Source organism: Sturnira hondurensis, unplaced genomic scaffold (assembly GCF_014824575.4).
Source record: "Sturnira hondurensis isolate 20B ecotype Veracruz unplaced genomic scaffold, ASM1482457v3 Scaffold0009719, whole genome shotgun sequence".
Classification (NCBI taxonomy): domain Eukaryota; kingdom Metazoa; phylum Chordata; class Mammalia; order Chiroptera; family Phyllostomidae; genus Sturnira; species Sturnira hondurensis.
In genome coordinates this window covers 210-72,043 of record NW_028082350.1, presented here as the reverse complement: position 1 = coordinate 72,043, position 71,834 = coordinate 210, and the positions used below count along the sequence as shown (strand labels likewise).

Below are 71,834 nucleotides of genomic sequence, written 5' to 3'. Positions count from 1 at the left end.
ATTACAGAATACTAAAAATCACACTTGTTAATATCAGAAATTGAAAAGATGTCAAACTTACAGTGGCAGATACAAGTTTTCCAACACCAAATGCTGTCAGTTGTTTTCACTGAAGTGATATATAAAAATGTCAGAAAAAGGAACATAGTTTATCTATCCATCATTTTTTTCAAATCGAGTATGGTAATTCTTGAGAAAAAAAAAAACTGGCTAGTTCTGCTCCCAGCTCAGTCACATAAGTGCTCTTTCTGGAGACGCCAAAGACACCTGAGTGTGCAGCAGGAGTGTTTCGTATGGAATTCCAATTTCATTACAAAAAATCCAATAGATGTGCATTTGAAGGTTGAAATGTAAGATAATTAACAGTTTTGCTGCTTCACCAGGATGTTCTTAATCACAATTGGCATCCTCCTTTCTATCGTGAGTGGGTGGCAGTGACGTCTACGGCGATGACTAACAGAGTTTGGTGACCTCTCCTGGTCTTGCCAATGCAGGATCAGCTTTCCCCCATTGCCTTTGTACTACCAGTGGGACTATCGACATAGGGAAAAGTGCTGCAAAAATGGTGTTGATCCTTTAGACCCTGTGTAAGGGTGCTCTTGCAGTAGATCAAGAAGTTCTGGCATTTTATTTAGGGTAGGCCACATTTGCTTCTAGTATTCAGCCAACTAACCACTATTAGAGCCATTTTCAGAAGCTCTTGAGCTGGTACTTTTAATCCAGAAGCTCAATCTAGGGCACCAGTATCAATGAATTAGGCCCTGTCCAACATTATCTTCCTTTCACACCTGATCCATCACTGCTATGATTCATTCCCATATATTCCACCACTATTCTATCAGTAAAAATGGACAAAATTGTGCGATTTTGTGTGTGTGTGTGTGTTGCACCTTCTCATGGATCATCAGCTCTGTGCATTATCCTTTAGGCCCGCCAGGACTTGAGTCTGGCTGTAGGTCTAGAAGCAGGGAGAGTGTGTGAGGGTAGATCTGGAAGTAAGATTGGCTGTCTCCTGCAAGGCAACTGCCTCAAGATTGGTCAATTCTGGTTCTTCAGGAGAGGGGAGGCTAACCTCCACTGAGAGGAGAGGAAGGACTGCTCCTCCTAGCAAAGAAGGTTCAGCAGAATTTAAGGGTTTAAGGCCACTATTTGCCTACATGTCCCATTAAAATGTGAGCTGGGAATCTAAAGCCTCGATCTCACCATTTTCTTTCTCTCAATTTCCCCATCATACCCACAAGGATCCAAGTAGTTCTATTACACTTCTTTGTTTTACCAAAATGTTCTCTTGCAACATGTGTTTTGTCATAAAGAAGCCTTGATTTCTACTGGCCAATGATCACAGGTGACACGTGTAATGAAGTTTTGCCTCAGCATGCCAGGGGCCACTGATGTCCCTTTACCACTGGGGAGAGAGTAATGCCTTTAAATTTAATCAGATCAAGGTAACAATTCCAGAAAACCCAAGGCCAGTTCAGAGAACCTATCTTTAAGGGCTTGCTTCTCTGAAACCACTTCTAGCACTGGTTTCTGTATCAGTAGGGGTTTTTCAGAGAAGCAGAGCCATGAGAGACCGAGTAAGGGAATTCTATTCTGGCATTGTCATGGGGGCTGGTTGAGCATTCTATTGAAGGCTTACCTTTACTCTTCAGTATCTGATGTTGGGCCTGAAGTCACGAGGCCCGAGAGCCAGGAAACAAAATTAGACCTAAACTGAGGAGAGCAAATGTTCATCGGATGATGACGTTATGTGCTGTCTGTTCTTCTGGGCCCCACGGTGATGTCCTCTGTCTACCTGGTCAGTCTTGCTGGCATTCCTGGCTAAAGGCAGTGGCTGGCATAATGCTTCCTGAGGTCCCCTTTTGCTTGCTTGGGGATAGTAACCATCCCTGGCAGTCTTGCTTGGTCTGTGAACCCCTCTGGAATTGAGCTAGGACCTACATTGACCTCGGTCCAGGTGGTTCCCTCTGTCACTCCACCGCTGGTGGGCAGGCCCTCTTTGGCAAGTTCCCCAGGAAGCTTCTCAGCCAGGTTTAGGTTTTTTATGCTGTGGGTAACTAAAGGTAGCTTAGGACAGTTAAATTTGCATGCCTTTCTCTGTTCAGCTACACCATGCCCCTGGGTTTGCATTAAAGTAACGGAGTCCATGTTGACCTAGGGCAGCATAGGATGCATGCTCCTTCCAGAGGCCCAGCTGAGCAGCCAGAGTAAAGATTCCTCTCCTCAGAATTCACTTAACTCCACTGGGTCCTTCTAAAGTACCCCTGTCATTTCAGGTCATGGTCTGTGTACATATGTGATAGAGAGCAAGAGAGAGAATGTGAGTTCCAGCGTGCTAGCCATTTGGATCTATGAGAAGGAAATAGGCTCTAGTTTGTGTTTGACGACGTCTGTGGTGTAAGTATTTCTCCCATGGCTGGTTTGAAGCTACCAATCATTTAACCACCTGCTCAGAAAGTTCTGGGTATTTTAAGTGACTGTGCTAGCTGGTATCAGCTGCCTGGAACCTTCCTTCGTCCACCTTTGTTTCTTTCTCACTTGTTTGTCTCTTCCTTCAACTTCTCAGTTAAAAAGAGTGGAATTTGTGTTCATTCTGGTATACCACATTTTTCTTCTTGTGGAGTGGTGAGCCTCTTGGCTCGAGGAATTGTATATTTTATTACCCAAGTCAGAACTTTTTTGAGAGTGACGGGAGCACTCTCAGCTGTCCACCAGGTCCTGTTGTCCTGGTGTATAAGCCAGGATTGTCCCAGCGCACTGGAGTGGATGTGACCACGCTCATGACCGAGTCTTCATGATCAGAAATCATCACTTCTGTGAAATACGGGAGATGCTCCATGATGTGAGTTTTGCAGGCTTCCTTCTCAGAGAAATTTAGGAAACCTTTTGCATCCATGCTTCGTTTTCAACCCTGTTTCCTCATTAAATAGGCCTCCAGTATGGAGGACTGCAAGGAAACATCTACTCATTTGATATTTTCTTACCTTCCTCTGTGAGTAAATCTCCTTTAGAGCTATTGGAAGGAGAGTCCCATCTTTGAAGTCAAATAGTACATGATCCTCAGCATGTTTTTAAATTTCTGGGAGTGTCAGCTTTGCAGTCAGTGACTTGGGGGACAGGCAGCACTGGAGTTGAATGGCATTGCCCATTCTTCCTGGACCACCTGAAACTATCCTGATTTTAAAACTAGAAGTCTGCATCCCAGGAACTCTCACAGTCCTGGGAAGCCCCAGATGGCTGGTCACCTTACCACCAGCAGCACCGTTGTGAAGATCACCTACCATGCAATAAGGCGTCTCGCCTCGATGAAGCTGCTGTCCTCAGGGAAGCTGAGTGAGCAGGAGAGGATGGCTACCTAGGAAGTGTTTTCAGTTTTGCTTTGCTCTGTGTCTCTACAGTCCCAGTATACTCCCAACTATGCAGTGTCACAATCCACTCAGTAGGCATACCTAGATGATGGGTTGGTATTTATTTAATTTTTTTTCTTTTATTATTCCAGAGAGAGGGGAAAAGAGGGAGGAAGAGAAACATCGATGTGAAAGAGAAACCTCCATCAGTTGCCTCTTGCACATGCCCCGACCCAGGCACGTGCCCTGACCAGGAATCGAACCAGTGACCTTTTGGTTTGTGGGAGGATGTCCAACCAACTGAGCCACACTGGTCAGGGCTGATGAGTTAGTCTTTTAAGTCATCTCAATAATGCAATTAATTATTAGACACAAAGTAAGAATTTTGAAGATTGGTCTGATATAATCCTTCTTCTCCCAGACTAGCCCCCCAAATGACTCTTTAAAGGAAACCTCTGTAACCCTCTCACCAAGGAAAGCCCACATTACTAGAGGTGGATGGGATTCTCCCCAACTTCATTTGGAATGTTCACTGCCATCAGGTCAGCAGAGGATCCACAAAGCATACATTCCATTCAGCTCCCAGGGCACCAGCAGGAACCATTTTCTCACAAAGACTTTGTTTAGACTTAGTAAGAGTCTTAATAAGAACCTTACTTCTTAAGACATGGTGTGAGTTTAATGCTGATGACAGGGGTTGGATGGGAAGTGCAGAACCAAATCTTCGACGACCCGAGGAGGTTCAGCTGCTGTCGTTGCAGCACAGGTCTCCCCCCACCCCACACCCAGAGTCTGAGAGGTGTGACCCTACAGAGAGGAAATAGCTCCAGAGGGGCCTGTTTGGCTTCAGGGGCTCATTCCCCCCTGACAGCTCCGCTGCAGCTGCCCCTTTATGCCAGGAAGAATTCATGACTCTTGCAGAAGCAAGGCTCTGGATGACATCAACATTTTCCGTCTGGAAAAAAATTGAAATCACCATCCATTTGGGTGTAAAGGTTGTGATTTAAGAAATTATGACTTTGGAACTCAGTTTTGGACAAAAGGCCCCTTTTTCCAAATGCACCAGATAGTACATACACAGCACCTTTGTTATCAGCTCTTCAACCACACATTATTTTCTAAGTTGGCAGGCCCTTCAAAGTTGGAATTAATAAACTGAGTTCTTCTTGAAATAATACATAGGCAATGTACTGGGTGGGAGGGAGGGATTGATGAGCTTCAGTTCTTTCTTGAATTCCACCCTGCCTCTCCCTCCTCCTGAGTGAGTCGTATTGGGCACAGAAGTAGGAAGAATGAGGAATTGGACCCATCACAGTACCTGGTACACAGTGGGGATAAGGAGTGAGGTCTGATTTCTGGCCCTGGATGGTGGGTAACTGGCTGCCTAATCTTGGCGTCATTTTAGCTCTTTGGATCTATTTCCACAACTCCACGTGAAGCATTGGGTTGGGTAATTGGCAAGGTCCCTCACATCTCTAAAAGCCGATGCAACATCTGCTTCGGCAGCATTCCTACCTTCTGATTTTTTTGTGTTCCTCTGTGCCTCTCCTTAGAAACTGAGCAGGTTGATGGGTAGGCTGATGGGATGGTCCTGCTTGGGGATGAGGTGGGGACGATGATTAAGATGGGCTAGGAAAAACCATGGGTGTTTCTTTCCTCCGCTTTACCCAAGTCCGATTTTCAACAGAAGCCTCTCCAAGACACTAGATGGCTTCGCCTTCTTCTGGATACTGGCCTCGTAGGTGCCTCCTGTCCTTTTAGATGTCAGTCCTCATGTTCCTCCTAACCTTGGGAGATGGCGACTGGCAGTGATGCCCTGGTGAGCTGACTCTGTAAAAACAAAGCCCTAAGTTGTAGAATTCGTCTGTTCTCAGGGTAATTATGGCTTTTGTGGCTGATTTTAAGCTAACAGTAGTTTAACAAGCTGCTCGAGAACCTCCTGAATAATCAACACACTGTTCTCATGGGCCGGTGTGAGCCAATGCCAGCACACCATCGCCCTGCACAGATTACAAGTAGGAACCACACTTTTTCGTTTCAACAGTTTGGTGTCAACATAGCACAGTGCACACAGTCAGGACACAAGTGAAGCCCTTGATTGACTGAGCTTCTTCACACTGTGATTAGTAGAACCTTCCTTGACTTCTACTATAGACTGAAGGTCTGTATTCTTCCACAATTCGCATGCTGAAGCCCAGTCCCCAATAGTATCTGCTGGTGCAGCAGATGGAAGGTGATTGGGCCCCAAGGGTGGAGTCCTTGTGATTAGATCAGAGCGTTTTGAAGAGACCCCGGAGAGCTTTCTGGCCCCTTTCTGTCCTGTGAGGACACACTGAGAAGACAGCCGTCTCTAAACCAGGAAGGGGACAGTCTTCTGGCACCTTGATTTTGGTCTCCCGTTCCTCCAGAATTACGAGAAATAGGTTTATATTGCTTATAATCCACCCAGTCTCTGGTGCTCCATTGCAGCAGCCAGAACAGACTAAGGCAGTCTTCAGAATCTTTCCTGTTGAAAATAATCGTAAAAATTTTCCAACCTGGCCTTGGCCCCTGGCTCTAATCCATTTTATGTATTGTGCTATTCTTTCCAGGTTACAAATTAGTCCAGTTTGCTTTTACTTTTGTTCTCTTCCTCTCCTGGTAATTTGATTGTCAATAAACACATATACTCCCATGAAAACAAAATCACCTGTAAGCTCATCTGTTAGTATCTTAGAAAAGAGAAGGTTCTCCTACAGCTAAACGTAAGCGGCATGAACTCCATCTCACACAGGAGATTTCCTGTGGTCCACTCCAGTTTGTGATTTACTCGAGGGCTCCTCTGGAAATGCTGTCCATGGCGATCTCTGGGAACTGACTGTTAGGTCAAAGGAAGATTTGAGAGACCAACCTACTACCAGCAAACCAGCTATTGACCACAGAGAGCCGTAACGAATTAAAGAACCTCTATCTGTTGGACTCTTCTTTTAGTCCTTTTTGTTTAACATTTGTCTAGCTCTGTTGTGCGGAGCCTGCTTTGCAGGGCTGTGCCCGCTGTGGCTCTGGGACAGTGCTCCTTTTTTCCTGCGGAGACGTTTCATCGGAGCCAGCTGTGCCTTTTCTTCCAGCCGTAATGTAAGCATGAAAACGCTATGAAAGTGAACAGCACAAATAAGGTTTTGTGACTTTCTCCAGCAATGTGAGAAGCCAGGAAAAGCAATAACAGAATTCAATCATTCATCTTCCTTTCCTATTAACTCGATTTTGACTTCATGTCCAGAGTAAATATTTGACAAATTTCTTCATTAGTGTGGAGTTGGAGAAAGTGCAGTAATTTTGGCTCAGGTGGGCTCATTCTGTTCTACCCTGGCAGTTTTGGCCTGTGGAGTGTAGCGCTGGGTTTATGATTCATACCAGATTACATAGAAGAGACTAAACAAAGTGGGCAATAAGGTTGCTGAGTGGGGGTCCGAGGCTGAAACAGCCAAGTGCAGATGTATGTATGTCAAGGCTGAGGTGCACTGGGGAAGAGGGGTAAAGGACGAAACTGTGACCACTAGCTACCTTTGTTCTCAGAAATACAATCCATTTTCCAAAGTGAAAAATGAGACCACTGAAAATAGTGTGAAGACTTTAACAAATTAATTTGTCCTTCCAAAGGGGCACGTGAGATAACTCTGAGAGGACACAGTCAGGGCCAGGTGGATGAAAATGATGTGATTTCTCTTGCTGTCTCCTAATGCAATTCTAGCGTTTATCTTGCTTCTCAAGTTTCACGACTTCCCACCCCTTCCAGGAGTCTTCCCACCGCACCCACTCAGTGAGGCACTGAACTCGAGATTAAAAAAGGGATGCTTCTGGCAGAAGGTCATGTGGTGAGTTTGATAATTTGGGGTTCTAGTTTAGATGTAAATACTGCCTTCTTCTTGCTGTCTAGTCCAGTGATGTGCCAGCCTGCCTGCACACTTAGACTCCCTCGGGAAGCCTTTTAAAATATCAGTCCATTCCCCTCCCTTCTCATCTTCCCCCAGTGGAGCAAGGCAGTGAAGGGAAGGGGGCGCTATGCCTATATGGTAGGCAGGCTGAGGCCTGGGGAATAAAGCGGGGAGCTGCAGAGGTGACGGGAAGGAGGCAGGTTCCATCTGGGTTACCTCCAGCAAAGGAGCTAATTGATTAAGCAAATACACTGAAGATTATCAGGTCCACATTTCTCACCCTCTGAGACAAGATTTTCAAACGTGAAAATAGAGAAAGCTAGAAAGATCCCAAGGCGCTGAAGTTAGAAGTATTGGCATAAACTCATACATTTTTAGATATTTGTCGCAATGAACACAGTAAGTCCACAGATCTTGGCTTTTAAATCTCTCTGTTGAAAGGAGCACAGTCTCTTCAGAGGAACAGCTGATCCTAGGACTAAAGCAGGGGAGGGACAAGATGACCCCAAATCATCTTGTTGTGACAGAAAACACATATTCAAAGAATAACAGGGACACATCAGGGCAAGCCAGCCTAATGGAGCTCGGACTGGCTGAGTCCAGGAAAAAGTAAGCATCAAAATAAATAATAAAAAAATGAATGGAGACTTAGTGAATATAATAGAATGCATGAGTCCACTCCGATATAAATAAGTGTATAAATGCAAAAATGAAGGAGAAGAAAATGTTCTTCTTTAGAGCAGGATGGTGACTAAGTGTGGAGATTTGATGAAGAAGAGTAAATCAGTGTATTTACTAGAATATCTCCCCATGAAATGCTAACCAACTACAAGGGGACAATGGTGACCCCATAGTGGAGAACTTGGCAGAAATAAACGTGGCCAGGTGACCAGGTTGACACCCCCAGGAGTGACAGGAAATACAGTCTCCAAATGTGCTGCACGGAGAAGAGCACAGCATCGTTTCTCCAGCGTTCCTGCCAAGAGTGCAAGACGTGAGTCTGAGGAAACGTCTGGCTGATGCAAGTCAAGGGTCTTCCTGGTGGATGAAAGTCTGCGTTCTCGAAGCCTGTCAAGGACTCAGAGCCAGGGAAGGGAAGGGGGGGGAGCTCCTGCAGAGTGAGGGAGGACAGTGAGACAAGGGTGTCCCAGCAGAGGAATGAGGAGCAAGGGGCGTGGCTGGGGTGGCTGAAAACATTTAAATGAGGCCATTGGGAAGTTTGTGTTGTGTTGATGTTGACTTTCAGGTTGGGGGGTGAAGTCAGGGTACCACAGAGGAGTGCTCCTGTCTCATGGAGGTGGGCACAAAGTGTTCACAGATCATGGGCCAGGATATCAGGAAAATATATAAATAGAAATATATATTTATATATGTGTGTGTAGATATATATACACATATACATCCATATCTACACACACACATACAGAGACATGTATACATATAAGCAAATAAAAATGTATACTTCTCTATGTATTTATACACATATACAAATGTGTGTGTATACATGCTTTCATGCCAGAGTTACTGGAATTGGCCTACATATGTAGAGCCCCAGGGGAGTCACACCAGGAATAAAGTAGTAACCAGTAATACTCCCCCAACTTTACTTGTTATTCTTTGGATGGAACGCACACAAGACATCGTGGACCCATCTACCTCCCCAGAGTCCCTGAAATACCCGTCTTTGGTTGTCATGTTATCATTCATACTGATATCCTGAAGATCCTTCAAAACCACAAGTAGCATTCATTCACACAGCAAACGTTTTAATGAGCACCTACTATGTGTCACGCCCTGTTCAGGTTCTTGGGACACATCAGTGAACGAGAGGGAAGATCCCCTGGCCCTGTGGTGCTTCTAGGGTAGGTGATGACTTGTGTGCATCGTCTTTGACATGAGAACAATGGTCATCTGGTTGGTGCCACGTCACTAGGTTGCGACCACAGCAGGGTTGAGATATACCATGTTTGTTCTGACTGAAAAGGGAAACTGTTCATGGTGCCCCTGCAAGGTACAACCTGCCCGCAACTCCAGGAAACCTGGGAAGGCTCTTCACTAAGGTATCCACGTCCCCTCAGGATCTGCAGGTGTCTCCACACCTCTTCTCCTTTGGGCTGTGGGGACACACATGACCTTCAAAACAGTTAGACACTCCTCAGCAATGGCTGTCCCCCGACTGAGCCACCAGCTCTGATGTGTCAGAGGCCGACACATGCTCTCTGGACTGGGCGTCAGAACGTTGCGCCCTCACTACTGGAGCTTCCAAATGTGAAGATGCAAAGGAGGTGCACACAGACCTTGCAATGCGTGGCTACTTCTGTTTTCGCCTGAGCGTGACCCCGCGGGTCCTGCTGACGGGGCTGTGCGTGCAGTCAATTTGGGAGAAACGGGGCACCTACGTCTTGGTCCCTGGAGGGACAATGGCAGTGCCAACATGCTCCTTCTTCTCTGGCTCAGCTTCGGTAGGAGCCCTTGGCCTTGAGCCTGGCCAACCCCTGGCTGTCCTGGCAATGACCCCAGCCCTGCCGTGACTGAGCCAGCTTCTGCCTGTATAAGAAGTGCATGTTGGGGAGGTTGGGACCGGGGCAGGGGTGTTCGGTGAGAGACTGAGCTCAAGGTTTCTTTTACCACAGTGTAGACGTTGTGGTTTTGTCGGAATCCCAGTCAGGTTTATGTGCATTTGGTTTTTCATGAAAAACCCAAGACCATTTGCCCGGGAGTGAAATGAGTTGACCCGACTCAGCCACAAATGATATTTTGGCTAGAGATAAGCTCCTGTGGGGAGGGGGAAACGCTCCCTTTCTCACTCGAAAGGCGCTGCGCGGAGGGAGGAAGAGGCCTGCGAACCGGGTCCTGCCCCTGCTCCGCCCAAGGACTGCGGCGGGACGGCAGGCAGGCCGCGGCCGCTCCGGGCTTTTTCCTCGGCTCTACAACGGGTGGGGCGGAGCCGATCAGCTCGGTTCTTCGGACTCATATATTCTCCAGTTCTGCGCAGGACTGTGCACCTATAATTTATGGGGTCAAGTGCAGAATGAAAATGCAGGGCCCTTGTTAAAAAGTCTTCAGAATTTCAAGGCAGCAACGACACCACATTGAACACGGAGCCCTGGGCGCCTCACCGGACAGCCGCCCGGGGAGGCGGCCTGGGGTCGGTGCCCGTCCCCTCTCACCACCCTCTGCGACGGAGGACTTGTTAGCGTGGTGGGGGCACGGGGCCTGCCGTCGGAGAGACTGGGTCTGTGGTCGTGGCCCCGTGTGCTGGTGTGTGGTCTTGGGTTACTGCTCCTCGCCGCCGTTTTGTTGTGCGTGTGAGAGAGGGGTCCTCCCCACGCCTGCCTCGCGGGGCGCGCGGCGGGACTGAGGACACAGTGTCGCCGGTGTCGCCAGCTCCCGCAGAGTCGCACTGCGCTGAAGTCCTTCTGAAAACGGACTGCGTGGAGCTGTTGCTTTCCAAGGCGAGGCCTCATGCTGCTGGGAGACAGATTCAAAACAGACTTTCTTTTTGCCAAAAAAGGGTCACAAGTGGTTTTTTTACAGTAACAGCATCTGCGGTGCTCTGCTTTCTGGACCACACACTCTATGATTTGGGGAGCCATTCCCTTCCCAACTGGAAATTATCTCTTGGGCCTGTTACTTTTTTCACTCAGTTCCCCATCCTCCCGCTCTTTCCCTTGCTATTCAGGGCTGCACATGGGTTTGGAGAACAACCATTTGGGTTCCCCGTTTATTTCACGGGTATTGTTGGCCTCGCTGGCTTTCAGTTCACGTGTACCCACGTGTGCAGGCAGAGGCGACCGCCTCTCCACCGGGCTCTCTCTGCCCCAGCCGGCTTCCACCGAGGTGGGAGTTACCACTCCTTCCCATACAGGGTGGGGTGAAAGTAGGTCTGCAGCTATTTGCACGGAAAACGATACAGTATACTTAATAAATCGTAACCCAAGAATAAAGTGTACTCATGGCTGGAAGCCTCCTTGTGCCCCACCCGGTATCCACTCCTTCATTCATTCACTCATCACGTTCTGAGCACTGCCACACACTGGCTGTGTCAGGTTGCCAGGCACTGGGAATACGGAGATGAATTATGACCTTTGAGAGGCTCAAGAACAAGTGGGAGGGACAAATGCATGAAAATAAAACCTGAAATACAACAAGGTAAATATTTTTATAAAAATTGAGGGTTATCGGGGGAGAGAGAATGGCTCCCACGAGTTCCGTTTCTGCCGTGTGAGGCAGAGAAGGGAACATCAGAGCTGGGTCCTGAAGGGTGAGTAGGAGTTTTCAGGAAAAGATACGTCCATCTGAAAGGAGCCCTGGGACCTCACTGCTGCTTTGCCGTTTTTAAAGTGTCTCTTTGCTTCCTTGAAACGTGTCTCAGGACCATCCTCATGCACCTTCAGCTTCACAAACCGGGCAGGCCTTGGCACACAATCTGCCCACTTTTTCTAGAGGACGAGAAAGACTTTATAAGCAAGTCTTACCCCCCTCTAAGACTTGCTTATGAAGTTTTTTCTCTCATAGCTTCAAAATCCCCTACTTTCCAGTTCCTTTCCCTTTGTCAACAACAAGTTCAGCCTAAAAACAAACAAAACCTTTGTGAACCTGCCTCCCCCTCACTTGGGTGGCTCTGCTCCTCTTCCAGTTCACTGACACACTTGTCACTTGTCGAGGAAACTGGTCTCCAGGTGTGACATTTTCCTCGGCTCCTTCACTCCTTACCTTCTAGCAGTCCGGCCTTTGGGGACCTCTTCCCTCCCCGCCCCACACAATCTTCTCATTCTGAAGTCAGCAGACATGACAGACAAGGGATCCACAGGCCCGTCTCCAACCCTATTCTCACCCACTTTGGCACCATGAAAATCCTTGGAATGCTATTTTCTCTCAGAGTTGTACTTCCCACCCCCTCCCTCTCCCCTGTTTACCTCATTGCCTCCCCCCCCCCAGCAGCCCCTCTTCTCTCCCTCATCTCAGATCAGACCCCTCAGTGGTCACATATTGCCCGCTGGCCTCAGCTCTATAACTGACTCCCAACCCCCACCTTTGGGTTCCTCTGCTTCTGTAAACCTCATTCACGCCTTTCCAACAGGCTCTGTGATGTTTTTACCAGTGTGGTTCACTGGCGCCTCAACTGCTGGGCTCATTACCCCAAATCCCGATGGTTCGGTGAGGGACACTGTAGCACCCCAGGACCCAGAATCACGATCTGAGTGATATTATTCATTGCTGCTCCTCTCTCTCCCTTTCCCACGCCCAGTTAGGTACCAAACCTTGCTTGGTGTTGTTTGCAATGATTCCTGCCATCTTTGCTGTTATCCAAGCCATGGTTTTACCTTGCCCTTGTGCTACTGTGGTTGCCTAATAACGAAACTCCATGCTTCTCCCACTTGGATAAATTAATCTTTCCAAAGCTTCATTCTGCTGGTGTCACAATCCCCTTCCTTCCTGAGTTTGTTCGCATTTGCCTTGGATATTAACTGAGTGTTTTTAAAACAACCTCTGATTCTTCTATTCAATTCAACGAACCCTTGGTGGAAGTCTAGCATGTGCAAATCACTTGACGAGGAGCTGTTGAAGGAAAAAGAGGAAGATAGAGTATTTGCCTTTAAGGAGTGGAATCCAACGTTACGAGAAGACCGTCAGGATAAGATGGGTGATGACGAGAGCTACAATGTGGCAGGAAAAAGCCGTGGCTCTTACAGAAGGAAGGGATCACAGCGCGCATGCCTCTAGAGCTGTGAAAACAGAGATGGAGTTTGCAGAGGGCTTTGACGGGGAGGAATGAGAAAACATTTTAGGGGAAGACAATGATTTCAACAACAGTGTAAAGATGGGAAAATACTACGCACGTTTTTGGAAAATGGTGAGTGATCCAGATTCACTGAAGCACAGAAATCTAGTGGGGTCTGGTCTGATTCAACCTGCTTGATAAGTATGAAAAGCCACATGTTCCTGTAGGAAATATAAAGTTAATGATATAATTTAGGACTTGGGCTCACGCTTCAATACAAACATCTATTCGAATGCGGTGTGTGTCTGGTGGCACACACCCCCCCTCACAGGAGACCATGCTGGTGGGTAGGGCAGTGTGGGTGCACAGACCTTGCTCTCGAGGGTCCCATGGTCGACCAGGAGTGGGGAATGATCACACTGCCACGTGGTGACCACTGTTAGTACGAGTACAGGTGTGTGTCGTGTCTCTGGCAGCCAGAGGAGGGGAAGGAAATTACGCTGGCATGGATTAGAAGGAGAACTGTATAGATAGGTAGCATTTGATTTAGGTTTAAGAATGAGTATGAGTTTGTGAATGACGAGGGGGGCAGTAGGCTCCAGTGAGAGGAAACAGGAAGAAGGCGCGTGCGTGCTGGGGGCGGTGAGTGGAATGTGTTCACAAGGCAGGTGGTCTCCTGGGCCACAGCAGCGGTTCTCAGCTGAGGGGGTTATATCCTGGTGGTCCTTACTGGGGCGGGTTTTGTCTCCCAAGGGACTTTTGATAATGTCTTTAGACATTTTTTTTTAAAAAATTTTCATGAACTTGGGGAGGTACTACTAGCATCTAGTGGGTAAGAAGCCAGGGATGATGCTAAATACCTTACACAGGACAGCCCCTTACAACAAAGTTATTCCACTCAAAACGTCAGCACTGCTGCCCTGGCTGCTGTGGCTCAGTGGATTGAGCATGGGCCTGCGAACCAAAGGGTCACTGGTTTGATTCCTGATCAGGGCACATGCCTGGGTTGCAGGCCAGATCCCCAGTAGGAGGTGCTGGAGAGGCAACCACACACTGATATGTCTCTCCCTCTCTCCCTCCTTTCCCCTCGCTGAAAATAAATACATAAAATCTTTTTAAAAGTGTCAATATTGCTGAGGGTTAACAACTTTGGGGAAGGATACAGCAGTCCTAGAAATAAGTGGTAGGGGAGGAGCTTGGAGACCTTGATTGGTGTCAATTTGTGGAAGGTCTTAAGTGATACATAACATAGTGAATCTTTCTAGAAAGGTACGGGTTTTATTTTTCCAATTTAATTGGCTTCATTTTACTCAACGGTACTCGTTTATGTTACAGTTCAGTAAAAAACCATGATGCTTACACATGACAGAAGAGCATTTCCTGGAAAAGTTATGTAACTGAAGCTCTGAGGTTATTTGAACAGATTTTCTTATGGACAGGAAACCATTTATATGCCCCCTGGTCACTAGCTACATCCCTCTGCTCTCTGCCCCCCTCCCATTCCCACCCGCCCTGCCCTCCACCTGCGGCACCCAGGGCCATCCACTGCGCCTTCCGACTGAAGTCCGAGGGCTGAGCTCTGGGTGGAGGCAGACGGGTCCCTCTCAGACTGTAACCAGGGGCTGACTACAGCAGGTGTGGGTTCTCGGGAAAGACTGACTCCGGTCTAGGACTAAAACTGGGTGTTCGCGACCAGAAGTCTGGGGATCGCGCTTCTAAGCTGTGTTCATGTTGTCATCACGCAGTTCAGTGCTTCTCCCCCAGCACTCTTGTGTTATGAACCCCTGCCCTATCCCCAGAACTGGGCGTCGTGTCCATTTGATGACTCGGGGGGGTAGGTAACTGGCTGGAAATTGCTTAGAAACACGGGGCTTCCTAAGACGACTTTCAACCTTCTGAACAGAAGTGTCTGTCCAGAAACCACTCCCCCAAGTGTGGGGCGTGAAGAGGACCGCGTGGCAGACCCTTCGCTCTGATCGAAGAGAACTGATTACCGAAGGCTGTCTACTAGTGGTTTTCCAAACGTTGAGTTCAGGGAACACTTCCAAATACTGGAGTTTTTTATTACACTTCTAAAGGAATTAAGTGGAATTCCTCACCTTGCTGTGATGATAGTCGAACACTGTGTTAAAAGGATGTAACCTATGTGTCCAAAGAGAAAGGTCACAATTTAAGTTGGGCGATTCTCCCAGCCTTTTACCGAGAAAAGCGTATGCCGAGAAGATTAGGGTTGCCAGATAAAACACAGGATGCTCTGACCTGGCCAGGCTGCCGAACCAGAAGGTCATGGGTTCCACTCCAGGCCAAGTTGGATCCCCTGCTGGGGCAGGCAACCGATCAATCAATGTTTTCTCTCTCCGCCCCTCCACCCTGTTCTGCTCCCTCTAAAATCAATAATCATACCCTCAAGGGAGGATTAAATTTAAAAAAATACAGGTTGTCTGGTTCATTTTGAATTTCAGATAAATAATGAATTTTTAAAGTATAAGTATGTCCTATGCTAAATTCATTTATTTGAAATTCAAATTTAACTGAGCAGCCCATATTTTTACTTGCTAAATCCAGCAGCCCCACTCTGAAAGAGCGTGAAATGGGGATCTTCCACTTGTTCAGTGGGTATCTGTCCCTCGTGCGTCTCGGGGGTGAGCAGCTTGCCCCTCTGGGTACGACTGCTGTTCATGATGCGCACAGCTCGGCCCCTGGCCCAGGACCGCGGCTTCAGCTAGACCCCAGCTGAAGAAGTCGTGGTCTGCTTTAGCGCTGGGGCAGGGATTGAAGTCCACTTACCAAGAGATACTGGTGGTCTGTGATATGGTACATTTCTTAAGTTTTTTTTTATCCTCGGGGAGGATATTTTTTTCATTGCTGTTAGAGAGAGAGAAAGGGAGGGAGGATGGGAGAGAGGAAGAGAGAGAAACACCAATGTGAGAGAGAAACATCGATTGGTTGCCTCCTGCACGTGCCTGGACCTGATATTTGACCCATAATCCTTTGGTTAAGGGAGGACCCTCCAGACACACTGACTAGGGCTTAAGTATTTTCTTCATTTGATAAATACTAATCAAGCATCTGTGCTATTCTAGGCATTTAGGACAGAATGAGTAACAAAAGAATTTCTCGTTAGGACAAGGAACCAAACAGTCCTTTTATCCTGACAACTGGATGCTAGGGCTAATTTCAATATCCTTAATTTTTATCCTGGAATTGACCTGAATTAGATGTGCCTCCATGGATTGGCTTTGCTACACTCGAGTATTTTGTAACTTTGAAGACATCTGCTTATCGCCCTGAGCATGTTTTCTCACACACTCCTGAGGCAAAACCCTTGCTATGCCAGCACCTCCCATAGCAGATTTTGTGGGAACAGACAGCCATAGACACTGGTGCAGAAAAAAGCTTCCACCAGCCTGACGCCCAGGAGAACTTGTTGCTTTTTTGGTGTGTGTGCGTGCATGTTTTTGTGAGTAGATCTGGGGGCACAGATGGCGGGTCTCTTGGAAATGTTGCGTGGACAGACACCATCTCCTAATCAAAAAAAAAATTTTTTTGACCCGTTTAGTTGTAAAAGCGAACACTTGAAAGAGTCCTGTAACAATTTTCTGGGCCGAAAAGATGGCCGCGGCTCAGAGCTCCTTCCAGCAGCAGACACTGAAGCGCGGCTTGGCTGCGCCCCTTGGCATAGTACTAGGGTGTTATGTTCCACCAGAGGCCCTGGTGCCTTTTCAGAAACTCGCCAAATCAGGCACAGACTTGCTGGCAGCCAGAGCAGAAGGATCTTACTGATCCTTGCCCAGCTCTCAGGAGGTAACTGGCAAGAGAAAAGAAAGCAAAACAAGCAACCAAATCCCTACACACCTTATAAATTGGACTTGGAAATTTTGCCTCAAGGCTGTCAAAGAGTAGAAATAACGATTCCATTTTTTCCAAGGCCAGTTCTTGACATTTTGTCTTCAGTGCAGAAAAAATATACATCCGATTATCTGATTATCAACACTTTTTTAAAAGGTCAGGTGACTCTGCTCCTTGAAGATAACTTGGGTTACTGCCACTCCTGGCCAAAGCTAGGCCTGCGGGTCCTGTGACCTGCTTCCACTTTAGGGGTGAAACCTTGAAATCATGTGCATCTACTTTGCCTTTGAGATTTGTGTATCTGAATCTCTACCGCCTCGGATAAAAGTACATTGTCTCCATTCCGTCTGAGGTTGTGGAGCTGGGATTCCGTTGGCGGGCTGGAATGTAGATCAGGCTCCTCGGCTTGATTTGTAACCAGAGCCAGAAAGAGCGAGAGAGTGGTCTGGGTACAGCCTCTTGCCGCCCTCTGGTGGAATGGGCGGGTATTGAAGAAACCGTTACAGGACTTTCCCGGAGCAAATGCTGTTGAGGTGTAAGTGAAAAGGTCCACGGGGAAAAATTACTCTTAGAGCTATTAAGTTACACTACAATGTGAATCTAAATGTTATACTAGAAAGATATATTAAGTGAATAAAATGTGAACTATTGCTGTATGGGAATCTGATTTCTAACGGGGAATTTTAATTCCACCTCCTTTTTATTTGTTTCCTGGGAACTCTTCCTCCTTTTTCATTCTAAATTCTTAACCATAATTTTATGTATCTTGAGATAATTATAAGATTATTTCAAGGGGTTGTCTCTACATATTTCTAAAAGTCGAAAATCAGCATTTGACCCAGGAAAATTTTAATTCTTATATACTCCAGATCTTAAACTAGTATTTATACTACACATTCAGATCAAAATCCAACCCAAAATATGTGTTAGTTTGATGTCTTTTGAAAGTCCCTTAATGCAAGTGAGAGGCTGTCTCCTAAGACTTTTGCATGAAAATTACATTTTAGAAGAAAATATGCTTTTAAAAAATACCAATGCCCTGGCTGTTGTAGCTCAGTGGATTGAGCGCGGGCCTGCGAACCACGTGATCGCGGTTCAATTCCCACTCAGGGCACATCCCTGGGTTGCAGGCCAGTTCCCAGCAGGGGACTCAGGAGAGGCAACCATACATTGATATTTCTCTCCTTCTCTCCTTCCTTTTCCCTCTAAAGATAAGTAAATAAAATCTTTAAAAAAACCCCAAATCCTCAAGGACTATTGTTGTGTAGAAGCACACATTTGTAACTAAAATCTATGACGGAATAATTTTTGGAATGAAGAAAATTTTTTGGATTATTAACAAATGTGTGTTTGAGAATGGCTGACCTTTCAGCTGTGTTCCAGTCACTCCCAGAGCTATCATGTCTTTTGAATTGAGAAATAAATTCTTAATACCAGGCTAGTACCTGGTTCTTAGTGTCAGGTTCTTACCTGACATTTTTATTCATGAGTTAATTCATTCACTACTCATTCAAGAAGTGTTTACGGAGCACTCATGTGCCCACAGGATGAAGGTTACACATTCCCTGCGTGGAGGTGTTCGCAGAACCGAGCACAGGTATTCCCAGGACAAGGCGGCGTGTGGTCAGTATCAGAGAAGAGGCAGGGATTCAGGGCGATGGGGGCGCAGAGGCGGGAGAGATTAGCGGCAGCTTTGGAGGCCGGTGAAACGAGAGGCACCTGAAATAAGAATTAAAGGGTGAATATGATGTGGACATAAAATTATTGTACGTGGCAGAAATTTGGAAATTTCTTCTAAAGGAATAATTTGTCTCAGGGAAATAAGTTACAGACAGACAGACAGCAACTGTCATAGAAATGACTTTCACCCGTTCAGGTGACTTGTGAAATGTGAGAGTCACAGAGCAGATACTGTCGATTCTTGATGGACCTCTGACCTTTACACAGGGAAGGATTTCTGCTCTTCTCCTCAGAATACTCTTCTCTCTCCTGACCAGTAAACAAGAGAGGAGGGGTAACCACTTTATTCCTTCTCCCTGTGCCTATCTTTTCCTTCAGTCCAATGCTGTTCATTTGATAGGCATGTCTTGTGTGCCAGATCCTTTGCTAGGTGTGGAAAGGCAACAATTAACAAGCACACCTGATCCTTCTTCTGAAAAAGCTTTTACTAAATGGAGACAACCAATTAGGCAACAGAATAACAATATTTAGTGTGTAATGAGAAAAACAATACCCAGGGGTTACTGACTTCTGGTATAAGGTGGTCTGAATTCAAATCTGGTCTCATTAAATAAATAATTGCCACGTAACCTCTTTGCACTTCAAGTTTCGACAGAACTATATTCCCAGGTCTCCTAAATGTCTGAGCAGGAGCTCCTGGTGGGCAGTGGCTTTCCTCCAGGCGATGATTCCAACCTGTGGCCCCGCCGTCGCCTAGGGCTTCATCCTGACGGCCGAGGGGAAAGAGAGAGTGTGGAGGAGGCAACGTCGCCCTTTGAAGCACTGGTCTGGGAAGGGTGTCACTGGCTAGAAGCAGTTTTTTACATGGTCACCCTTAAGTCAATGGAGGCTGGAAAGAGCAGCCCACCACTGCACCGGGGGTAAGAGGAGAACTTGGTTGTATTGAACAGCCAGCAGTCTTGGACCCGAGCTGAATGCTGTGTGAAGTTCGGGCTTGATTATGAAAGTAATAAGCCACTGATGGCAAAGGAGTAACGTGGTCACTGTTTGCATTTTAGAAGTCATCTAATCAGCAGCAAAGAGAAATGCTTGCAATGTTGGATGAACAGAAAGATTATTTAGTGAGACAAAAAGAGGTGCCAGCCTTCAGAAGCGTGGGAAGTTAATTCAGTTTGGGACACATTGAATTTGAGGTGCTTCGGGGTCACCAGGTGATGATGCAGATATATTTTCTGGTTATCCACTCTGAAGTCTGAAGCTTGGGGGAGAAATCTGAGTGGAGCTGGAGACTGGGAGTTTTCCATTTATGGGTGTAGCCCTGCGAGTGGGTAAGAAACACCAGGTGTAAGGAACAGGCAGAGGAAGAGGCACTGGCAAAGGAGACCCAGCAGGAACTTTCTGAAGGAGGAGGGAGAGCTGTGAATGTGGTGTCACAGAGGCCACGGAACGGGGTGATTACTTCAGGGAGGCAGTGGTTAATGGGGTCAAAGCAGGACACCAGATGTTATTAAAAAGAGGGTGTGGGTGAATGTGCTGGTTATTCTGTTTATCTGCCGTTTTCTCCCCTTTCTGTCCCCGGAACCTGAGCCCCATAGACTTTATCACTGGGCTCCCTGATGATAAAGGAAACCTTCTCCCTTCTGAATGAGCTTGGCCAGTGGGAGCCAATGGCAGGTCAGAAGGCAGAAGAGGGCAAGATATTTTCCCCATTCTGTCCACGCTTTGGTGTCTGGTCTTGGGAAGCAGGTGCTTTCCACTGTGAGTTCCGTTCCCACCAGGCGTCCTCTTCTCTCTGGTTCCAGTTCTCACTATTCTAGTTCCCTCCCTGTCTCTTCAATCCCAGCAACGACAATGGATTCTCACCGCCCCTGCTGTTTCAGAGCACCGCCATCACAGGTTTGTTGCCTACATCACCGGAAGGAATCCCTTTTGAACCATCTCTGATGGATTCTGTTTCCTGCTGGCATGCGGATTCATACGATAATTTTAATAGTAGGCTAGAAATCGAATTGGGAAAGGTTGAAAATTGAGTAGGTCAGGAAGAAGGCGTCAGACGTTCAAGGGATCTGGCTGTGGAATTAATTTCTCACCCCTTTCCCCTCGGGGAAGGGAAAGGAGAGAGAAACCCTGAAGTGGAGGGAGGAGCTCATTCTGCCCACGGTGGAAGGGACTCGTTCACGTTTAAATGCTGAGGGAAAAGGGCCAACGGAGAAGGGCACATTGTTGAAGTTTTGGAGGAAGGGGTTCATTTATTGTCTGCAGTGCTCGAGAAGGCAGAAGAAGTCGGGACACAAGACACAGATGGAGTGGTGGGTCACCTTATGCCCAGGAACTGGAGGAATGGAAGACAGGATGGGTAGGGGGACGAGGTGTGGTGTGGGGAAGTTGAGAGAGTTCTTGTCTGTACTTCTATACTTTTCTGTAGTCATAGAACATTCAGAGTAGAATTAATATAGATGGGTATTTGCCAGGCACACATTGATGGAAGTACAGTGAGGTGAGGAGATTGAGAACACTGGCAAGGTGGACTGGGAGAATTTAAGCTACAGAAGTAAGGGCGGAGGTGGAGGGGCACTGATGGGGGAAGAAGAAGGGGCTAAGGGCTCATGATTCAGTGAGGTTCAGGATCATATTCGTAAGGAGTAATTGGGGTAAGAAAGTTGAAAAGACAGGAAGCTATTTTTCACGAAGGGAAATGCCTGAACTTAGGATTTCAGAGGTGGGAGAATTTTGGACAACAAGATTTGGGATGTGACTCTAGTGCACGATTGAGGTGGGTGAGAGGGTTAGGTAACGAAGGACAAGGAAGTGGCTGTGACGACAGGCTGACGGAGGACTTGGGACGGGCGGGGTGATGAAAGCACTCAAGATCCTACTCCAGTGAAGGGGAAAGTGAGCGGGGAAAGTGTCTCCTCCCCCTTCTAGGAGTCCCCGGCATTTTCCTCATTGTCCTAATCCACTATCCCACCACCATGTCCCCCCAAATCCTGTGTCTCACGTGATCACACGGTAGGGGAGCCCCAGGCCGAGAATTCAGCTTTCCCCTCACTCCGCTCTCCCACCACATCATGGGCTCACTGCCAGGCCTTGTGGTGGTGAGGGCAACATGAGTTGAGGAAAGATGTGCCCCTGCCATCTTAGTTCTGATTACAGGAAGAACTTTTTTTGGCCACCATCCTGGGGTCCATAGTTGGCCTCTACAGAACCAGTGGTCGGTGTGTCAGGAATGGTTGCCGTGAAGCGGGTTTGGTGGGCTGGCTCAGGATTCTAATCCTCTTCCTGGACAGTCACTTTGTGGGAGAATGCATCCAGCTTCAAGCAAGGACTTGGAAACGTTTTTCCAAGTTAGGGGTTGTCTGAACTGAAACTGTGTGCTGGCCTCTAAATACTTCAGAAAATAGAGCAGCAAAAAGAGTGCTGTGGACGCGCATTTTTCTTTCCACTTCTGTGAGGTTCTCGAAGTTGAGAGAGAAGACTGATCGTCAGCAACGATCCTTGCTGAAAGGGGGGTTTGTTTATAATTTAGACATTAGCTATAATTTTAACATTTAAAATGTCATTTATCCGGCTGCCCCGGGGAGGGGGGTGGGAGACTGGGTGGAAAGGTGAAGGGGCTGTTTAAATGCAGACTGACCAGCACAGAACAGTCGCGGTGTGTAAAGTACGGTGCGAAGGGCATCGCTCACAACGTTGTGGTAATTGTGTCTGAGTGTGGTGCGGGCTGGGTGCCGGAAACACCAGGGGAAGCTCTGTGACGTGTCTAGTTGTCTCTCCACTATGCTGTGCACCTGAAACTAATACAAAATAATAGTGAATGTAGAATGTAATTGAAAAAATAAGAAACTGATTAAAAATATCATTTATCATGTTACAGAAGTAATGTGTGTTCACGGAACACAATTCTGAAAATGAACATAGAAGATAAAATTCTTCTCTGTTTTTACCAACCAGAAATAACTATTATTAATATCTTGGCATCATTCTCACTTCAGATAGACATCCTCCTCTGCCTTTCCTCGACTTGGAGTCATGCTGTATGGAACGTTTTATAATCTCCTTTATCCACTCATCACAACGTGAGCTTTTTTCCCCCGTACGATTACATTATCTTTAAAACCTGAGAGTGGCAGAATCTTTCCAGCTGTTCACTGAAACCCATTCCTCCTTCCTGGGCGTACACTAGTGTACGTTTCCAGGCTTCCCTTGCAGCTAGGTGTAGCCAATGAAATATGAGCGAATGTGATACCTGCTCTTCTTGACCCACTGCTTTTAAGGGGCAGATGTATTTTTTTATTTTCCTATCTTCTAACAAGATGCAGATGATAACAAGAGCCTAGGGAAATTCAAAGTCACAGAATGGAAGGACCCTAAAATTTTCAATCATTGAACAAAATGTGGGTGAAATAAATATCCACTGTGTCTGTAGCAGTATATATTTTGGGGTCAGCTTGCTATAGTAGTTTCCTCTACCCTGTTTTTCATCCCACGGGTGTACCAAAGTTTTTTAAAGAAACATTGACTAGACACTAGTAGGTTGTTGAAAACGGCCCCCAGTGACTGAAACATGGCTTCCTGTGCCCACGCCTCTTCACAGTGTCTTTGCTGCTTTTCCCAACAAGATCTAGAGGCTGTTTCCTCATTCCTCAGGGCTGGGCTACCCTTAGGATTTGTTCAGGCCACCGGATGTGGCGGAAGTGGCATTCAGGGACTTCGGGGCCCAGACTCTAAGAGGCCTTGTAGCATCTGGTTTTGCTCAGGGTGGATCCCAGCTGCCGTGTAAAGAAGTTCAGGTTATTCTGTGGATGAGTGTGTCTACGTGGGGAGACAGGGCCAGGAGGAAGACATACCACATAGAGAGAGAAGCTACGTAGAGGAGAACCAAGGCCCAGACAGGTGTGAGCCCAGCTAATGCCATGAGGAGGGAGAGAGATCCGGCCCTCTCAGCTCACCCTCAGCCATTTGAGTCACCCTGGGTGGGTGGGCAGGGAATGCAAGTGAGTGAGGCCACCTTGGGTCCTCTAGATCCAGCCCAGCCCCCAGCCAGCATGGTGCAGAGGGGCAAAAGTCATCCCTGCAGAGCCCGGCCTACATGCCTGACCTCACACCTGTAAGCACCACAGTGATTATTTTAAGTCACTAAGTTGTTCATGGTTAATAAGCAATAGATAACTGATACATGGATAACACACGTTCCCAAAATTCTGTTACTGTAAATGACAGCGATGAGCATCTTCCTTATCTATTAAAGGAGTCTATGTTGTTTAAGTCTAGAGATTGAGTAAAAAGTCAAGTCTATCCATTTTGGTGTTCAAATTAGGTTTCTGGCCCCTGTTATGACAATGAAGTAATATTTTAATGGTCTGCAATCTACTCAAGTGCTACAGATACTGTGATCAATTGACTATTACTAAAGATCCAGAACAACTGGTTACCATTTTGTCCCTATTGCCTATTATAGGAAATTCACCAATCTTGTCTCTCATGGTTATTTGCTGTCACTTGCCTTTGTCACTCTGGAATCCCATCATCTCCGCTGAAATCAGCGAGCCAATGTCAATAGTTGGCATTTGCTCTCATCACCCTAACCTACAGAAAAGAGCATCATAGAACTTTGTGAGGATACAGGTGGCCCCTCATTAATGTATTTCTCAGTGCCTCAGTGGAGGGAGTGACCTCTCGGAAGACATACTTAGGGGCAGGTAGGTGGACGGGTGTGCAGATCACAGAGTGTATATTCACTCCATCATTCCAACCTCCCTGAGCCTTTGGGTTCCTTCTTCTACATTACGCCAGGAAAATGCTAGCGTCTTACCTTCATTGAATATAGGCTATAGTTGAGTTCAAGTGTCAACCAACAAAGAAAGCTGTTAGACACACTTCTAACTGCCAGAGCCTCTAGTAACTCACATGATGATGCATAGGTATAGATTTGGTCTAATGCAGTTTTTTAAAAAAAAATATTCTGTCTTCTGTAGTCTAATAATCTTAAGATCCATGATTACCTCAGTTTCTGTCAATAAAAATTAACAACACTTTAAAATGTAAACGGTCTTCATGTCATTGTACTTGTCTCCCTGGAGCGAACCGGGATCTGACTTGAGTTACGGCTCTAGAGGTTTTGAGAGGTGGCTCGGATGGGTTTTGAGGTTATCACACGGCCTTCACACAGGTCTCCTCCGGGACAAGGAGGCAGGCTGCTGCAAGGTTCTCAACTTTTCCCAAGTCGAGCTAGGTTAATTCCTATTCCAAGTTTCTGATTCCTTATCACCAATCAATGCTCTAACTTTCACATACAAGACTAGCAATTTATGAGTTCAGTCTAATTCTGTAACCCACAGAACCAAATTTTGGGTCAATGTCAGCCCTGTAGCTATAAGAAATAAGTAATTATTTTAGGACTACCTTAAAAGCTCTCTGATTCTCTATGACTTGAGCTAAGAGTTAAAGATCTGAGCTTGTCCCGTTATTCGTGGGCACTGCGCGTGCACTCAAAAGCATCATTGCTACTTCCGGCAGCGTGGTAATCATCTGGTCTCTCTAGGGCTTCAGAAAGCATTTCATCTCCCTCAAACTCAGGTGATCGAGCACTATGTCACAGCATAGCATGACTTCTCATATCCCAGTTCCCTGGAAAAGGAGATCGCTGCTGTGTTCAAAGCTCACGGCATGGCCAAACCAACCTCTGCATCTCATGTAAAGGGGCTGTTTCCCAGGACTACTTCTTACTCCAAGATTCGTATCAGAATCCATTAGTACAGCAGAATCATACTAAGTATCTTACCAGAAAAAAATTAATATAAGAAATCGGTTATGTAGATGTTTAAGAACTGAAAAGCACACATGCAGCACTGAGGTAACACAGAGACAACTGATGAAAAGAGTTACATACATATAATCCCTGGAGCCAGGGAAACAAGGAACAGTGTTTGGGGTTATCAGAAGTTAGATTTTTGGAGGAAGGGATCTGCAGAATAGGGACTCAGATTTTTGAGGTCAGAACACCACCCAGTTGCTGCTAATACCTATGAGGGCTAAAACAGTTCTGCCAGTGTGTCAGAAAGAGTTGGAGACTAGAACCAGCTGCCAGTACCTGAGATGAAGAGCTACACACCTAATAAGGGAGCAAACTAGAAGAAACAAGTGCTTTCTCTCCTCTGCTGCCTTCCAGTCGCCCTCTAGTGGTCCATATTGGTATATCTATCAGTTGTCAAAGATGATGAGGTCTTGCAAAGTCCCAGGCACAGAATCACAAAAATATAGGAGGGTGGGATTGAAGCTCAGATTCCACAGCTGGATGGGAAGCGACAAAAGTACTTGTCATTTAATATGTTGGTATGCATGCACACACACATACAATCCTAAGACTTTGGTACACACTCTTTTGGCATAAAAATAATTTCTTTCTTATTACAATGACAATACATATTTTTTTTCTTTAATAGAAAATACAAATAAGCTCTTAGAAAAAAGATCTATCCTACTGCTGGAAAGATAATCATTGTTAACACTTTAATTTAGATCTTTCCAGATTTTTGCTCAGTGCATAGACATGTATGTTTTTCGTGAAATCACATTGTCCATACAGTTTCCCAAACTGCGTTAAAAAATGCTTTACTGTATCATCCACAATTGCTCACATCAATGCATATTTACTTACTTACAACAGTGGGTTCCAAACTATCCTCAGGGAGTGTTTTATGCGCCGCCTCCAGGAGCCTGGGCAGGAGGCCTCAGTGGGAGCGTCCCATGTTCTACATCCACCCTTATCCACCGCAATGCTGCTTTTACTCATTTTTGTTCTGTTTTGTTTTATGTTTTTGACTTCCATGTAAGACTTGGTGGGAAAAACAAAGTTGACTGCCAAAATACTAGAAAACAACCGATTCACAGTGGGAACATAGTATCAAACATGGGACATGCTTTTTACTCTTTGTATATTTGACAGTACCTCACAATGATTTTAATCCATATTTCTTGAGTCACTGATGAGAGAGACAAGGTGTCATATACTTAATGGTCACTCCTGTCTGTGGCAGTCTTTCTTTGCAGACCAGGACATTTTAGAGTGTGGCCCTAAAGCCTGACTTTCTCTCTCGGATGTATGCAGCCCATGCCTCTTCCACATCCCTCAGTTCAAGAAAGCCCTGATTTCCAATACCCGCTGCTCACCAGAACCCCATCTCCCTGCCCACCACTCTTGGCAATGGTCACAGATCCGCCTCCACTGGCAAAATAGAAGCTCTCTTTTTGGGGCTCCTCATCTATTCATTACCCCACCCCAGGCATCCACATCTAAGGCCATCTTTAATATTCTTCTGGCTCAGAGAAAGAAAAGGCTTTTCAAAGTTTAAGCCAACCCCTCCATCTAAGCACTTGATCCCATCTCTGCTCATCTCCTCTGGGACCCAGTATGGTGCCTGGCAAATAGCTGATGCTCAAATAGTTTATCGAATAAATAATGAGTCTTGCTCCATCAGTTCCCTCCCCTTTGTCTCTTTAGTATGCCATCTTCTCTCATTGTTTTGGCTTTTATCCCTTAGCCTATATGTGTGACCAAACAATTTCCAGTCTCTGCTGGTCAGTTTTATGTGTCGGTTTTGCTAGGCTCAATTGAATTGAGGTCTAGGTGTTGCAGTAAAGGTATTCTGTAGATGTGATTATGAGCTACAACCAATTGACTCAATGAAAAAGATTATCTGGGGTATTTGGGTGAGCCTGAGCTGATCAGTTGTAAAAGCCTGAAGACTGAGGACAGGAAGGAGGAAGAAGAAACCCCACTGTGGACAGGAGCACCAGCCGCTGCCTGAGAGATTCCAGCCTGCTCTTCCTGGTTGCCTGCCCTGCAGGTCTAAGACTCGACTATCCTCCAGTCCCCGCAATTGTGTAAGGCAATTTCTTTCAATCAATCCCTTGATGTCATCTGTCTGTTATCTATGAATCTACCTCGTCTACTGGTTGTGTTTGACTAGTGGAACCCTGAATGATATACTATCCTTAAAATCAGAACAAAACAAAACAGTACCCTCCATATTCTGCTTGACCGTGCATCTCACTATTACCATATATTTCCCCTTCTTACTTAAGCTTTTAAAACATCCTATATTCACCACCTCTACTTCCTCTCTTTGTAATTACCCTCTGAGCTATAGTCCCATCTGTTTACCTGGTGAATCAGACATATTCTTGAAGATAGCCCACTGGGAATCTCAAACTCAGTATATCAAACGTTATCTCATTATCCATGCCTAAATCCATTCTTTTGAATGCTATCTCTTAAACTCAAGGTAAAAATCTGGAAGTCATACTAGATACCTGACTATCTAAACACTAGACTTCTAAGTAAGTCATACTGTCCATCTTCAGTATGGGTATCTAGTAAGGGCCATTGTTTAAATTCAGGCCCTTACGATGTCTTGCACCACACTACCTTACCTCCAACCTCATCTTTTTATTTTTAAAGATTTTATTTACTTATTTTTAGAGATTGGGGGGAGGAAGGGAGAAAGAGGGAGAGAAACTTTGACGGTCCACAACCCCAGGCATGTGCCCTGACTGGGAATCAAACTGGTGACCTTTCAGTCCACAGTCCAGCGCTCAACCCACTGAGCCACACCAGCCAGGGCTGGCCCCATCTTTTTAAAATCTGTTCTCCAGTGTGCTCTTCCTCTGGTGCAAGGTGACTGAAATCGGCCTGCCTAAGACTCAGTGACTCCCTCATCACCTGGACCAAGGGCTCCCCAACCCTGCCCACCATTACAAGAACCTTTTAAATGGCACAGATTAGAGCCCCACTCAGACCTAGTGAATGTGAATTTCTGAAGTGGGGCCTGAGGAACTCTGTTTTTAAAAGCTATCCAGGAAATTCTGATCAGCCAGGTTCAGGAACCAGCAGTCTTCAGGGGAAAATCCGAATTCTGCCCATGATCTGACACCACTACTCCCAGCTTCAGCCCTCAGCACACACCCTGCTCCCGCAGCACTGATCCTGCACTAGCATGTCTTTCAGCCCAGGCTGGTTCATACCTCCCTGCCAGCAATGCCCTTCCCTTATCTGGGGAAATCCTATTCAACCTTCAAAAACTCTATTCAGGAATAATTTAGTCTCTTATTCAGCCAGTGAATATTGATAAACTCAGGAAATTGTACACATTCACTATGTGCTATTCTTTGTATATCAATTATACCTCAATAAAGCTGTTAAATTTACTGAGGTCCTATTACACTTAAGCTTTGCCAGGCTTTGAGCAAAGCATTGAGATACAGAGGTCAGTAACCTATGCTGGTAATAGTGCCTTCAGTAAACTCACAGGGCACTGGAGGAGACGTTCAAATTAACACAATAAAATGAGGCAAATTGTGTGAGTCTGTGGTAGGCTGAATAATGCCCCCTCCCCAATAATGTCCACATCCTAAAACCCAGAATCTGTGAATACACTACTTTACATTACAAAACAGATTTTGTAGATATGATTAAGTTAAAGATTCTGAGATGGGGAGATTATCCCATTATTTTGGTGGGCTCAACATAATCCCTAGGGTCCCTTTTAAGAGGGAGGCAGGCAGCAGGATGAGACAGAGGGTAGAAGGAGACTGGAAGATGCTATGCTACAGAGTTTGAAAATGGAGGATGGAGACATGAACCAAGAAATGCAGGTGGTCTCTAGAAGCTAGACAAAGCAAGGAAGTGAATTCTCCACTAGAGCCTCCAGAAAGAACCAGCTCTGTTGACTGTGGTCCAGTGAGGTTGATTTTGGACTTCTGACCTTCAGCACAGTAATATGACTGTATTGTTCTAAGTGATGACATTTGTAGTAATTTGTTATAGCAGCAACAGGAAGCTAATACAGAGGTCAACACAAGACACTGTAGTACATAAAGGGATCTCTATTATCAAGATGTGGAGTGGGGAAGGGATGTTCAGGAAGAATTGCCCAGAGGAGATGACACCAGAGCTGAGGAAGGGAGATTGTGTTTCAGAAGGACGTTGCAGGTAGAGAAGTTAGTGAGTGCAAGGTGCACAGGGGCATGGGAAGTATTCCAGTAAGGCAAACCTACTTGTATTAAACGTTAGAAATAATATCAACAATACTAATTCAGGCAAATGTTTCTATGCCAGGCACTGTTCTAAAGCATTTACAAGTCTGTGAGGCAGAGACTATTATTATTTTCATTTTACTATTGGAATACTAAGGTTTGGAGGAATTAAGCAACTTTTCTGAGATCAGAGAGCCAGTAAACGGCAGAGCTTTAATTAAAACCTTGGCAGTGTCTTTGAAACCCACAAACTGCCTCTCTAATACATTACTGTAGGAGTCTTAACTACTTAAGTAAGGTGGTATCAGTGTGGTTGAAGATAAATGAACTATTTAAAAGATAATAATGAGGTAAGGATCAGCAGAGCTTGGAACACTGTCTAGTCTTGGATATTGAGGATGGAATTGATACTCAGCCAACTTCCAAGTTTCTTTGATGTTATTGTGCGGTTTTGCCATTGCTCAAGACAGAAGAGCCTTGGCTTTCTCAATGTTGATCACTCTTGTGTTACGAATTCTACACTTTGCATAATCCTCTATTTCATTTCGTCGTTTTCCCCTAAGGTCTGAGGCAGAGCTGGAGGATGCATACACCAACTCAACTCTCGGCCTCAGTTTTCACATCTGTAAAATACCTTCAACTATCATAGTTCCAAACTTGGTTGTGCCTTAAAAAGCTCAGTAGGTAAGCCTTAAAAAATGCAGATTCCTCACCCCATCTCCGAGATTCTAATTGGGTAGTTTTAGGATAGGACTTTTCTCCCCAAAACTTTCCCAAATGATGCATCCAGGTTTTTGGTGACTACCTCGGTCCTTTCTAGTTCACAAGGTCTGGTCCACGATTCCGTGAGGGCCCCGCCCCCTCCCCGCGTCTAGCCCCGCCCCAGACCCTTCGCGGTCTTCCTCCCCCCTCCACCCCATAGACTTGGTCTCGTCTCCTCTCCCCTCCTTCGGTGGCAGCACCGGTCTCGCCCAGCTCCGCCTTTCCTAGCCCCGCCCAGTCTCGCAGGATGGCTGCGGTGCTGTTGGGCCCGGAGCCTTGGAACCGCGTGAGAATCCCTAAGGCGGGGAGCAGCACCACAGTGACAGTACAGGACCCTAGCGAGTCCTTGGGTGAGTGAGGAACCCTGCGAAACGACCGACGTTTTGGGGGTGGTGTCAGGCCCGGGCGGCGCACGTGCGCGGAGGGCGGGACTTCCGGGGCTGGGGGCGCTGGGATGGAGTGCTGGTTCCTTAGAGCGAGTGCTGGGCTTGGAGTTTTCTCTGGAGTCTAGGACGGCTTGTGGTTCTGCAGCCGCTTCGTGACCAGCTGTGGCTACCGCAGGGCCGGGCTGGAGCTAGCCAGCCCCAAGGCCCAGCCCTGTGCGAAAGGGGAGGAGAGAGGCGGACGCGGCTAGGGTCACGGAAAAGTGCTGCGTGGGAACCCTGTGCTCACTCTCAAGGGCCACCAGGAGCCCGCTTTACCTTCCGTCAGTTTCCGACCTCTGCCTGGGAGCGGCCGGAGGGGGCCTCTTAGGCACTCTGGACTTAAACCGCGATCTTTCTGGGCCTCTGATTTCTCGTTTGTAAATGGGACTAGTCCTCCCTACCCATCACCCCTTGTTGGGAGCATCTAGTGATGCTCATCTTTGTGTTCTTTTTTTATTAGTAGTATTCAACAAGTTGCGATGTATAATTACAAGTCAATCTAGATTTTCTGAGGTAGCTTTAAATATTCTTTAAATTTCAAATATTCTGCTCTGTGATCAGAACTCTGTGTGATTCTAGTTCATGATTATATGCCCGGAAACTAGTACAGTACCTGGCACACAGTAGGTACTCAAGCAATGCGTGCAAAATGAACGATTTCATAATAGTCTTTGGCAGACCGTGTGCTCTGCTATTGGTTTTTAAATTATAGTCACTGACTATATTTAGAATAGACATTAACAGGCATTTATTTTCGACCACAGAAGTTTAAAATTTAATATGCAAACATCAATATTTATGGTTAAAAACAAACTTGGAAAAAGTACCTGGTAGAATATGTAATAGCATATGAGTTTAACATTTTCTTTTGAATTTTCAATTATAGTTGACATGCTATATTAGTTCCAGGTGTACCATAAATGACTAGACATTTATGCAACTTATGAAGTGATCACACCCCATAGTCTAGTAGAGGGGAGAGTGCTCTTAAAGTGTTTTACCAGTATATGATGTTGTTGACATTTTTAGGCAGTAGAGCGTAGTAGCCAGATTGCCTAAGTGTGAATTATGTCTTTGTGCTGGGAATTGTCATTGTCTAACCCAGTGATTTTCAACCTTTTTCATCTGGCACACATAAACTAATTACAGAAAGTCTGTGGCACACTAACAGTATATATTTATTGCTGATCTGGCAAAAATAGGTATAATTTTGATTTATTCGTACTGGACAGCTATTGTTTTGGCTTTTGTTATTTTTTTTTAATTTAATTGTATAAGGGAAGAGAGGTCAGTGCCCATGACTAAATTGTCAGGTATTACATGTTTTAAGATTTCTTGCTCCAAGGATGTGGAGAAAAGGGAACTCTGGTACACTATTGGTGTGAATGCAGACTGGTGCAGCCACTATGGAAAAACAGTATGGAGTTTCCTCAGAAAATTAAAAATGGACTTGCATTTTGACCCAGCAATTCCACTTCTGGGAATATATCCTAAGAATCCTGAAACATCAGTACAAAAGAATATAGGCACTGCTATGTTCATAGTCAGTTGGGCACTGACCTCTTTTGCCTTAGATTGTCAAATAAAAAAATAAAAAGCCAACACAACAATAGCTGTCTGGCACAAATGAATCAAAATTACATCTATTTTTGTCAGATCCACACAAAATATATTTTTTGGTGTGCTAATTTTACTAATTAGTTTATGTGTGCCATGAGATGAAAAAAGTTGAAAATGGCTGCTTTAAAACAAAAAAGGAAAGATGCTTTTTTCAGTGTATTTTTCTATAATACATTAAGCCTTATTAAAGTTCTCTGCTTTAGACCTTTGCATTGCAGCTGTAATCAAAGAGTGCTCTCTGGTTACACTGTCACTGAAGAGCCAGACCTTAGATGCAGAAGCAGGTGTGTTATGTGCGGTCCTTTACAGCAATCACTACAGAATGGGCCGCCACAAGCCTCACTTGGCCCTGAAACAGGTAAGAAGCCTTGAGCTTGAGACTCAACATGTTTACTTGATGAAGATGGAGATCACACTACTTAATATTTTGTTATTTATGGGAACTGAGTGAATTACTTGTGACTTATAAGAACTTGAATTCTTTCCCAGTTTTGTTTCAAGTGTGTAATTTTTATGAAAATTTTTTTTCATTTACACAATCTATAATGAGTTATAGTGGCTTTGCCTGTTTCTAGGATATAGTGATTTGATCAAGACAAAGTGTTAAATTAAGAAATAATTTCCTGCCCTGGCTGGTGTAGCTCAGTGGATTCAGTGCTGGCCTGTGAACCAGAGTCACTGGTTCGACTCCCAGTCAGGGCACAGGCCTGAGTTGCGGGCCAGGTCCCCAGGAGGGATCACGTGAGAGGCAGCCACACATTGATGTTTCTCTCCCTCTTTTTCTCACTCCCTTTTCCCTCTCTAAAATAAATAAATAAATAAATAAAATCTTTAAAAAAAAGAAATGATATCCTGGGCATGGTCAAAATCCTAAAAAGAAAGAACCAAGTTGTTTGTTTATTGTGGGACAAGTAATCTAATTGGTAATATATTAGAGTAAAAGGGTATATAACAAGCTGTGTAAAGGGGTTTCATGTAATTTTTGGAATTTAAGACAAAATTGGGCCCTCCACTTTTGGAGCTACACCAAAGACTGCAGCCTCCTAAGCTGGGTTCTTTATATTCTCATCCATTGACTCCTTCTATTCTGTAATATTTCTTGTAGCTTTCTATGTGTCAGACACTGCGTGGTCCTTGGTATACAGGGGAGAAAAACACACAGTCTCTAAACTTACAGACTCATGTTCTCTGATTAAATTTCTACTCCCTTAAGGTAAAAAAAAAGATGATTTCTTCATCAAAGAAAGATTTGGAATCATGGTGTTTCCCTTAGGTTTGTGTTTGGGCAACTTTTATCTCTTTCTGAGTCTTTACCTCCAGATTGAACACATTTCTCCTCCTGGATTCCAAGTTGTGAATAATATCCAGTCAGAAGAATTTGGTATTTCTCTTTCTCTGCTTCTTCCTTTTGTGTAGCTCCTCCGTCTAGTCAATTGATCATTCCAAACTATCTCTGCATCTAGTCCATTCTTTAAGTTCTGGCTGCATCTTTTTTGACCTTGTCAACTTTTAATTGTCTTGCTATTCTAACTGATCTTTCCTTTATCTTCACATATTCTATCTATAAAGCAAATCAGATTAATCATCCTCAAACACAGCTTTGAATTTTAGTGGTTCTCTGTTGCCTTGTGAATAAAGACCAAATGTCTTAGTTTTGGCTTACAAGATCCTCCATGGTCTGTCCACTTCAGTTTTCCTAGTTCTCTCTTGCCTTCAGCTGTTTTACACTCCAGGCAACCTGAATTCTTCATGAGTCTTCACCTTGTTTTTTCCCTCACCTGAGCCTTTGCTTACCTGGCCCTGTGTATTTGGTCTCCCCATCGCTCTCTGTTAAAGGCCTTCTCCTTTTCTAAGTCCCATTTCAAGCCTTCCCAGGAGTGATAACTTCTTCCCAATGGGTTACATGAGTGTTTATCATGGTAATCTCATTTTAAGTTGCATTCTTTTGATTAGTGAAGTTGAACTCCTTCTGTTTTTGTGATTCTTGGTTGTCTGGGCCCCCCATTTGTGCTTGCCTTACTGCATTTGCATAGTCTGTGTTGCAGTACAGGTATCTGTACATGTTTTATGTTCTCCTCCATCCCTTAGAACAGGGAACATGCCTCCTGCTGCTGCTGCAACTCCTATTACTACCTATTACTATTACTGCTACTGCCTTACATCTGCTTAACATTTCAGTTTACAAAGAACTTCCATCTACGTTAGGTTTCTTTTTTCTACCTTCAAAAGCTAGATACCGCAGTTAGCTTCACTCTGATGTTCCCCCAGTGAAGCATAGAAAACAGTCTTAATTCTTCTTCTGTGTTACAGTACTTAAGAGTATATAAAGACTGTTCTCATGGTCCTCCACATTCTCTCTTCCTTGCTAAACTCAAAAACCTGCCCCCTCCCCTTTTTTCAACCATAGTTTTTTGAACCATGTTTCCCAGTAGCTTTATGGTCTTGGTTTGTCAATGCTCTCTCAGAGCATGGTGTCCAGAATTAAAAAATGATCAAGAGCTGACCCCAGAGAATTTAGGGATTGTTGCCTCCATCGCTCGGGAAACCATCCTGTCAAGAGAGAACCCGTGACTTGGATGGAGTTTTTAGTAGCGCATGTGCAGCTCTGATAAGACACTGCCTCTGCCCGCATCAGTGGCCATCCAGATCCTGACATTCTTCAGTCTGGATGCCGCCCCACGCGTGCCCTTTGTGTGGGATTGTGTGAGGACTACGGAAGTCTCACCACGTTTCGCTTAGTGAGTGGTCCTCACCTTTTTTTCCTTTTGGATAAAAAAGTGCTGTTAAGTGCCTTCTCAGTTCTCAGTACCGAGTTACAGCGGTAGATGCAGTAGACGAGATATAGTGCTGTCGTGGAACTTCCAGCTTTGCTGGTCACACCAGTGGCCGCCTCTGTGTTGTACACACATGAATGTGAACTGCTCTTCCCCTTTCAGGTTGAACAATGTTTAAAACGTTTGAAAAACATGAACTTGGAGGGTTCAATTCAAGACCTGTCTGAGTTGTTTTCTTCCAAGTAAGTGGTCCAGTTGCTCTGTGATGGGCTTAGTGGTGGGGACTCCATCTTGCTGTGATCTCCCTTTGGAGTTTTTTCCTGCTTGGTGTTGAGATGTAGCCAATTGTACCTCCGCTCTACAAATTTTGTTTTAATAAGGGGCACCTGGTATTTATGGTGATCTCCCTTTGTTGGCTTGGGGGAGGGACTGGCATGACTTGAAATCTGGGACATAATAAGATTATATTAAAAAGGATTAGTGTCCATAAACTTACAGAGAGTCATTATTGAGTGGAACTAACTCAAATTGTGCTTAACGCAGCTCTGCACTCGAACACTGCTATATAAGTGCTTTATATCTAATAATGAAAGTAATGTACTTTTTTTTTCAAGTGAAAATCAGCCTTTAACAACCGAAGTATGTATCATTCCCAGCCAACCAGTAGTAGAATTGGTGCTGGTGAAGATTTTGGGAGCCTGTAAATTATTACTTCGCTTGATGGACTGTTGCTGCAAGACATTTCTGTATCCTTGAGTCAACTGAAGTGCTGTACCATCTTCTCAGTGGGAATTGTGTGGATAACTTTAGTAGTATTTCTGTTTGAAAGCTTGGGTTGGGGTCTGTAGGAGTTATAACCAATGGGAGTTATTATTATTTTTTAATTCTTACCTGAGGGTAAGTTTTATTGATTTTAGAGAGAGGAAAGGGAGGGGGAGAGAGGGAGAGAGACATTGATGTCTCACATCACTTGGTTGCCTCCTGTATGTACCCACAACGTAGGCATGTGCCCCGACCAGGAATCAAACCTGCCACCTTCTTGGTGTACAGGACTGTGCCCTACCTACTCAGCCACCTTGCCAGGGCCCTGTGGGGATTCTTAAAATTTTTCTTGTTTTTCCTTTTTGTATTTTATTCAATCTTTATTGTATTTTTTATATTAACTTTTAGTCCCCTTACACCCTGCCGCCCAAGATTCTGCTTCTTTCCCAGGAATTACCTGATACAACCATTGCCAGAGATTACCTTTCTCTAGTATACATTACCCTAAGGGCACTGACAGCTAGAAATTCTTAATCTTAGAAACCAAACCTTAGCAACAAAGAAAAAAAGCAAATTAAAAAAAGGAGAAAAAAAGTGAAAATAAAAAACCCACAGAAATGAAACTAAACCATAGAAACTAAATTTAATAATGACAGCTCTAGCGGATTGTATATTACTTTATTTTTGAATTTCCATGAGTTAAATAGAACATGTTTTAAGGCATTACCACATTTTTAGGACTGTAAGACACACCAAGGTTTTAGAGGAAGAAAATAGGAAGAAAAATTTTGAAGCAAAAAATGTGGTAATATATTTATTTAATAACCTGTGACCCCACTGCCGCTGCCCCCCCCCCCCCCCCCCCCCCCCCCCCCCCCCCCCCCCCCCCCCGCCAGAGCCAGGTAAGTTACATCCGGACTCTAAGACTCTCATTTTCCTCCCAAACTGGGGTGTGTGTCTTATAGTCCGAAAAACACGGTAATTCTTCAATAACATTCTATTTCCAATCTAGTTCTTTCATAAGTGTAATTTACAAAATTCAGATTACTTTGGTTTTATTTTCCAACTTAATTTAATCCTACAGCTTGACTGTGAAACACCTAGGTTTGCAAGAATTTATTATTTTAAACCTTGTGATGGTTGGATTGGTGAGCAGATTATGGTATGTATGTACACACACGCCTTTGAAATTTTTCATTTCTTTTTTCATTTCTTTAACTCAGCCTGGGTTTCTCATCAGTTTTCAAGTTTGTTTTCCCATGGGATACTGAAGTTGCGGGAGCTCTGTGTCATTTGATCAGAGTTTGTGTGGAGTGGATTTGGAAGCTAAGTGTTGAAGGTTATGTCCAAAGGTTGGGCTTTAAATCTGAAACCTAGCGACTCTTCAGCACTAAACAGTTAAGCAGATGAATTCCTAGGATTAGCAACTGGAAAAATTAAAAAGCGGTTGCCATAATCATACAGCGGCTGACCCATTTTAAATGAAGGTATTCCTTCCTGGGCAGGCTGTATTTCTTCTTTTTGCATGTAGGTTTCTAATTTTTAATGCTCATGACCTTCCTTGTGTGCTCTAGATTTTTTTTTTCCCACCTGAAATACCACTTTTTTTTTTTCCTTTTTCTTAAACACCTTTACTGCTTAATTAACTAGAGCCATTTCTGTGTCTTGCAAACAAGAACTGTGAGTGATGCAGAGCCACTTTTGCTTCAGGACTGGAATGCGTAGGGTCTGGAAAGACACCACTGCTTCTTGAGGTGTAGTTAGTTCGTGTAAAGAACACTGGCACTGGCTGCAAACCAGAGACCTTCGCTTGCATGCTCAGTATATACAACTGGACTCGGAATCTGCCCGTATTTGTAAAGATACCAGTTTTTGGCCATTTTAGACAGTTGGGATGGTTATCTCTAGTTTGAATTAAAACTAAAAACAAACAATTGTTTTGAGATTAAGACTTTGCTTTGCTATCTTTCTTTACCTATATATCTTAAGTACAATTTCCAGTACTGTTTTTTATTCTGCTTATTCTTAGAGGTAACTGTGTTAAAATTAAACATTATTTTCAATGTCAACCATTCATTTTTCTTTTCAATAACAAAAATAACTTAAGTTTTGCTGATTACAATGATACATGCTTATTTTAAGAAGTTTGAGAAACTAGGAAAAAATGTGAATAACCTGAAAACTACCTCAAATCTCAACATCTAGATAAAACCAAAGTTAGGATTTTGCAACACATCCTCTGGGACAGCTTTCTGTCTAGTACTTCAGTTTTAAGTAACACTTTCTTTTGTACTTGGGTTTTTCTGTGAAGGCTACATTTATCTTGCTATTAGCAAATATGTGCTGTAGTTCTTTCTTTTTAATCTGTAGTGGCAGATTGAAAGGCATTTATCTGCAGTTTTGAATTGTGGTTATTATATAATCTGCAAAATTTACTGTTAATTCATGAGCTCCTATTTCTTTCTCTAGGGTTCTCTATAAAGGTGTTTTAAAAAGGCTGATTTCTTTATATGGGCCATTGTTTGGATTGCTTCAAGAGGTCTCTAGGATTCAACCATTGCCTTACTTCAAAGATTTTATCTTTCCTTCTGATATTATTGAATTTTTAGGACAGCCCTATTTTGAGGTCTTTAAGAAAAATATTCCTGCAGCTTTTGCAGATAAAGGAGTAACTAAATTGCTAAATAAACTGTTCTTAACAAAAGAGCAATCACTGAGGTGCAGTGAAGAAACTTTACTTACAAGAATTTCCAAAAAAACTAAACAAATGAAGATCAATCTACAGAATAATGTGGATCTTGGAGAGCCAGTAAAGAATAAGAAAAGCCTCAAAGGTAATATGCTTTGATATAACACATACTAAGAAAAAAATAAAACTTGAAATTACAGTATAACCATGGATTGTGTAGAAAGAAATCCTGTACCTTTTAAGTCACATCGATTATTTTCAGAGAGATATGGTAATACGCATGTGTGTTTTCTAAGCTTGAACATTTAAAGTTGTTTGTTTCTGTTGTTGTCCATGGTTTGCTTGCTTCCTTTATTTCCTTTGTAATATTTGGCAAGAATATCATCATGCACTCAATAATTTGTTGGTTTGAAAATAGTGTGCCTAAGTTTTTGTATTTGATCTTTCCATCTCCATAGAAAAGTCATCTGGATTCGATGTGAGGGCTTTCTGCAAACAGCTGAAGCACAAAGCTATTCAGGTTTGCCTTTATTTATTTTTAAAATTTTATTGTTGTTCAAGTACAGTTGTCTGCATTCCCCTCCCCCCACCTCCTCTTCTTCCAACCCATCCTCACCTTTCTCCCCTGATTCTACCCATGCTTGGTTATATCTATGTGTCCTTTATAGTTGTTTCTGAAATCCCGTCCCCCCTTTCCCCTCCTTTTGGCTGATATCAAGTGTAGTATCTATCTATCAGTTTTGGCTTATTTTAATACAGCTTTTGATTTCTGCTAATTTATAGAGTAGATGCCACTTACTTTTTTATTATAGTCCTAAGGAAGCTTGATATCGTGGTAGTTCTGTCTGTGTTTCTGAATGGAAGTACTGCAAGGGATTTTAGTGCATCCAGTTATTCAGTTAATAGAATCCTTCAGAAATATTTTATTAAAAGTTTTGCTACAATTTTGAAGTGACTCTAGGATCCATCATAGGTGAGATTGTACTGTAGCTTAAGAGTATGGGCCTCGCAGTGAGAAATGCTTTGAGTCCTGGCCTTGGTCTCTACTAGCTGTGTGACCTCGTGTAAGTTTCTTGACGTGTCCATACCTCTGTTTTCTAATAGTATGTACCTCGTAGGGTTCTGCTAGTGTTCATTACGTGAGTACATGTAATGTGTTCAGCACAGAGTCAGTAGTACAGTAGGGCACATAAGTGGTGCTAGATGTTACTATCTATTTTCAGTGTCATTATCATCATCTTCATCCTTTGTCATGAGGCTTCCATTTCCTTCTTCCTGTCAGGGTTCAAGTTTTAACATGATTCCTCTTCTTAGTCAGTGTCTGTAATATCTGTTTGTTCTGGACCTCACAACAGTAAGTATGTCAGCGTCACTCTTCTTCATCTGGTAACTGCTTGACTTATATTATTACCCTTTGTCTTTTTAAAATTGTTTTTCTCTGGTTTGCTTTATGGGTTATCTCTTCCATTCTATTTAATAATCATTTCTCATAAGTCAGAGTACTTTCTTGGACATTTATTTACAAGGCTTCCAGCTTCCATGTACATTATGTCCCATTCATGAGTTCCAGAGGGAGGAGGAATAACAACAACAGTGGCTAATATGTGCTTATATTGTATTTACTCTTTGCCAGGCATTGTTCCAAACATTTTAGCTCATATCATCCTCACAGGGCTCTCTGAGATAGGTGCTATTACTGTTTCCATATTTCAGGTGAGATAATTGAGGCATAGGGACAAGAAACTTGCTCAGGTTACACAGCAAATACAGGGCAGAGCTGGGATTTGAATGCAGGCAGCTTGGTTCATAGTCTTTGTTCATTACCCTTTGCATCAGGCCCCCAACATAGTTTTGTCAACTGCTTTAAGATTATGGCTCTCTGTGACCCTTGAAACTTCTGTAGTCCATCCACCTATTTCTAGGTTTTGAAGCTGGTTGGTCAGCATCCTTCTTATTCATGACTATTATTGCCAGATTTTTAGCAATTAGCATTAATATGCTTAGTTTGCTCTTAGGTAAGACTTCTTTACCAATCAACAACACAAAGCACTGATAGGTCTCTACTTTCATATTTTTACTACTTTTTCATGTTCTTGAGGGTAAGAAATTTGGAAGAAGGTAAGCTTTGATTGAAGGATGGAAGCACACCTGGTAGGTAGCATATTTTCATAACCAGTGAAAGTTGGCAAAATTCAAAGGACTTGATACAGAGATGGATTGAAGAGACAAAGGTGCCCCATGAAAAGATGGTTGAATTAGAAGTGGAAATGGGGCCCAGTTAAGCATTTTTAAAATATGTCGAGCAATCATCCTGTCTTCATGTGTTTCGGTAGCATTTATAACCCGTCGTTCAGGAGGGTGACTGAGGGTGCAGAAGTGAATGAGAACAACTTGGGGTCGTCCGGTAGTGCAGAGGGAAAGGACTCTTCAGTGATTTTTCCCCCCATCAGATAGCTTTGACCAGTATTTAATTATGTGGGGTTTTATTCTTATGTGTGGGTAAAAGAAATATGTTAGGATATTTATTTTGTTTCCTGTGTATAATTGAATTCAGCTGTGGATGGGATCTACTGCAGCACAGCGAGGGGGAGTCATCTTGTGTCAGGAGCAGTGGATACCAAGTTAGGTCTTTTAAGACAAAAAGGAAAGTACAGTGAACTAAAAAAAGTTTTTCTTTAAAGACAAATTTTCAAATTTTGATAAACTGTAAGTCAATTTCTCTCCCTTGTCATATATTTATAACAAATCATGTTTTTTTTCACCTTTCCGTTTTTCAGGAGGCCAGCTCTGAGCTTAAATGTCCTCAGCCCCACCTAAAGGCCACCAAACATTCTTCTCAGAAAGTGATAGGAACTCCTTGTGCCGAAAGTTTTGTGCAAAGATTGCAAGAGGCTGAGACTTTCATACAACTTTCTGAAGAAATCCAAATGGCGATTTTATGGTGCAGGAGCAAAAAACTCAAGGCTCAGGCTTCCTTTCTGGGCAACAAGCTTCTTAAAAGTAACCGCCTTAAACATGTGGAAGCCCAAGGTTATAGGTAGGTATATTACAAAACTTATATTCCTTTTTTCGTTGTCATTTAGAAGAGCATATATATATTTGGGTCAAGTCAGCTTTAAAACGGGACGTCCAATAGCCTGAGGGCAGCTAAAAGGGGGTCTGTGCAAACTGAAGTTTTGTCTGCAGCTTTCGTTGGGCAAAGTTACATCACTGGGAGGAATAGTTAGCTAACTGGATTTATTCATTTATACTCTTCACGGTTCTGTCCATTCACTCAGAAGTATTAGAAGTGTTTGGGGATACAACTGTGTGTAAAACAGAATCCTCAGAAAGTTCTAGCTTGAGTAGGAAAGATGGCCAGTCTGCCCACAGCTTCAGTGCAGCAGGAAGAGTGTGTGAGAGCAGAAGCAGAAGGTGCCTGCCTGCTACAAGGGCGCACACCAGACTCTGAGGTCAGGATCAGGTAACATTTGTTCACAGGAGCTGGACTCTCCCTGTGTTGATTTCTTACCTTCCTGTGAATTCTTCCATTCATTGAACTGCTTAGGGATGCTCATTTGTTTGTGAGCCAGTACACTTGAAATTAAACATGAAATTAGACACTTCAGGGTTTTATTTTTATTGACAAAGTTATAGATGCCCATGATAACAGTATCAGCCACAAATGGCTATAAAGATCCTATTCCACTTTCACAGAGGTAGTCATTCTGAACAGTTTTTAATGTATCCTTTAAGAAATACATGCACCCTGACCAGGGACTAACTGAACTGGCAGCCCAGGCATGTGTCATGACTGGGAATCGAACCCCTCACCTTTGGTTTGTGGGATGATGCTCAGCCAACAGAACCACACCTGCCAGGGTTGCTGGACAGGTATTTACACTGGAATCCTGAGAAGGCCTGTAGTAATCCAAAAGGGATCTTTCTCTTAAGGCAAATGGCCTGAGGTGGAGAGAATTGTTTTGTTCAAAACTGGGTTTAAAGTCAGGGATAAATGAGGCAGAGATGATAAGCGTTACAAGTTAATGAAGATAACAAACTGGTGTTTATTTGGTTAAACCATTATTTTCTTCCTCACAAAAATACAATGCTCTTTCATATTGTCCTCTTCCACTGTTTCAATAATGTATTTGTACATTTTAAATCTACTTAGTGTCCACAGTAACTGGGGTAGACAGTATTATTCCCATTTTATAGAGGAAGTGAAAGATTTTGCTAAGAGTGTTGGAGACCCAGAAATCAATTCAGATCCTCTGATTCTTCTGTTTTCATTTCAGTTGGGAAATACACCTACCCTCTTCCTGCATAAAAATTACCACTTATATTAAGCCAAGGAAAGAATTTGGAAACAGATCATGAATTACCAGCATTGTAATGGGCTTCCACAAAGTTCTGTATTTGTTCAGAAAGGAAGAGGGGGGGGTGTTGGGGTAGGAACTAAAGACCCATGCTAATCTTTTCGAGATCTGTCACAAACAGTGAGGCAGTCTGAAAGGTAACCAGTGTACTTTGTGGCAGTGCACCCTCTTCAGAAGTGAAACACCTAAAATAATCAGCTATTTGAGTTCTGAATTCCCAAAGTTGAAGATGATAAGTGAATCAAGTTGTGTAGCTCAAGGCTGTCAGTTTGTCGTCCCATTCTTATATAAACTCCCTCTTCACTTCTTTTTCCTTGTTTATTTCCTGTTAGAACACAAAGTTCTTTATCTAGAAACGGACTGATGCACCCTCTAGGATTTTTTTTTTTCCTGAGATACATCCTTTCTCCAGTTCCACTCCTGTTAATTACATTATGAACAGATTAGCAATTATCAGGGAAAAGCCCTGGCACTAAATTATGGAGATATCTCACCGTTCAGCTACCTTGCTTGGCAGTTGTAGGAGCTACTTTATTTTGAGGGTAAGGGGGACACATCTGCCTACAACCTGAATGAAAGGAGTTGTGCTGTGAAAATAGATTGGGGTTGAAGCTCCTATTTTCTTGTTTTTCACCATGATTCTGGGGTTTTACATAGGCATGGGACTTACATAAATTGTGTACTTTCTGTTGGAAGTTGGTAAAAAGAAGATAAAGGTGTTTTTTTTTTAGTGTTTTCCTTTGCATCTTAATAATCTCAGATTTTTCCTTTCTCTCTGTTCTTTAAAGTTTGCCCAAGAAACTAGAGTGCATAAAAACATCTATTTGCAACTGTCTTCTTCGTGGCTCAGGTAGCAAAACTTCAAAGCATCATGTGAGACTAAGAAGATCACAGAATAAATTTTCACTGAGACAGAGAAAACCACAGAGAAAGCTGCAGTCGACTCTTCTAAAGGAAATTCAGCAGTCCGCCCAACGGACTCCGCCTTTTACAGTTACCAGCAGACAGAGACTCTCACACTGTACAGGTCATAGAACCGATCTGCTCCCTAACAGTAAGCAACCCTTGAGCAGCACAGTTTCCAACCCTGTCTTACAAACTAAGGAGAAACAAAATTGTGAAAATCTAACAGGGAGGAATGAAAATGAAACCGACTCATGGACAGTGATGCAAGTAAATAAAAATACACCAGGAATCATTAAGGAAACAGATGATATTGATGATATTTTTGCTTTAATGGGAGTTTAGATGCTAAGTGAGACCTGTAAGTGATTACCAAACTAGTTCGGTGTTCGGCTATTTTAAGTGAAACTCCTGAAATCTGCAAAGATCTGAAAGCACCACATGGACTCAGAGAAGAACTGATTTAGTGCAGTATTATACAGCAGATCATTTCGGTTCAATAAACATTTTTAGTAGCTTTGTGTCATTTAAGTCATTTACTACTGAACAGTCAAATCTGACTTTGATTAAATGCTAGCTATTAAGATGAAAAATCAACCATATCCTGCCTTGAAAAGCAGATGTAATTCCTTACCTTCACGAAACTGGTAGGTTCCAGAAAAACTGATTTTATGTCTTACCAGGGAATTAAGACCCAAATAATTAGGTTTGTAAAAACCTACTCTGTGCCTTAAGATAAATGGGGAGTGGTAGTGGGGAGTAGGAAGGAAGCACCTAAAAGGCCCCTCTGACCTTACTGGCTCGGTTATAGCTAAGTCCACTTCTGGACAAGGTCTGTAGCTTCTAATGGTGGTGCTGTCTTGTTGATATATTAGAATTGGTCATCAAAGGAACTCAAAAGTTTGCCACTAAATGTATTACCAGGGACTGGTCATAACCATTATTTCACTATTTATTCACCTAATTCATAGAAGAGCATATTAATATGCTTTTGGAAATTTCCAAGTTTGTGGGATATTTTTGGTTTATTTACAGGGTACAAGTGACTGATTCCAAAAAGTATATAACGTGACTCATGGTTACACATGAAATACGATAGGATAACAAAGTAGAAGTGGGTAGAAAGTTAAATGAAAAAAATAAAAACTAGGAAACACAAAATAGACCCAGGAATGAGGCTAAACAAATTTATAATTTGGGACTGATGCTGTCATTTGATACTTGTAAGTTGCTTGTTCAAGTGTTCTGGGAGGGTGAATCTTACTTATTTTCAAATAATGATGTGAAGTGTGAAGTAATTTTTCAAATGTTCGAGCTTACTAGAAAGGTTAATAAGCTTCTCTGTTAAGTAGGTTGTAGCCTTAAGTTTTATTTATATACAGACATGAAAAAGTAAAACAATGTATTGATATGGGCTGCATCCTTCTTTTTTCTCAGCCATCCTATCATTTTCTTTCCCTCCTGTATCTGGCCTGTTCTTTCCCTGTTTTCTGCGTACTTCCCCCTTATCTATACCAGTGGTTCTCAAACTTTAGACAGAATCACCATGTGGGCTGTTTAGAAGGCAGACTCCCAGTCCCTTCTGAAGAGATAAACACAGCCAGGGAATGAAGCCAGAAGTCTGCAATTTTAATTGAGTAAAAAGTGCCCAGGTGATTTTGCCATACAAGAAATAGCCTGAAATGTAGTTGGATAAACACTGGTTTAGCTGCCTTTTCCCAAGATGGAACACTCTGATTTGAGTTCTTAATCTTGAATGACTTTTCATGGTTTATGTTTCTCCTCGCTTCCTACCAAGTGGTAGTAGCTACTAAGTGCCTTCAAACATGGGCAATACCAAGGAGATCGTCAGCTTCTAAGAATCTTAAGACTTAAGGTCCAGTCTTGATTCTGCTTTTATTTGTACATGACTCCACTGAGCCAGTGTTTCCCAGGGCTTAGATTCCTTCATCTGAAGTGGCCAAAAATCAGACTTTTACAATTTGAAACGATCCCGCATTGGAAAAACCAGAGTGGTTTAGTGAGTTGTCTAGGGAGGTAAAACTATAAAGCCCTGACTAGACTAAAGGCTAGCATTTTTTTCTGTTTCATTAATGTTCCCTTGGGGTAAGTTTTTTCATCTCCTTTTCTCATTTTGTGCCCTTACAATTCTGGGAAAAATAGTAAAAAGCTTCACATGATGTGTCTACAAAATGATAATTTATGTATTTGTAAGGAATGTAGTACTCTATATGAGTTAATTTTCCAAGCAATTTAAATGCACATTTTAAATTTTTAAAAGTGAAGGGTAAAATAAAACCGTAACTTACCTAGTAAGTTAGATCAGAAGTTAGTGTCATTGTAGTGAATACCAATTTAATCACGTCTGCTGGCATTAGAAGACTTAAGGCATTCATAAGAGACGGGTGGTGAGGCTTTCCAAGTGTCCCGAAATCCTTGACCTTCCTACTTCAGATGCTGCCATGGCAACCTATTTGGAATAGGACTGGCAACTGTACCTTGCCTCCTGCTCCAGGGACCTCTCACTTCCTGCCTCCTGGCTTTTGACCAGCTGCAGAAACTGCTTGACACCTGGGCACATATGACTTGAAAGAGGTGTGGGGTCACCCTTTCTCCCCTCAAAGACAATTCAGAAGCACATTTCATAAGCTGTCCAGAAGGTCCTTCAAGATCAAGTACTTGTGCTTATGTGGTATCCAACTCAGTGCATCTTTGATGAGCTTTCCTGCCTACAGTTTCATTTCTCCATCATCCCTGTTCCTTGGGATCACATCCTAAATAAACTATTGCATGCACGTCTCGGGCTATGCTTTTTAGGAGCACCAAGGCTAGGACAAGGGGTCAAGCGACACAGGTAAACAGAAAGATGACTTCTAAGAAAGGCAATTCTATTGTCATCATATATTTTACTTTGCAAATGACCATATAAAGTGTTTTTTTTTTTAAGCTTAAAATGCTGCTGGTTAGAACAGACCAGTGCTATCAACTATATTCAAACTGAATTTTCTAAAAAAGCCACAATATTGTTTTATTTCTTCATTTCTTTTATTCAGAGCTGTTGCTACAACCTTGTAATATTCAGCCTCACTTTGAAAAGCTAAGCCACTTACATGAAAAGGCAGTAGCATCTTCATAAAAATCTTTTCCATTAACTAGTTCAAAGTAAGGCTTTATCTTTCCATTGTGAATCTTAATGTACTGATTCTAAACAGTCCCATCAACTTTGTTCTCATGCTTTGCAAATCAGTTTTCTCAGAACTATTGTTTGTTTTTTTTCTTTCGCTAGAGAAAACACTGCTTTCTCCATGATATTTTCCATGATAAATCTACCTGTGCATTTAGCTGTATTCTTGGATTGACTTCCCTTTGTAAATATGCAGAATATGAAGATGTCCTTTTTGCATACACCACTTTCATCTTCATAGCTTGTGAGGTTAGAGTTACAAATGGAGCTCAAGAAGTCAAGGTCCAACATATAAAAAAATAATAGAACTGGAACTTAAAATCTGGTCTTCTGATTCTGAATCCCATGTTGAGCCTCAGGGGACTGACTCCAGACTGAATTTACTGGTATCTCCAGCATGCACTGACTAAAATTTTATCAAGAATAATAAACAAAATTCAAATAAGGATTCAGAAAAAAGATAAATTATAGGCATACAAATAGCATTTATCTTCAACTTACCTATCAGCTCTTAACAGAAAGGTAACTCCTTTCTGACCTATTCCATTTTAATATTAAAAAATATACATAATACACATTTTCTTTAAAAGACAGAGCCCAATAAGTAACATGGAAACCCTTCTCTACACAGTAGTAAACAGGTTTTCACCTTATGGACTTTTATATGCCACTGTTGTTTGTCAGTCTGTTAAAATGAAAACTAACATCTGTTCTAATGAAGGCATAATTCAATCATCTATAAACCACCCCCCAGTGCCAGGCACAGAATTCATTCTTGCTTTGGGAAGAGGTAGGTTTACAGATGAACTGATTCTCTGCAGATTATAGGCATGCAACATTTAAAACAATGCTGAAATTCTAGGTGTTTAGCTCCAGTTGGCATAAAAAAATTTGAGTCTTCTGCTAAACCAGACACCATTAAGTCTTAAGATGTCCTGTTATATTTGCTATAAAGCATCTCAACAGATGGATTCCAGAGTAGGTCACAGCGCTGTGAAAAGAAAAGAAAAATCATTTTATTCTGTACTTCAGAGGCAGTAACAGACCTGAATTCACCTAATTAAAAACAACTGTGTGCAAGGGGAAAGTAAAGGGGTGGAGGGATTGAGCAAAAAGAGAAAGACTCATGGACATGGATGGACAACAGTGTGGTGACTGCAGGGGGAAGGGGATATAAGGGGACCTAATGGTAATGAAAACATATAATAAAGATTATATACTAAAAAATAAAACAATTGTTTATGAGCTGTGAGTTCTATGTATGAAACAACATCTTAATTTGTCCCGCCTTTCCTCTCTCCTCTCAGCCACTTGTGGCATTCTACATCTAGGGCCTACACTAGCTGCTCTGTTTCCTTCTTGATTCTAAAAACCTCACCATACTATTTTTTTTTGCCAGTTGAGAAGTTGTTTTTAACTTTCTTATGGAGGAATAATTGACATATAACATACTAGTTTCAGATATACAACACAATGAGTGTGTGTTTGTATATACTGCAAAATGATCACAAAAGTCTAGTTAACATCCACCACTATACACAGTCACATTTTTTTTCCTGTGATGAGGATTTTTAAGGTCTGTTCTCTTAGTAACTTTCAAATATGCAATACAGTATTAATTATAGCATTGCTGATCCCCTTGATATAAGGTACGGCATTTTGGACTTTTTGACCAAACCTGTCTGCTTGAGAATAACCCATAATGATTCTTGGATCATAAATGAAGTTATACGTACATAGTTTAAAGGAGAGATACAGATTAGTCTACACACAAACTATGACACCTTGAATGCATCTGCAACATTTCTGTCAACTTCATATAATTTTCTGTCATCATGATCAGTTCTCATTTGGAAATTTTCACTACATAGAAAACCACAGAAGCAATTATACTCTGCCTACTTACATATTTATTCCATACAGTTTACAACAGACTGATCCCAGCATCAATCTTTAGAAGCCTTTTGCCATTTATACTTCTCTAGCTTGGGTAGAGTTTAGACATGAAGGTTAGCACTTAACTTTTGCCTATAGGCTGAGAGGGCAAATTTCTCTGGACTAAATATCTACTCACATTTCTACCTTTGTCCTATCAAGATCATACAGGAAGAGAAGGAAATAGAATCTAACTTACGTTATAATAATTACTCTGTGACTAGACCAAACTCCATCTGGAGGCATGGATTGGGGTTTGATGATGCTAGTAAAAGCAAGGATTCTATGGAACTCTGCTTTCTGAATTGGATTTTGAAAACTACAGAGTACAGCCTACTGATTTCCTGTATGTGGTCACTGTGGTAGGGTGAACACTGGTGTTCTTGAAAGTCAGCAGGCTCCTGTGTCTCGGTTCTTAGCCTTTAAGTGCTGTGTAGCTTCTACAGTGCCATGGTCACTTCAGGTGAGCAGTCCGCAACAGCAGTCTTCCCAGGGTTACGCAGCAGGGAATGCCTCTAAAATGCACTAGGAACCTGATACTCTGAATTGTTGGCCTGACCCTGCAATTTACTGACTGACCTTTGTCAGGGAAGGAAACTAACATTTATTGTATTGTGGATACATCAGTCACAATACATTTTATTTAATCCTTCTAACAATCACATTTTTACTAGTGAGAAAAGACTCAGAAAATGAAAAGCTGCTTTAAAAACTGTAAGTCGAGGAACTATGCAAAACCGTGGCCTGACTCTATGGCTCATGCTCTTCCATTACAGCCAATACCTCTCTGAACTCACTTTACTTCTCTGACTTGTGACCATGAAATAGGGCTGTTTACTGGGAGAATCAGTTAAGTGCTTTGAATGATCCAGTGACATAACCTCCCCCAAGACCACTGCACAGCTCTACCTGCTCTTAATGTCGAGCCACAACCTTAACTTGATTAGTCTGGTGGCATAGAGCTCACAGCAGTGTGTGAGTACTGCTTGATTATTCCTTGTTTTAAACACTAATTCCATTCATTGTAGCTCAAGAAAACATTGTCAGTTTTCCCCTAACAGTATTATACTGTTAATTCAAACTAAGCTTCCAGTCAACTAAAACTTACTTTTTTTCAATAAATGCTGCTATTAAGGCATAATTTGCACATCTTACGTTTGATTGCCTTTGAGCTGAAGTATCACTTCTTTATTATCATTAAATAGTTAAAAGAAACATCTATTTTTCTATGACAAAGCTCAGGGCGCTAAGAAGAATCAGGATTTCGTTCCTGCCCCCCCAGGAGCTTCTTGTATATATGGGACACAGATAAATGAACAGGATACACACTCTGTATCTTGAAAAGTAGTAAAAGGAGAAAATTCTGTAGGAATGATGAAGAGGGATTTTGACAGGCACGTCCATAATTACAATTTAAATGTGATTTGCATTGGTAGGATGTAGAATGAACAGTTTCATATCTAACTGTTACTTGGTTTCATTATTTTTCATAGCAACTCCTACAGTGCCTTTTGCAAAGAAGTTAGAATAAGAAAATCATAGGGGAGTGACACTCTCTCTCTGCAACAACACAGGTACTTACAGTGTCCAAGGTATATACTGAAAGTAAAAACTCATGCTTCATTGCTAAACCACATCTAACATCTGAAAAACTGCCAGCTCAGGAACTAACCATTCCATCTGCCACCAATGCTTAATTCTAATTTATATGAAGTACTTCTTCTTTACATGTGGTCCTTTTAAAGGAACATTTTTATCCCTCACAGCCTGAATGAGTTTTCTACCATAAAGATAAACTGTTTTTCTGTGAAGCTGAGAAAGGGATGGTAGTACCTTTATTGTGGTTGTTATTTAGCTGATTCTAAAAAAAAGTTTTCACTTCTGCTGTGGAGTAGGGTTGAGCTAGGCTAAGGAGGAAAGAGAACGAAGGTACAGCAAAATCTGCAGAAGGAAACAAGAGGAGGGAAGAGAAAAATAAAAGTACTGATGGGTTGTACCAATAAATCATAACTAAGTGCATAGTCTTCCAAATTTCCCTCATTTAAGTGATACCTCAATTTAATGAATACTGATTTGCACTTGATCTCAGCCAAAAGGCCAAGAAGTGGTAAGAAATACTGATATAATAAGAAAGGTTGTTAGTACTGGGAACTATAAAAACAATTCAACTCTTACCTTACAGGAAACAACTGAGGAAAACATCCTTGTGTTTTAGTGTTAACAAATTTCTGGATCTGAAGCACTTGTTTTAGAAGATGTCCCATGGAAGATTTGTCAATTTTTGTTAATACCATCTGCAAGAAAACAAATATTTAAGCATTAGAAATAAAGTATTTTTAATACACAGTTTTACACATTGTAGCTACAAATGCTCAATAACTAGTTGACCTGTTCAAGTTTCTTAATCTCTTTGTACTTGTTCCCTCATCTATAAAATAAAAGCAGTGTGTGCTAAATGAGTTACTGTGAAGACTGAGTTATTGTACAGTCCTGTGTATACAATATACAAAGCATGCACTATGTGTTTGCTGTTTAACGGTGCTTGAACTACACAGGACTATAGTACCTTGAATTCAAAACCAGCGAAAAGGANTATTTAAGCATTAGAAATAAAGTATTTTTAATACACAGTTTTACACATTTTAGCTACAAATGCTCAACAACTAGTTGACCTGTTCAAGTTTCTTAATCTCTTTGTACTTGTTCCCTCATCTATAAAATAAAAGCAGTGTGTGCTAAATGAGTTACTGTGAAGACTGAGTTATTGTACAGTCCTGTGTATACAATATACAAAGCATGCACTATGTGTTTGCTGTTTAACGGTGCTTGAACTACACAGGACTATAGTACCTTGAATTCAAAACCAGCGAAAAGGATCCTGGAACCATATTTGCAACTACCATAAACCAAATGTTTCATATGATCATATATGTCTCGTGGTTGAAGATATTCAACATGTAAGTGAGTATCATTAGGCTGATTCATATAAAATTGCCAACTTATAATTATTTTTGATCTACAAAATGGTTCCATCTTATATATAATAATCTAAAGGAAAATTTAGAAATCAGGCTGTTTGTAGATTACATCCACTAATTCCAAGTTATACACGGTTATACTCCAAGTTAAGCCTCAAATTTTCTAGGCTTACTAGTAAATAACTACTTTGAATAAATTTACCCATGCAAAGACATACCAGAGGAGGATCAAGGCATGGCTTGATTACAAAATCCATTACAAAGTAAAACCTTGATCTATTAGATTTTCCTGGGAATTTCTATAAAATGAAATTTCCTGACTCATCACATTTGTGCTACGTAGACTATGTTTATCGATCCTTTGGCTCCTCATAACTAGGTTATCGCTAATGTCTCATGGGGCTTTGCAAACCCCAGGAACTCCATAACTCTAAGAATACAAAAAAAGGTGCTAACTAGTAACGTGGTTTGATTTGCATTAAACTCCACTGCTATATTTTAGTGGTTTTCTGCCATTTTTAAAAACAAAATTATAGTCAATGAGTTCTCCACTTTTCCTTAAGAGTGCTATTTTATTTGGAAAACTCAAAAGGCAAAATAAATGTGGATACCAACCTACTAATCTATATTCTATTCTAGAGCAAATAACAGAAAGAACACTTGTAAAATATACCCAGAAGAAATTTTGTTCAAGTATACAGTATAAAAATCCTACTTGTATGTGCTAGAGCCTACTACCTTCTTATAATGGTTCTGAAATTCCAAGTTAGCTTAGCAAATTTTCAGTTGCAGTTTTATTTACATACTGATAAGTACTATCTGCCAAACTGCTGTTAAAGAGCTACTAACACATTTTAGACAAATGTTTATATTGCCATTAAAAAATCAAAAAGAAAAGCACCTATAAACACTAAACAAACAGCTTAAAAACTTTACTTTGACTATAATTTTTAAAACTTAGAGCTCAGAAAAAGTATTAATTAGCAGAGACTTATTTTATTAATGGCCAAACAATTGAAAAGGTATTCCTTTATCTCTTCAAGGGGGAAGACCTACTTATTCATTAAAAAGACAGATATACACACACACAGAGAACTGGTATTTCTAAGTGCAACCATAATTCAAAAGAAATACTTACCACATAAGGTAACGCAAGCTCTTCACACATTTCTATGGCAATACTGTCTGCTTTTTGAATTCCAACAACACTATCCACTAACAAAAATGTTCTCATCAAACTATAAGAACACAGAAATAAAGATGAAAGGTAATATGAAATTCATTTATTTCTCCCAGACACTCACAATACTAATAAATTTTCCTTTGACTAATTTTCAATCCACACTTTAAAAATTTCTTTAGGCAAAAGGAACTCTCAATTCACCAGGAAGTCCATCCTACAGACCAATAGTTAAGTAAGTTCACTAAATAACAATTTATTTCAGTAGCATGTGTTGAACATGACAATGTACTTGGGACTGGTTACAAAGGGGGGTGAGCCCCTTCCTCTAAGAGCTTGAACTCTAGTGGGAGAAAGAGACATGAACCCAATTAACTATATTATCGTTAAAATACCAATTAACGAATATAATTTTAAGTCTAACAGATGACAAACCAGACACACTATATTTTGTGTTTTCTTGTATAAATATTTCATCTTGGTTTCTATATAAAGCCACAGTAAAAAAAGATACTTGTTAACACTTTTTTATATTTCAAAAATTTAACAAATTTTTCTGTATCTGTGCAAAGCTTGAAACATATAGCTACCATTTGACTACCTAGGGAGACAAAAAACATAACATTTACAGGGGATGTGATGTCAGAAGTACTTTAAGAATGACTGGAATTTACAGAAGTGTATTTGCATTTGGTAAAGGCCACATTATTACCCAAGAGTTCTCATTTTCAAAGTCAGCTGTCTAACAGTCTGGTATAAGGAAATCAGTAAACTCTGCTGAAGTACTATTTGTAGTCTCAATTTAGAAAAACACTTGAATTTAAGATGAAGCCAACCTACAGGGAAAAGTAAAGCAAGGAGAAAATACCGTGGTTCTAAATACTGTGTTGTAAAACATTATGAGAATAATAAAAATATGCTTTGGGGTTAAATGTGTAACTAGTATAAAAATTTTTTCCTTACTTCTTTCGTTCTTTTAGATAGGTCTCTACCATTTCAACAAAATCTTCAGGTGCTCTATAGCCATAACCTGGCATGTCCACCAATGTGAAATATTTTCCAACTTTAAAAAAATTCATTTTCTTTGTGTGACCCTGATAAATGGAAAAGCGAAAGCTTCCTTAAAATAGGTCCTTTATATTTCATAACTCAAAATATGTTCTATTTAGTCACATTTATTAACATGTGTAAGTATGCTATACACAATCCCAGTTACTCTGACAATGATTAGGAAAAGACGACAGACATGGCTGGAGACAGGCTTAAGTGTTAGTACTTCTCTCCAATTCATAATTTTAAGAGAAATGTGACTTAAGAACTTTAGATTCCATATTAGAAATATGTAGGCAACATATTTTGGAGTCTTTCCTATTTCATTAGCTCTCTCTCAGTGAAAAAGTTAACCTCTTCTACGTGGTGTGACTGTTCTAGTCAATATTCTCTTATGAGTAATATATTTCTAAGAAGCAATGAATTATGGCACAGGTAAGTTAAATTAAATGCTTACTGTTAGTCATATAGTCATACAACCTAAATGCAAAGCCTGATAATTCATTACGCCTAGATTACTGCATCCCTAAAATGAACATGGTTTGCATGTTTCATTAGATGGGTTTTCAAAACCGTTTTTTAAAAGTATGTAAACCATTAAGAAATAGCCGTGCAACCAAAACTGATGTAAAGATGGTAAGTGGTTTGTTCATGATTTTGTATCTATGGACATTAATCTGGCAAGGAAAGATTAAGATAAATAATTTAAAAAGTCAGTTGTTTAGAACTTGGAACAAGTATTTTCAGAGGAAAGATTTTATAGATGGTGCATGGGTTAGCAGTCAGCTATGTGTCTATCTATGGGAAAATGATTTTAGAAGTAGGAATGTCAAAAATACATCCCTTGCATCGTTCTCTCAAAGCAGGAAGGGAACCACTCTACATAAAAGTAAGAGTTTAGCCGGGTTATTTGCTGAGGCAGGGCAGGGGTGTAGGGGAGGGAGGATTAACGAATGACAACAATCATTAGTGACAGAGCCAGGCAATCAACTAAATGAAGAAGTGGACAGCAAGAAAGGACTAGTGAAGCCTCCTGGAAGAATTGCAATGCACGGAAAAGGGACAGTGAGCACTGGGTTGGTGGGGATGTTTTGCCATGAATATGTAATAGGGTGAGGGGAACTGTGGGCAAGTTTTGAAGAGAAGGTATCTTAGATATTGGTGGAGTCTCATCATTGAGGAGGAAGTAGAGAAAATTAGAAAATGACGGAAAGCTACTGCAAGAGACTGGCTGAGATAATAAACACATAATTTGGCCCCGGTAAACTGGTATATATGTATCAGTTAGCAAGGTATAAAAGATTATAGGAGGAAAAAACACTTTAAAACTGTTTCCTCTGAAATCAATGTAAAACTAAGATCATTCGCAGAAGCAATTATAGAATAACAACAGAACAACTCTTTGGAAAAAATTTGGACCAAGGAAGATTTCCTCAAGATACTGGCAAGGCAATTAAAATAAATCTAGACATATTTTCCCTTTCTTCAAAGAAATACACAGGCACTAATGAAATGTCTTCCTTTACTACTTCTTTGAAAGAAATCACTTTTCTAGAAAGTTGGCAATTATGATTTCTTGTACTTCCCAGCACTTAGTATTTGTCTTAGTCAATTCAGAGATAGTTCAGACAGATTTTTTTATTTCAACATACCGGTTTTTTGGAGATTCTGACTTCAACCTCTGGAGCCAGTGAAAATAAAGCCTTTATTAGAGAGGATTTTCCAACATTGCTTCTGCCTATGAAACAAACCTTGTAAAAGAAAAAAGAAGGGGGACCGGGTGAAGAAAGTGTAGGGATTGAGCAAAAACCAGAAAGGCTGACAAACTCACAGGCACAGACAACAGTGTGGTGGTTACCAGAGGGAAAAGGGGAAGGGGGGAGTTAGAAGAGGGTAAAAGGGATAAATGGTGATAGAAAGATATGAGTTTAGGTGGTGAACACACAATACAACATACAGATGACACGTTACATTATTGTACACCTGAAACCTATATAATTTTATTAACCAATGTCACCCCCCCAAAATTCAATAAAAATTAAAAAGAAAAAAGGTAATTGATTACTAGCTTATTTATTTGTTTGTTTATTTAATAATATATTAGCTGCAAAAACCTGTCAAACTATTCAGTCTTGCCCAGCCATGGAAAGTGACTTGGGCTTAGTCAAACCTCAAACCCTAACATGTAGCCACTATTCTACCGAATCACTTCAGCGGGCCCGGTGCTATTCTAACCATTTAACATACATTTTCCTATTTACTTTTCACAACATCCCTATGAGATAGGCAATATTATTATCCCCATTTTATAGATGATAAAACAAGGTAGAAAGAGGTTAAATAACAGACAGTGAAGAAGTTAAAATCTGAACTCAAAATATCTATATTCAGAATCTGTGCTTTTAATGACACCATGCTGCTTAAGAATATCTGCAGCATTTATTAAACATTCTACATTTACACTTGCTTTTTGAAGTTAGAACCACATTTCCCCACAAACTTGCAGAGTACACTGTAAGAGGTTATTCCTTTTTTCTTGGGCTCTCATCTTCCAATTGAACTTTTCTCCTTTAGTCCTCTATTATAGCAGTGATTTTCAAATTTTTCATCTCATGGCACACATAAACTAATTGCTAAAATTCTGTGGCACACCAGAATTTTTTTTTTGCTGACTTGACACAAAAATAGGTGTAATTCATTTACACCAGATGTCTCTTGTTGTGTTGGTTACTGTAATTTTTTTCTTTGACAATATAAGGGAAGAGGTCAGTGTTCCCGACTAAAAAGTCAGGTATTGCATGTTCTAAAATTCTTGCAGCACACTAGTGTGCATCTTGTGGTTACAGTGATTGAAAGTTGCTGTTCTAGTGATGTCTGGCCAAGATGGAGGCGTAGGCAGACATGCTGTGCCTCCTCACACAACCGATAGAAGGACAACAACAATGTAAAAACAAAAACCAACCAGAACTGACAGAAAAATCAAACTGTATGAAGTCCTACAACCAAGGAGTTAAAGGAGACACATTCACCCGGACTGGCAGGAGGGGCAGAGCCGGGCAGACAGGACTCTGCAAGGCAGCAGCTGGTGGAGCAGGTAGTCCCACATTCCCACGTAGATACACCAGGAGAAACAAAAGGGGGAGTGGGAACTCTCAGCTTCACAGAAAAGTTCATTGGAGAGACTCACAAGGTCCTAGAAAGTGCATAAACCCACCCAAGTGGGACTCAGCACCAGAAGGGCGCAGTTTGCTTATGGGAGGAAGTGACTGAAATCTGGCAGAGCGCAGCAAGTGATCCCTCTCGGACCCCTCCCCCACATTCAGCATCATAACCCAGCTACGTGGGTTGCCCTGCCCTGGTGGACACCTACGGCTCCCTGCCTCCACTATGTAATAGGCACATCAAGACAAAAAAAATGGCCCAAATGAAAGAACAGATCAAAGCTCCAGAAAAAACACAACTAAGTGATAAAGAGATAGCCAACCTAACAGATGCACAGTTCAAATCACTGGTAGTCAGGATGCTCACAGAAATGGTTGAATATGGTCTCAAATTAGATGAAAAAATGAAGGCTATGCTAAGTGAAATAACAGAAAATGAACAGGGAACCAATAGTGATGGAAAGGAAACCAGAACTCACATCAGTGGAGTGGAACAGAAGGAAGAAAGAAACATCCAATCAGAAAAGAATGAAGAAACAAGAACTCAAAAAAATGAGGAGAGCCTTAGAAACCTCCAGAACATCTTTAAACGTTCCAACATCCAAATTATAGGGGTACCAGAAGGAGAAGAGGAAGAGCAACAAGTGGAAAGGTTATTTGGACAAATAATAAAGGAGAACTTCCCCAGTCTGGCAAAGGAAATAGACTTCCAGGAAGTCCAGGAAGCTCAGAGTCCCAAAGAAGTTAGATCCAAAGAGGAACACACCAAGGCATATCATAATTACATTACTCAAGATTAAAGATAAGGAGAGAATCTTAGAAGCAGCAAGAGAAAAGGAGACAGCTACCAACAAAGCAGTTTCCATAAGACTTCCAGCTGATTTCTCAAAAGAGACCTTACAGGCAAGAAGGCGCTGGAAAGAAGTATTCCAAGTCATGAAAGGCAAGGACCTACCCCCAGGATAGGGCTTTGCTCTGTCCAGCAAAGCTTTCCTTTAGAATGGAAGGGCAGGTAAAGTGCTTCTCAGATAAGGACAAGTTAAAAGAATTCATCATCATCAAGCCCTTATTATATGAAATGTTAAAGGGATTTATTAAGAAAAGATAAAAATATGAACAGGAAAATGACCACAAACTCACAATTATTTGCAACCACACCTAAAACTATAACAACAACAAAAAACAAACTAAGCAAACAACTAGAACTGAAAGAGAACCACGGAAATGGAGATCACATGGAGGGTTATTAACAGGGGAGTGGGAGGGGAAGAGAGGGGGAAAGGTACAGAGAATAAGTAGCATAGATGGTAGGTAGAAAATAGACAGGGGGAGGTTAAGAATAGTATGGGAAAAGTAGAAGCCAAAGAACTTATATGTATGACACATGGACATGAACTAAAGGGGGGAATGTGGGTGGGAGGGGGTGTGCAGGGTGGAGGGGAGTAAAAAGGGGAAACTGGGACAATAGTAATAGCGTAATCAATAAAATATATTTTAAAAAATTGCTGTTCTACAGTATAGAAAGCAACAAAATATTCTTCATAATAATTGCCAATACATATGGCTCTGCTTTTTAACATGGAACTGGAGGTAGTACAATACCAATTGGTGGTCATAAACGAGGGCAGTACTGCTTCTTGAGGAGTGTTTTGGAAATCTGTAAGGAAATGCTATCTGTAATGATCAGGTAGCATTTAGTAGACAGGGGCCAGGGATGCCATATATTGTGCAAAACTGGGGTCAGTCCTTCAGAATGAATTGATCTGAAGTCTGCATAAATTTCATATGCTCTGCCAGATTAAATCCAATGATAATCTATAGATAATAAAACTGAATTTTAAAAAACAAATTACACAAAATGTCCGGTAATTTAAAAGCTTCAATCAAAAAGTGACGCTACATCACAATCATTAAATAACATATTTGTTTCTGAATTCTAGCAGTTCTAAATATAGCAGAAGAAAATTTCCAGTGCAGTGGAGCAGTTACTACAAATACAGGCACGTCCTTGAAACATCCTTTTGTTCAACATTGTTTTGTTATAACAGTGATGAGGGGGAAAAAATCAATTTATGGCCAGGACCACTGTGTGGAATTTTCATGTTCTCCCCGTGTGTGGGTTTTCTCCAGGTAGTTCCACATCCCAAAACTGTGCATGGTTAGGTGGACCTGTGAGTCTACACGGTTCCACTCTGGGTGAGTGTGGGTGTGTGCCAGTGGGCCCTGCATGGCTCCTGTGTGGGGCTGGTTCCTGCCTTCTGCTCTGAGCTGCCAGAAGAGGTCAATACCCTAATGGAATAAATGGATTGGAAAATAATTACCTTGCTTGTTTTTATTCATCTTAAAGTAAGTATAGTTCATATTTACTTTGATGTTTAATACTATAAATTTTGGGGGAGTCTTTATTTAGATGTTACACGATGTTTTTGGGACCAAGAAGTATGCCATAGTAACTTAACTTGTTGGTATCAGTTAGCTTTGGGTAAAATTGATTTTGGTTATGTTATATTCCTTTCAGTCTCAGTTTCCAAGAAACTATCATATGTGAGAACTTATTGTATGCAAAGAGCTGAGGTTTCTTTTACCAGTCTTAGAACAAAGTATTAGTAAGCTGCAGTACATACATAAAAAGTACAATCATGAAATGTCACTAAAGTTGTTTTTAAAAATCTACAATAGGAAGCTCAGATACGGTGAAAATTACACATCAATAAAGATCACATCGATGATACTTCAGACAAAGGTTTAATTTCCAAAATATACAAAGAACTCACTCAACTCCACTCAAAGAACATGAGCAACCCAATTAAAAAATGGGCAAAGGACTTGAACAGACATTTCTCCAAGGAGGACATACAGAGGATCCAGAGACACATGAAAAGATGCTCGATATCGCTAGCTATCAGAGAGATGCAAATTAAAACCACAATGAGATACCACTTTACACCAGTCAGAATGGCTATCATAAACAAAGAAACAAACAACAAGTGCTGGAGAGGTTGTGGGGAAAAGGGGACCCTAGTTCACTGCTGGTGGGATTGCAGACTGGTACAACCACTACGGAAAACAGTATGGAACTTTCTAAGAAAACTAAAAATGAACGTGCCTTTTGACTCTATTAGGAGTATATCCTAAGAACCCTATTAGGAGTTCCACTATTAGGAGTATATCCTAAGAACCCTGAAACACCAATCCAAAGGAACCTGTGCACCCCGATGTTCATAGCAGCACAATTCACAATAGCCAAGAGTTGGAAGCAACCTAGATGCCCATTAGTAAATGAGTAAATGACTGGATCAAAAAGCTATGGTACATTTACACAATGGAATTCTATGCTGCAGAAAGGAAGAAGGAGCTCCTACCTTTTGCAACATCATGGATGGAACTAGAGAACATTATGCTGAGCGAAATAAGCCAGGCAGTGAAAGACAAATACCATATGATCTCACCGTTAACAGGAATCTAAACAAAACAAGCAAGCAAAATATGACCAATGACACTGAAATATGGAGCAGGCTGACAGGGTCCAGAGAGGAGAGCGGAGAGAATCATAGGGGAAAAGGGGAGGGACTCACATGGGTAAGTATAAAGGACACATGGACAATAATTAAGGGTGGGGGGAGGAAATGGGAGGGAGGCGGGGAGCACTGGGGGGGGGCAGGGCAGGGAATATAAAACAGAAAACTGTACTTGAATAAGAATTAAATTTAAAAAAAGATCACATCGTTTGTGAAAATCATACTTTTCACATTCTTCACTGTTTTCCCTACTTCAATTAAATAGGAAAAAATTAAAAGCATAATTATCTTGAATACTTAGTCTAGGTTTTTAAGCCTTGTAACGTCTTCTACATTCATTACCAAAATACTTAAAACTAGATTTACTTCCTACTTGAATTAGTTATATGCTCCCACATAAAGTTAGAAAAACTCTCTCGTTCTGTGACAACAAATAGTTGAAAGCAAAACCCCTTCCCCAGCTTTCACCGCTGGCCAGCAGTTGCGCTCTCACCTCCGGACGGGGCAGGTCCGGGGCGTGATCCAGACGCACAGCGGAACTGAGGTACTCGATGCGGTTCCGGGCTGTGGCCGCAAAGAAGCTCTCTGCCTTCGCGATTTGTTCCAGGCTCGGGTCGAATATCTTCAGGTGAAGGTCGGAGGTGGAGTCTGAGCGGAGGTGCCGCTGGAGTTCCTGTAATGGGAACACAAACTTCGTCAGTTGCCGTTGTGGCAGCTGTAGAACCTCCGTGAAGGCCTGGGGCTTGCTGTAAGCTCGGCTCACGTGCACCAGTGCAGCGGGCATCTCAAAGAGCCTGCCCAGGCCAGGTAGCAACACAGACGCTGCCATTTTTCTCTCCCAGCAGCTTCAGCAGGACCTCATTCCCCGCCTCTGGGTCGCGCGTGCGTGGTCCCGCTCCCTCCAAGCCTATTGGGAATTGTAGTCTCCTTTGCTCTCCTGTTCCCGCCCTAAGGTTCTCCCTTCTAGTGAGCCAGAGGCATGGGGGTGGGGACTTGGGGGACTGGATAGGGGCCCGCTGCTACGTTCCTTCCACACTCTGCCCTTGATGACGACTTTTGAGTTCGTAGCTGTGGGGAGGCTGTTGACTGATTTCCGGAGGTCAAAAGGCATACCTGCCTATGTGGCCTCGAAGTCTCATGGCAAGGAGAAAATGTGAAGCTCGGCTGGACTTCAGGTCCCATACTCAACAGTTTACGGTGTCTCACGGATCTTTGGCGCACACATCACTAGGAAAAACACTGCTGCAGAAAAAAAGCTGATGAGAAATGTGGTCGAAGTGGCAATTGGTTTACAGAGAAGGGAGAGTTTATAGAAATGCTTTCTCTGTAGCTTCAGGAAATGGCATTGATTTTTAGAGATTTCTTACACAACAGAAGCAAAACAGTTTTGCACAGGTGTTTCAGAGTTATTTCATGGAAGTTATGTAAGGACATCTTATTTCAAAAGTTTATTCTCAAAACAATTCTTCAAACTCATCAGCGCCGGAATGAGAGATACAGGTATTATGATGAAATAAATAACTAAAAGATACTACTGCTTTAAAGATTATATAGATCTTCAGAAACATCAGCACGAAACAGAAAAGCAATCTTAACCCACAGCCTCTCGAGCAATTCCCCAGGTTATTCAGTGACTAATCAGTGACTAATGATTTTTGTACGAATGTCATACAAAAATTAACGAACAGGACCAATGACTTCTATAGTAGCTTGACATGCTGTTGGCCGCCTTATTTTGGTCTTTGCGTTAGCCTTCCCTTTCTCCCCTAGTATTCCCATGATAAAATACTTTATTGTAAACATCCAGATATTTTGGATACATACATCATTGTGTGTGTGTGTGTGTGTGTGTGCTTTAACTCAAAATACTGTTCTACACAGTATATTTAGAAGTCTTTCTGTATCAGTATGTCCTGACTTACATGATTGTTTTTAATGGAAGGGTATTCTGTTTATTTTCCCATAGTCCTATTGACCACTAATTAGGCTTTGTTATTAGGAACAATGCTGCAGTGAATACTTATAAATAGACATCTTTGCACATTTAGGGGAGTGGGACAAATTCCTTGAAGAGGACTTGATGGTCATAGGATATGTGCACTTACATTCTTCATATCTCTATTGAAAACTTATTATCCAAAGGAATTGTCCCACATTACTCCCTAATAATAAATTATTACAGTACCAAAACAGACACTGTAAGACTAGGATGTTATCAGGTTGCCTAATAGTGCTAATCTAACAATAAAAATCTTATTTCTTGTTTTAATTCATATTTTTGTGATGATTGGAGAAGGTGAAAGTAATTTGCCATTTTGTTTAGCCATTTGCATTTCTTTTTGTAAACAGTATTTTTTCTATTAGATTATTCAACTCTAAAATGATTTATAATAACTTTAATTATTGAGAACATTGACCTCTTATCTTCTCCAGATGTTTTCCCCAACTTTTTATCTTTTGACTTTTTAATAGTACTTTTGGCTGTACAGATCTATAATTTGTAAGAAGCAAAACTGAACAGCCTTTTATGTATTCTAAGCTTTGAGTTATGTTTAGAAAATTCTTCTAAGCTTATAAACAAATTAACCTATCTTTTCTTCTACTCATTCAATGTTTTTTAATAGTTAAATATTTAATACATCTAGAATTTAAAGAAAGGAGTCCATTAGGAATTTAGCTTTATTTTTTCCCAAGTGGTTAGCCAATTGTCTCAACAATATTTATTAATTCATTTATCTTTTCTTCACTGATGATAATGCTACTTGTAACAAATTTTTAAGTGTACATGGACATATTTCCAGACAATCCTGAACTTTGAAAGTGCTTTCATATGGGCCATTTCATTTCTAAACCTCAGGGTCCCCAGTTTGTAATAAACCAGAGCACAAAGAACTTTACCAATCTTTAGAAGGGTTTTAGAGGTGTTTGGGGATCAGTAAATATTACAGAATTCATTTTGTAATCCTACATAGTCTGAATCCAGAATCATTTGACAGGAAAATTTTTGCAAGATAAAGTATTTCATCATCCAAAATTTGAGGGATCAAACAATTCATTGGAAATGAATTTTTTAAGTATCTACATAAATAAGACATACAAATTTGAGTAAGATGGTTCAGGGTAAATAATACATTATGCTTTCCCTGGGTAAATGTGATCAAATTCTTCTATAATTTCTAGTGCAAGCAGAAGGTTAAAGATGGGGCATGCAGAGCAGTGAAGCCTCTTAGTGAATGGAAAAAGCTAGCAATTGGAGAAATTAGGGGAGCTAACTATGTTGCAGAGTTGCAGTAGAAACCATGGGGTCTAGGGAAATTGCCCAAGTCCAGGAAAATTAGTATTGAAGGGGTTCCAGTCTGGTGGTTGGGGTGCTGCAGTAGTACTCTCTGTTCTGGCAATATTGTGATTTATTGTTGGCAGCATGTTGGTCCCAGGTGGTCTGTGTGGGTGAAGTATTATCCTAGCCAGGGATCAGTAAATGTCACAGTGCTCATTTTGTAATCCTACATGATCTGAATCCAGAATCATTTGACAGGACAGGTTTTGCAAAATAGTCATCCAAAATTTGAGGGGTCAAATAATCCACTGGAAATAAATATGACAAGGAAAACCACATAATTGAATCATCCCCTTTTCCTCCTTTAGTCTATTTTAAAATTATCTGTATAAATAAAGCATTGGAATCAGGACTTTGCCTTCTGCGTGTTAGGGCTGAGATTCTGAAGAGGATTTAAGGCCTAGTAGGGGAAGGGAGTATGGATTAGGCAGATTGTACAGACATAACAATGACAAGCAATTGGGCTTGAATTGATCTAAGGGTTTTTTAGCACTTCTCCCAAAGCACTATGGGAGACCCACCCTTGGTCTAGATCCACAGCACTGAGGTCAGGCTGTACTTTGCTAAACTCGTAGTCAAAACATTTAATATGACTTGGGAAGATGCTTTACACACCTTCTTCAGAATCAATTTTTAATGCTAAAATCTGTCTGACCTCAATGGCATAGTTCTACTCTGTCATGTTTATCTGATGAGAATAGAAGGAGCATAGGTAGAACAGTGGTGGGATCTTACCATTAGGATGTGACCGTCTCAGCTGTTCCTTCAGTAATGCCTGTCTCTATAATGAGTGGTCATTGGGTCCAGAGTGATCTCAGTATATGTCCAAGTTCAATAACTAAGCTTATGGACTCTGTCTAAGACATGAAAGCAAATGTGGGTCTAGGTAGGTGGGCAGAGTCAGGGACATCAAGAGTCAGTAAACACAGCATACACAGATTAACTGACATCCTATACTAGAAATGGTTTGAATGCTCTGACAGAAATAAGGTTCTTCATCTTTCTTAGATGCAGAAAGGTAATGGATGAGATCTCAGTAATTTACACTAAGACCCTTTCCTACCCTATTTTCTTCTTTTAATAACAGTAATTAATGTTTACTGAGCACCTGCTATGCCTGAATTAATCTGAGTGCCAGAAATAAAATGAAAAAATTATGGTCACAATCTAGGTGGGACCTCAAACTCTTGTATTAGGGAGAAAATACTGGGAGGAAGAAAGGGGGGACGGGCACTATGTAAATGATAGTAACATAACAGAACTTTCCACATATAACTTGAATTCCTTAAATTTTCATAACTACTGTCTCAATGAATGCTTTAAATTTAATCTACGTTTAATTATGCTTTCTCAAATTTTCTGTTCAACAGCTCATTTAAAAGATTTACATTAGATATCACCTAACACGCTGAAAGAATTTTATGTCACACATGCGATATCATGTATGACTTGTCCACGTAATTTCTAATTAGATTATACATGGTTATTCTTAAAAGTTATTTTTTTTACCATCATTCAGGGAACAACAGAGATATATTTTCTATTGTCCTCTTCTTTGGGAGCTCATTTAATAAACTAGTTTCACTTTATAGTACATTCTCTGACTTCAGAGAGGGTTTATTTTTTTTCCTTCAGAGCTTTTTGAGCTTTTTTTTTTCAAGGTTTTGCCTGATCTACCAACAGATTTTTTAAAAGAGATCAGGAGATTAAATATCAGACAGTGCTCACGTGTCAGGGGTGAGTTCTTAGAATGATTTGGGTTTGGAGGAGGAGGAGGAGTGCTTCACTTCCCTCAAGGTTGTTTTTCTCAATACAGAGAAAAATGATTATTTTATGTAGTCAATTTTTATCATTTGTAATTGTGTGCTTAGTCTCACTGCCATACTAATTCTATTAAAATATTTTAGAACACTTTTCAACTTGTGTTTCTATTTATTTATTTACTTACTTATTTATTTTTGGTAGGAAAAAAGCATGAATTTTGCTGTTCTCACTGATAACATTTTCAACATTTTAATTTCTATATTCCACATTAGGAAAGTTTAGTTTTATACTTCACATTAGGCAAGGTTATTTTGATGGGCAAGTTTACTTCATAGTATGCCTTTAATGTACATACTTACTGCCTTGGAAGGGTACTTTCTGGGACCCCGAATGGATGAGGTAGCATTCCAGAGGCACCGACGTTGAGATATGTTCAGGTTGTTTAATTTGCTCACAGGTAAATTGTGTCAAGGGTCTCCAAGACCACTCCCCAAATTTGGTGATTCACTAGGAGAACTCACAAATCTCAGCATATGGTCATACACATGGCCATTTATCACATCAGGAGAATATATAAAAAGCAAAATCGGTAAAGGGAAAGGCACTCCAGGTGAGGTCTGGAGAAAACCAGTTACAAGGTCCTATGAGTCTTCTCACAGTGGGGTTGCACAGGATGCACTGAATTCTGCCAGCAACAAGCTATACCCACATTTGAGAAATGTCTACCAGGAGCACAGGCCTGAGCCTAGGACCCTCACAGAGTTTTTATCGTGGGCTGGTCATGGAGGCAAAAAGTGTCTGTGTGACTGACTGTAGTCACTGAGATTCTGCACACTCAGAAGGAAGCAGATGTTTAGCATAAACCACATTGTTCGTACAAATAATACAGGTATAGTGAGCCACTGTTATCATTTAGGGAAAGTTTTCTAATCAAGTTCTCAGATGCCAGCCAAGGGCCACTCTTGTAAGCAAGGCTTTCTAAGGGCAGCAGTTGCAGGCCTGTTATTTAACTCTATATAAAGAAGAGGTTAACAAATTATTTATTTATTTGTTTAAAAATATTCACTTGAGGACATGCTTACTGATTTTAGGGAGAGGGGAAAGGAGAGAGTGAGGGAGAGAAACATTGATGTAAGAGAGAAATACCCATCAGTTGCCTCTTGAACCACCATGACCCAGGCAAACCCACAACCTAGGCATGTGCCCTGCCTGGGAATTGGACCCATGAAATTTTGGTTTATAGGATGACACTCCAGCCAACTGAGCCACACTGGCCAGGGGTAAAAAATTTTTTTAAATGGGAAAGTTCTCATCTGTATTTAGTATGAGATTGTTTACTTATAGGAAAGTTACATTCCAGGTTCTGCTCTAAAAATGAATGATTTCTGTGGAGATTTTTTTTGAGACAAGTGGGACAAAAGGTTTAGTTATTTTAGTGGAAAATGGAAAAACTAGAGTTCTTTTAAAATCTATTGGGGGACAATGGTTAATAAAATGACATAGGTTTCAAGTGTACATTTCTATGGTGCATGATCTATATATTTAATTGTGTTGTTCACCATCCAAAGTCAAATCTCCTTCTGTCACCACATAGTTGACCCCCTTTACCCTTTAGTATCTCCTTACACCCCTTTCCCTCCATTAACCACCATACTGTTGTCTGTGTCTATGAATTTTGTTTGTTTTGGTCATTTGTGGCTTTCAGTTTTATATTCCACATATGAGTGAAATCATATGGTTCTTCACTTTTTCTATCTGACTTATTTCACTTCATGTTGAAGAAGGTTATAATCAGCCCTGGCTGGTGTAGCTCAGTGGATTGAGCACGGGCCTGCGAACCAGAGGATCGCAGTTCGATTCCCAGTCAGGGCACATGCCTGGGTTGCAGGCCCGTTCCCTGCAGGCCAACTCCCAGCAGGGGACGCATGAAAGGCAACCATACATTGATGTTTCTCTCCCTCTCTCCTTCCCCTCTAAAGATAAATAAATAAATAAAATCTTAAAAAAAAAAAAAGAAGGTTATAATCAAAGCTGCTGAATCAGTTCCCTGCGATGAGGTACGGGGCCTCTGGAGGGCAAGTCAATGAATGTTAGTGGCAGAGTTGGTGTGAACAGCAGATCCCAGGCTGACTAGGTGAGCCCTGCGATATTTAGTCAGAGTTGAGTACAGCTAGGTACTGGAGCATTCCCACCAACCTCCTTACTCACCCTCCCCCATGGGCTGGACAATAAATTATAAAAAAATTTTGGGGATTACTGTTAGAAAGGAGTAATGCTTAGATTAGCAGTATTAATTAGTTTATGTGATAGGCAGGATCTCACTGGTGCAGGGCACAGAAGGGTTGAGTCCAAAGTGTAATGCCAGATGGTCTTCATGCTGTGATGTATTCCTCTATTTTCCAAACCAGCACAAACTAGAGCCTAAAGTTCCCCTCTTCTCCCCAGTATCCATTATTTGCCATGGCAACTAACTGATTTTACAATGATAAATTTAGCTCACAAGCTCACATTATGAATCTAGGAGCATTAAAAAAAGACGGAAACAAAAAATCTTTACAGAAATAATTAGAGTAAATGGATATAGTGGACAAAAAATTCAGAATAAAAACAACAAATATCCTCAGAGACATAAGGGAAAATATGGGAAATATGAAAGAGGAAGCTTCAAAGAAGAATTAGAGATATTAAATATCAATATATTATTGTTGAAGTAAAGGTCTCACTGGATGGGTTTAGTAATTAAATAGAATGAATATAGCCAAAGAACAAAATGATGAGCTGGATAATCAGGTTGGAGAATATTCAAGGAAAGCATTAGGAAAAGGTAAAAAGATGAAAAAATAAGAACTGGGGGGGGGTAGAAGAGGGAATGTTAATATCAATATTATTGAAGTAACTGTAGAATAAAGTAAGATTTCAAGAAGGTAATTACTGAAAATTTTCAGAATGGAAAATGTAAGACCTTATTTTGAAAATACTCATATGACTTGTACAACAGAATAGATAAGAGAAGCTGTATTTTGGACCTATTAAATAAACATTTTGGAGCACTAAGTTCAAAAAGCAGATGCTGAAAGTTTCCAGAGGATAAAGGCAGGTCAACTACCAAGCAATAAATGTCAGACTAAATTTTCTGAGTGGCAGCATCAGATGGAAGAAAAGAATAAAATAGAATTTTTCAAGTGTTGAAGAAAAGAAACATTAAGGTTAATAAATTTTATTATTGACGAAGCAATGACACAAAAGCACGTTCTAACAACCTAGAACTAAAGTTCTAGTTTAGACCAGTGCTACCCAAGGGTAGTAGTTTATCTATCTAGACGAGATAAAGAGCTTATACAAGAATTCAAATCAATGTACAGCTTCTTTCATTGAGAAAATCTTGCAGAGAAAAAAGTCAGCTAGACTAAACTGTGTGTCTACTAATTCAGTTGATTTACACTGGGAAAAAGCCTTATCTCTCTCCCCTCCTCCCTCCTCTGCACCTCTGGTCTCACAAACTGATACTGGTTTTTGGACCCTACTTTGAGTAGCACTGCTGTAGATTCTATCAGTATGGGATGGGTGTGAGGTGGAGGTACACAAGACCGAAGGAACACGATCCACACCCTGGAGATCAGCAATCGCCTGGACTCCACGTGGAAAGTTCTGTCAGAGACGGAGTTGCGCCCTTCAAGGGGCTGTGAACAATGCATTAAAGGAGCAACCAGATTATAAATGCCAGTGCCCTCAGAGAACGAAGATGCTCATGAAGAAGAATGAGTCCACGCTGCCTGGAGGACCTGCTGCCTGCCCCACTCAGGCAACATTACCGGTGAGTGGCGGGGTGGGGGTGGGGTGGGGGGCTGGGCACTGACCTTGGGTCTGGTGCAGTAACATGTGGAACCGCACACAGTGACGGCAGCTGTAGCGCAATGCGGGACTAGCTGGGCTGCCCAGCGCTGAGGCCTCGGGGTACACAGATCCGGCTGGTCAGCCTGTGCACCCCTGCTGTTACGGAACCAGCCAATGCTGCTCTGGAACAGCTATGGCGTTTGATTGCACACTGCCAAGCAGTGTGACTTCCAAGGCAAGAGTTTGGTGAAAAAGGAAAGGGGTTGTTTATTTAAAGATTATACAGATTTGGAATAATGGCAGATCTCCACCGTTAAGTCCTGCTCTCTTTCAAAACACCCCAAAACAAATAGTCCTGCCTTCCTCTGCTAAACCAGGCCTGTTTCAGAACACACCACTCGGAAGTACGTCTTTCAGAAAAGTAGAAGGCTGCAGCTCGGCATTCTGGGTCACAGATCGGTTCCAAGCATCTCTCACGAGTCTGGGTGTCCAAGCAGGTCCCGTGCAGCACTACCAGCTCTGCTGCCTGCCTTTTCCAGGTGAGCATCCCCACCACGTGGCAGCCTTCTCTGCAGTCCTCCGGGCTGACCCGCAGACCTCCTGCTGCAGACCTCCTGGCTGGCTCATTCATGGGCAGACCCCCAGACAGGCTTCCAGGCAGACCTCCCAGGGGACCTTCTCTGACCTCAAGGCAGCCGGTTCTAATTTAAATGCTCAGCTCGGAACTTCCTGCCTGATCTAATATCCGTCTCTTCCTATTAGTGCATTAGTGTCCACCATTTATGTCAGCTCCCCAGTGTCTTTGACCCTCTTTGGGCTGCCATCTTTCCTCCGGGCAAGAGTTCCCAGTGACACATGGGAATCTTGGGAGGTCATCTGCCCCCCTGGCTATGTCATGTGTCACAGCAAATTCTCACAGTCACATACACCATTTGCCCCAGGCAGCAGCCCTCTTCCCTTCAGGAAGGCACAGCTATTATTTTGCCTTTGTTATGCAATGTTTATTAAACTCTGTGCTTTCCCTCTTCCCTTCTTCCAATCCTGCCTGCAGGCATTATTGTGGGGTTTGTTCCCTTATTTTCAGAGGACCCATGCTCTGCACCCCTTCCACTGCCACCTGAGCACCCTGCAGTACAACTCCACGACCTGCTCAAAGACCCACAAGAAGGGCTGGACCACGCACAGCATGTTGCACTTGCACCAGGGAACTCTGGGCATGGTGCTTGGCTCTGGGGGTTGGTGGTCAAATCTGAGGCCAGCTCCAGACCCACTGTGGTTACCTCTTCCTCCCACTCCAGGGTGTGCTGCCTGGCTGGGGACCCCCCATGGGATCATTATATACTCCCCCAGTGTGGAGGTGTGTGAGCTGGCAGCCCCCAGCTGACTTCACATGTCCCAGCACTACCAGAGCAGCCGATGCCCCACAAGGCCATTAACAGATATTGTCCCTCTGGCACATGTGAGGGCCAGAAAGTGAACTGAAGGGTAAGATTTTCAAAGAACAACAGAGGAAAATGGGAGGAGAATAAGAAACAACATGGAGAAAAATCAGGTATACCTAAAACAAATGAGAAACTCATCATCCACAACAAATGACATCTGTCTGCAAAAGCGAACACAGTTATACAGACCTGAGCAGAGCAAGGACGATAGGCAGAGAGAAGGTGGAAAGCCCAGGGGCCTAGCAATGGGCAAATTGGGAATACAAGGACTTAGCCTCCAGGGTGACCTTTCTCCCCTAGAATATTGCTGGTCATTCGGCTTAGACACCCTGACCTTTCATATCACTGGTCACCTGGTTGGGACCTGCCCCTAACCTTTCCTTTTCTGGCATGTGTTGGGAACAAGAAAAATGGCCTCAGCCCCAAGGAGCCTGAAACCCTAGCAGACACCGTGTAAGTTGATTGCCATCTGTTTAGTTTCAAAATTTCCCTTTCAGTTGAGTCAGACCCCACCCTTTTCTCGCATGTGGGCTCTGTAAGCCAATAATCTGCTTCTGTGCAAACTCTTGTTTGATGGCCTATATGTAAGGACTTAGCTGTAAGCGCTAG

General features: G+C 42.0%; 2 protein-coding genes across 3 annotated transcripts; one reads left to right on the top strand and one right to left on the bottom strand.

The window, feature by feature from the left end:
* The first annotated feature begins 30,514 nt into the window (after positions 1 to 30,514).
* RMP64 (ribonuclease MRP subunit p64) lies at positions 30,515 to 45,253 on the top strand. The gene is made up of 9 exons (XM_037057375.1): positions 30,515 to 30,661; positions 32,560 to 32,714; positions 35,293 to 35,372; positions 35,745 to 35,876; positions 36,977 to 37,054; positions 38,362 to 38,726; positions 39,040 to 39,101; positions 41,359 to 41,618; positions 43,728 to 45,253. Exons 1-9 carry the CDS (start codon positions 30,559 to 30,561, stop codon positions 44,185 to 44,187), a joined length of 1,695 nt encoding a protein of 564 aa, XP_036913270.1. The 5' UTR covers positions 30,515 to 30,558; the 3' UTR covers positions 44,188 to 45,253.
* A 1,499-nt stretch (positions 45,254 to 46,752) lies between these two features.
* GTPBP8 (GTP binding protein 8) lies at positions 46,753 to 61,710 on the bottom strand. 2 transcript variants are annotated; one of them, XM_037057376.1, is made up of 6 exons: positions 61,342 to 61,710; positions 55,822 to 55,920; positions 54,083 to 54,213; positions 53,078 to 53,177; positions 51,137 to 51,255; positions 46,753 to 48,017 (listed from the first exon to the last, which is right to left on the bottom strand). In XM_037057376.1, exons 1-6 carry the CDS (start codon positions 61,675 to 61,677, stop codon positions 47,945 to 47,947), a joined length of 858 nt encoding a protein of 285 aa, XP_036913271.1. In that variant the 5' UTR covers positions 61,678 to 61,710; the 3' UTR covers positions 46,753 to 47,944. The 2 variants fall into 2 exon arrangements, with proteins under 2 accessions (XP_036913271.1, XP_036913272.1); XM_037057377.1 differs by lacking the exon at positions 46,753 to 48,017 and adding an exon at positions 48,605 to 50,902 and having other exon boundaries at positions 61,342 to 61,697.
* Positions 61,711 to 71,834: the final 10,124 nt, after the last annotated feature.

Coding starts and splice junctions, on each gene's coding strand:
- RMP64 (XM_037057375.1), top strand. CDS start 30,559: ATGGCTGCGGTGCTGTTGGGCCCGGAGCCTTGGAACCGCGTGAGAATC. Junction 37,055..38,361: donor GGATTGGTGAGCAGATTATG/GTATGTATGTAC, acceptor TTCTTTCTCTAG/GGTTCTCTATAAAGGTGTTT. Junction 39,102..41,358: donor TGAAGCACAAAGCTATTCAG/GTTTGCCTTTAT, acceptor TCCGTTTTTCAG/GAGGCCAGCTCTGAGCTTAA.
- GTPBP8 (XM_037057376.1), bottom strand. CDS start 61,677: ATGGCAGCGTCTGTGTTGCTACCTGGCCTGGGCAGGCTCTTTGAGATG. Junction 54,214..55,821: donor TCAGAATCTCCAAAAAACCG/GTATGTTGAAAT, acceptor TCCATTTATCAG/GGTCACACAAAGAAAATGAA. Junction 48,018..51,136: donor CCTCAGTTGTTTCCTGTAAG/GTAAGAGTTGAA, acceptor TTCTTTTCACAG/CGCTGTGACCTACTCTGGAA.